Source organism: Lampris incognitus, chromosome 8 (assembly GCF_029633865.1).
Source record: "Lampris incognitus isolate fLamInc1 chromosome 8, fLamInc1.hap2, whole genome shotgun sequence".
In the NCBI taxonomy this organism is placed as follows: domain Eukaryota; kingdom Metazoa; phylum Chordata; class Actinopteri; order Lampriformes; family Lampridae; genus Lampris; species Lampris incognitus.
In genome coordinates, this window is record NC_079218.1 from 41484802 (window position 1) to 41556890 (window position 72089).

General features: G+C 43.0%; 4 protein-coding genes across 4 annotated transcripts in view; 2 read left to right on the plus strand and 2 right to left on the minus strand.

The window, feature by feature from the left end:
* The window catches only part of LOC130116693 (four and a half LIM domains protein 1-like), a 23493-nt gene extending 20765 nt beyond the window's left edge, over window positions 1–2728 (minus strand). Inside the window, exon 1 of the mRNA XM_056284690.1 lies at window positions 2480–2728. The gene's annotated coding sequence lies outside the window, so the exon portion shown is untranslated. The remainder of the gene's footprint in view (window positions 1–2479) is intronic.
* A 4700-nt stretch (window positions 2729–7428) lies between these two features.
* On the minus strand, window positions 7429–28574 carry LOC130116562 (sodium/hydrogen exchanger 6-like). Its single transcript, XM_056284495.1, has 16 exons — window positions 28259–28574; window positions 27212–27411; window positions 25191–25268; window positions 24867–24943; window positions 23397–23509; window positions 22580–22685; window positions 20996–21137; window positions 20132–20237; window positions 19758–19846; window positions 17881–17994; window positions 13558–13669; window positions 10893–11046; window positions 10754–10784; window positions 10031–10116; window positions 7943–8048; window positions 7429–7746 (listed from the first exon to the last, which is right to left on the minus strand). Exons 1-16 carry the CDS (start codon window positions 28536–28538, stop codon window positions 7429–7431), a joined length of 2112 nt encoding a protein of 703 aa, XP_056140470.1. The 5' UTR covers window positions 28539–28574.
* Window positions 28575–44130: 15556 nt separating this feature from the next.
* LOC130117198 (cytokine receptor common subunit gamma-like) lies at window positions 44131–55184 on the plus strand. Its single transcript, XM_056285369.1, has 8 exons — window positions 44131–44244; window positions 45593–45683; window positions 52136–52314; window positions 52579–52712; window positions 52883–53051; window positions 53358–53451; window positions 54016–54100; window positions 54465–55184. Exons 1-8 carry the CDS (start codon window positions 44181–44183, stop codon window positions 54723–54725), a joined length of 1077 nt encoding a protein of 358 aa, XP_056141344.1. The 5' UTR covers window positions 44131–44180; the 3' UTR covers window positions 54726–55184.
* An 8469-nt stretch (window positions 55185–63653) lies between these two features.
* LOC130116386 (cytokine receptor common subunit gamma-like) overlaps window positions 63654–72089 on the plus strand; it is a 15297-nt gene continuing 6861 nt past the window's right edge. The window contains exons 1-3 of the mRNA XM_056284302.1: window positions 63654–63732; window positions 67273–67363; window positions 71794–71932. Of these exons, the coding sequence (XP_056140277.1) occupies window positions 63654–63732; window positions 67273–67363; window positions 71794–71932 (309 nt within the window). The remainder of the gene's footprint in view (window positions 63733–67272; window positions 67364–71793; window positions 71933–72089) is intronic.

Sequence of the window (72089 nt, forward strand, 5' to 3'; positions counted from 1 at the left end):
TCTAGTATCTTTCTTCTTCAAGGCCTCCTCGTTAGTGAGGGTTGCCAGCACCATCAGGATGACATGCTTGCCAAACAAGTGTCCTCCAGTTCTCTCTGCCCTGAGCTGATCTTGTTGCCTCCGATATTGTCAGACTAAGCTATTCTTTGATGTCATCATGACACTGCCTTTTTGGTCGGCCTCTCTTGCGCTTTGCTGGTGTAGTTCCCAAAATCGCTGTCTTTGTTAATTTACTTCCACCTGGGCGACAGGTATGCCCAAAGAACGGTAGCTTTCGTTTCATTATATGCGCCATTAGTCCTCTTTAGTCTTCATTAAGGATGCTCGCATTCATTCATTTCTCTGCCCAACTTATTCAAAGCATCCTACGATAAAGCCACATCTCTGCAGCCTCAATCCTGTTTATCTAGTATCTCTCTCTCTCTCTCTCTCTCTCTCTCTCTCTCTCTCTCTCTCTCTCTCTCTCTCTCTCTCTCTCTCTCTCTCTCTCTCTCTCTCTCTCTCTCTGTATATATATATATATATATATATATATATATATCCATCTGTCCAGCTATCCATCATTCTAGCTAGCTAGCTAGCTATCCATCCATCCTTCATTCCTCTAGCTCATAACGGATCATACAGAACATAGAGGGAACATCTCAGAGTGTGCCATGAGATTATCATGTGAATGCTTTCAGTAGAAGTTGTGCAGAAGGTTGTCAGTCCCTTTCTATTTCTATTTAACCACCATAAACACAATGCCCGAAATCTAATATTAAATATTCCCCCGTTTGTCAGTACACTAAAACTATTGGGAGTCCAGTCATAATTTCCCCTAAAGGGTCAATAAAAGAAGGGCCTGTGTTACGTTTATATTCCACTCTAGTCAGATCACAGTGGCAAAACATAACTGAGTTACCATGGCACAAAGTCAGACAAAATACATAAACTTTTATGACCCTGTGAGGTATTTTATAGAGCTGAGCTCATAGTAATTTCTTTTGCATGCAGGCATCAACACAGACTGAATGAGAAGCTGCCTGTGGCGTCGGGCCTACTGTATGTGTGTGTGTGTGTGTGTGTGTGTGTGTGTGTGTGTGTGTGTGTGTGTGTGTGTGTGTGATAGAAAAAGATCATTTGCTTATTTGGGCCGTGGTTTACTTATTTGCTCTGAGTGCAAGGAAGAGTTGGAGGATGTTAAAGAGTACTTACAATAATAAGATTACGTGTAATTACAATGCTTAAAAGTGAAATAAGTGATGCAGTCCAAAAGCTTCTAAACCTCTGACGCCATCGGTTTAACGTTGGGTCCCTCCGCTTCCTATCCGAGGAGCACCGGGTTAAGCTGGCAGTGGCCTATTCGAACGACAGCATCACCACAGGTCATCGTTAGAGTTGATCATTTGACTCGAGCTGCTGTCAGAGACGAACACAACTGACTGATCCTTTCTAAAATGGTCTCTGCCTCCTTCATCTGACCGAGTCAAACGTCCCCGTTCACACCTGTGCAGGATTTCCTGAGGTAAACAGGTAAAGACGTGGGCAGCTGTTTTTGAAGTGGCCTGTCACTGGCCTCTATAACCAAATTCTATATAGCTGACGGATTACGATACTGTTAAATCCTATAAATGTGATATTTCACTCCCCAAACTAGTGTGCGTTTGGACGGAAATGAATCTTTGGTTTCCCGCATGACTCCGCTTTGGAATAATGATAGCTGGGGGAACCAAGACTGAAACCGTAGAGGGAAACACACACAGAATGAAAAATAGCCGCAGAGGAATTTTAATTGATCTTGTTGGTGCGTATTTTGGCCTTGGCGGTTCCGTCCCAAAGTAAAGAAGAAAAAAGATCCTAACTGAAAACAGATTTCAGGACGAGGCTTTCAGAAGTCAGCATGTAAGAGCAGACGGACGGCCAACGCCCCAGAGAACTGGAAGACTGGTTCCTCTCAGGAGTCGAATGCTTTTCAAATAAGGCCGTGAACAGTCCTCATCTGGTCCACTGGCCCAGACCAAATCACATTACGCAGTCACATGATGTATGTGCGCGCGCGCTCGTATATACGCCCCCGCGCGCGCGCGCGTCAGTGTGCGCAACCTGTGAATTTATGCTTTAAACTGTTGTTCACACTGGTGCATATAAGACGATTATAACGTCTCATTCTAAGTGTTAGACAGACAGAACCAGACAGACAGACAGACAGACAGACAGACAGACAGACAGATAGATAGATAGATAGATAGATAGATAGATAGATAGATAGATAGATAGATAGATAGATAGATAGATAGATAAAAACTTCTCTATTTTTATGCAAGGAGATACTTGCTGCTATCTTCCAATATTAGCGTGCAATATCGCCGTGGATGGCGGAGCATTTGGTAATGTTTTGGTTAATTCTTTTTTTATAAAATGTCTTTCTGGTTTTACATCAAGACACGGTTAAACATCGGCCCAGTAAGAGAAAAGCAGCCAGTCGGGGTGTACTTACCGGGTTAGGGAAGAGTGTCGTGTTCTCCGCAGGCTCCGCCACAAGTGGCCTTTTATAAGTCGCCTGGTAGAGTTTGGGACAGCCTACTTTTCAGCGGAGCCAGCGGTGCGTTAAGCCTCCTGGAAAGCGGCAGCTGCGATAGACTGCGGTTATTACGGTTTCTTCTTCTTCTTCTTCTTCTTCTTCTTCTTCTTCAGGATTTGCAGGTTTTGTGCACGTTCAATTTCACGAACTGCGACTGAAGTAATGTTTACTTTTGCTACACGTGCGCGGTCACTGCGAGGACGGACCGGGGGGGAGGGAGGGAGGGAGGGAGGGCATCCAGACGAGAGGTCCAGACCAGCAGAGATCCTGAAGACAACACGGAGCGATGAGTGAACGCTCTGCACAGGAAAAGGGGCGTCGCGCTGAAAGCGGATGAGTTTAAATCACTCGCGACGCGCGCGGGGGTCCCTCAATAACGCCGAATCTCACGCTTGGTTAAATCTCACGCTTGGCTAAATCTCACGCATCCTCCGAGTTTACATCTTAGGACACTCACAAATGGTGACGGCTACGCACTGTCACAAGGGAAACGTCCACGGCAGCAGGTCTAACCTGGCGTGCAACCGACATGTCGGCCCCCCTTTCTCTTTTAGTGCAACCTTCTGGGGCTCGTATGAAAGACGTGTGCTTTTGTTATCTAGTTAAATATCAACTTTTCTGTATTGTAAATGCATTAATTACACGTGCACCTTGCCCAGAATAGGTTTTGACATATATGTCTGTGGCATATATTTATATCTCTGCAGTTATGAATTAAGTCAACCATCATATTTAAAAATTTTACTTTTTGGAAAAAAAATGCTGATAAGTGAAGTAAAAAAAAAACGATGGAAATTAATAAAAATAGATTTACTAAGTATGTGGACAGAATCAACATACTCAGCAAAGCTCAAGACTCCCTTGATGTGGACTAACAACTTCGATTATCACACAAAAGCAAAAATAAAATGCAGAAACAAAACTTGCAGCCCAGAAGTGCAAAACAGTGTTTTGCACTTCTGGGTTGCAAGTTTTGGCCTGGGCTGCAAGTTTTGTTTTGCACTTGCAGAGCTACCGTAAATTAGATATCAGACCAGGAAGGAATTAACCTGGATCCAAATCAAATCACACTAACTGCATTAACCCTGCACATCACAGCTACTAGAGGATTCCAGCAGTTGCCAGATGCAGGTCAGGAAAACAGTTAGCAGACATGTAAAACAATAAATGTTAAAAAAAAAAAAGTAGGCGGCATGACGGCACAGTAGTTAGCACAGTCGCCTCACAGCCAGGAGGTCCTGGGTTCGAACCCCAGGGTTGTCCAACCTTGGAAGGGTCATCCCAGCTCATCCTCTGTGAGGAGTTTGCATGTTCTTCCCGAGTCTGCGTGGGTTTCTTCCGGGTGCTCCGGTTTCCTCCCACAGTCGAAAGACATGTAGGTCAGGTGAATCGTCCCTACTACATTGTCCCTAGGTGTGAATGTGTGTGTCGCTCTTGTGATGGCCTGGCAGCCTGCCCAGGGTGTCTGCCCACCTGCCACCCAATGACTGCTGGGATATAGGCTCCAGCCTCCCCGCGACCTGAATTTGGAAAAGCGGCCCGGCTATAATGGATGGATGTTAAAAGGTCCAAACGAGACACTGTCTGTAAAGTTTTTGTTGATAAGCGCTGACCTGTGAAAAGATACAGGGAGACGTGTGAAAGTCTGCTGTCTTTAATTAGTCGAGAATGACCTGTCAGCTTTGTTTCCCCCTTGACCTTCCCAGTAAGGTCAGCAACAGGTTGACATGGGAAGGAAAGAAAACAAAAACAAGTCTGCATGTAGCCGACTAGAGCAAGAAAAGACAAGTTTAATTTTAAAATACTTCACATAGTTTCCTGAAAACAAAATATCTCCGGATGCACACAGTTCAGTGTTAAAAACAACAAAACAAAAAAAAGTTCATCCTCTGAAACATTACTATTCTGTTGCTAACTGGAGTAATATTCACTGGCAACTTCTGCCATCGAGTCAGAAAGGATTATATAAAAGACGAGAGAAAAACAGTACACGAAGAAACAGGAAAACAGTAAAACCCTCGTCAGCTGTTCGACTCCAACAACACATGTTCATTTCTCTCAACTGGAGAACGTCCTCTGACAGACTCTCTGCTGGACTCTCCTCTGACAGACTCTCCCCTGGACTCTCCTAAGTACATCTCTCTGTATTATCTTATTCATAAAAAGCATCAGAAATAAAACAAAACCACAACTTGAAGGTTTTTGCAACACACAGCCACCTGCCCAACGGCCTAAACATCATGCAAGTCAGCGTTAACCATGAATCAAAGAATTAAGATTCGTATCGTCAAAAAAATGCTCATCCTTACTTCACGTTAGCAAATCAAATATGTACAAATCTACATGAAATGTTTTAATTTCTCAATAGGCACTTTAATTCAAAACAGTTCAGCCAGCCCTCAAAAGTTTTCTTTGATGATGTGACGTCACACCTCGCAAAGACACGGCAGTTTCTCAGTTATAAAGGTCCAACAAAGTCACCCACATAAAAAAACAAAAACAAACAAAAGAAGGTTTAACAGTCACCGACATAATACTAATAATAAAAAACAAAAGCAGCATTTGCCCTAATACCATGCATAGGTCTGGAGAGTTTGATCTCACACTGGACACTCCATGAAATATACACAGAAGGTACCGGTGTTTGCTGAGGATAAGGAGGATAAAGAGAGGGGAACAAATACAGGAAGTCCCCAGATTACAAACGAGTTCCTTTTTGAGTCTGTTCCTAAATCGAATTTGTATGCAAGTCGGAACAGTTACGTACAGTGCACATCTAGTGTCAATTAGTCAAATATTTCTCTTAGTATATAGTATATGTTTTACCTAAAACATCATAAATATAATAATGCTGTGATAATAATAACTGTAACTACAGTAGAGTATCTATAATTGAGAGAGGGGAATGTGTGTATAGGTACAAAAAACTTTAAACAAACATTTCTTAAATTTCAAACTCCCCATCTGCCACCGTCCCCGGCGCGGGTTGCAACCAGTGGATGCCGGCCGTCTGACGCCAGAGACGAGAGCCCACCCGGGGCTCGCCTGCCCGCCTCGCCTAAGTGGAAAAACGATGAGCAGTTCACCTTTTTGACCACTATTTTTTCCCACTTTGGTTTCAAGCCTGATAGTTTCCGTTTTCTTCGACGCATCACCATCGCTTGCATCAGATTTACGCGTTGAAGCCATGGTTACGAGGGTAACCACACGAACAATGTCAAGTCAAAACACAACGCACACAACTTTTACGGGATCCGACTTAAAATGGCGACGACGGCGTGGCGCTGTTCTCCCTCAGGCCGACGAACCGCCGAAAATGCGCAGTGTTTTGAGCGTCGCGCAAAGTAGTCCGTCCGTTCGTTAGTACGAACCATTGTGTGTAACTCGATTTCTTTTAAAATAATAGACTTTACGGGGGGTCAGTTCGTAAGTACGGGCGTTCGTAACCCGGGGACTTCCTGTTATCAAATCCCACCAATGGATGATGTACCTTGTGCTTCTCGGGGAAAGGCTTTCAAGTGAACAGCGCAGCCTTTCACCTGCAAGCACGGCTGTACCAAACGTGAGCAAGTCTAGCGCACCGCTCGATCTAATGCTGGCCTAGCTCTTTCGCTAAGTCCATACTGTCATCTCAGGATAAGACGCAAGCGTTCGACATGTCCGTCCAGAAAGGAGCCTTTTTTTCCTTCGAATTTCTGAGGACAAAAATAACTAAAGCGACACAGCAAAAACAAAATAATAATAGTAATTTTAACATCAAATAAATTATGACATAAAAATCTCTTTCATTTCTTAAATAAATAAATAAATCATTGCATTAATTGATCGGTCAATAACAGAAGAAGCAGACATGGATTAGGTGCTGGAGTATAAAGTGGTTACTGTCGGAGAATCAGTAGTATTTTTGTCTTATTAGTAGTTGATTAAGATGTAGATAACCTACCTATATCCGTATCTCCCTCTCTGCGTCCTTGCCCTGTCACAATCACAACTCATTTCAGGATCCTCCTTTGTTTAAACATTCATACCAATGAGTTGTGAGAGCGGGGCAACGAGACGGAGTGTGAGAGAGACCGCTGAAAGTCAACTGTGATATCTGATCAGATTATCAAGACTGGTCATGCAAATGCAACTGCTCCCTTATCACAATGGATGTCAGTCAGGGAGCGATGCCGAAGCAAGGCCAGGCAAAGTGTCCATCACACTCAAAAATGTAAATTACTACACATTTAAACACCTTGCCAAGTATCTGCACATCGTACAATTAATTCACAGAGGCTAAAGAAGGCCTTGACTAGTTCTCGAGGGCGACTTCGCCACAGACCAAAGGGTAAATAAACTGCATATCAAAACAGCTTTAACTGGCCATTCAGAGGAGCTCTAAGGAATAACCACCACATGAGATAAAACATCAAACATGAGGGCTCTACTGAAGGCAGAATACGCATTTCTAACAGGTTGTAGAAGATTAACTAAACTCAATTTAGCATACTTTGCCTCACATAGGTTGCATTTACATTTGATCTTACTGTAATCTACCTGTCTGGTGAATTAACTCAAGCACATCGCAGGTCTGTCGCTCATCTGGGACAATTTTAAATTCATTTCTCACCTGGAGATTTGATACTGTGAACTTAACAGCCCCACGCTGTCAGGAGCAATGTGTAACTTGCACTGTAAAAGCACTTCATTGTTTCAACCTGAAATCCCAATTAGCCCCTGCTGCACTTGGAAGTAGGAAAACTCAACTAACAATTTCCATAGCACTTGTTGAAATCCAGTGCAGGTAAAATACCAAAAACGGTTTGATGCTTAGAGATTTTCAAAGCTGAAACAACAAAAGTGCCTTTCGATAGCATGAGCCCTTATAGTCTGCGTCTGTGAGGGTCGGAGTATGGCGGGGATGGTGGTGGGGGCAGGGTGACTGTGATCGGGGGGTCCACTGGATCGTCCATGGGGAGAACAAGGCGGGTGCCCCTGATCACCAGCTCATGTTCCCCGATGCCAAGCTCCTGATCCAGGCCATCATCGGACGGGCCTCCCTCGATGCTGGTACGCTTGCGGTTGACAGTGCGGGATCCAGACACATCAGTGCTGACTGTGACGTCGGCGTACATGGAGCTGACATTGGCGTCATTCAGGATGATGTCAGACTCGTCATCATTGTGGAGTTGGCCTTCATTCTAGCAGGTAGGGCAGGGCGGAGGGGGGAGAAGGACATAGGGCAGAGAGCGAGAAAGAGAGAGAGAGTGAGGGGGGGGGGAGGGGTGGAGAGAGAAATAAAAATTGAGAAAAAAACACTTGAGTGATAAAATCAAGGGGAGAATAAAAGATAATAATAATGAAAAAGTAATGAAAGAAATTCTACTTCAAGCTTACCTCATAGGCCTGCGGGCTGGTAAGGCATCGTGCCAGCGGTCCACAACAAGTAGGTAGCGTAGCAGTGAGAGGTGGGCCGCTATGGGTCAACAAAGGCTTCAGGTAACTGAAGGAGGAGGTTCTGTCAAGGACTTGTGACATCTCGCACTTCAGTTAAATCCAACAAATCAGTCTGACTGCCCTAAGATCAGTTCTAAGTGTTCTGAGAATTTTAATCGATCAAATGTGGCAAAATTCCATTTTTCTGGCATGGCAGCACTTGCAGCAAGTTAGCTAGCAATCTGTCATTGCATCTTCAGTTTTTTTCCCTCGTACACGTAACAAAACTTTGAACTTTCATCGAAACTATTCGACGAGCATGTTTGAATTTATAATCTTCACATGAAAATCAATATTCAGAACCTTTTAGATTCAACAATGGGATATATTATATGTTTTTTTTTAATGTAGGAATGTACTCTATTCATTAGTTCCTTGCTTGGACATGTTTAACCATCACTACAATGTCGTCCACAAATTACAGATGTACTAAATTTTGTGGTCTATTCCTAAAATAGATCTTATAATTGTGTAAGAAATCATGGGTAACATCCACATTTTCAGTGCTAGCACTAATTTCTCTCTGTTCATGGTGAAAAACAAGGAATATGATTATGATGCCAAACGAATCTGTACTGCAGCTTCTTGGATGGACCATTCAACAATGTTATGGCAGAATCTGGAAAATAAGAGAGGTTTTTTTTTCCCGTCTGTGAGTTGTAATCCGAACCAATACACTTATACAGCTCAGGTGATTAGGACAATGCCCCTCGAGCTCGAAAACCAGAAAAAGATGGCAACTCACATTGAACTTTAGCAAAGTCAATGACATCTTCTGTGTATAACCTCTGAACAGAAGGAAAATATCTATGACCTGATTCACTGAGAGTAACTTTAGGTTGTACTGCAGAGACAACTGTCGAGACCACATCTTCAGTCTGGATCTTCTCACTCTCAACCACAGAGAATCAAAGTTAAAGTAACGAAAACTCTCTGCTTTTCTTGGACCAATCCAAGATGCTAAAGTCCGAAATCTGCTTTCTTTTTTTCTTTTTCTTTTTCTTTTTTTAAATAAACTAAACCGCCATGTGCATCTCAAACAAAGATACAGCGTAAAAACAATTACACATACATTTATTCATCCATCGCATCCACTATCGAAACTGTTTATCCTGCTCTCAGGGTCGCGGGGATGCTGGAGCCTATCCCAGCATGAACGACAGCCGCCAGTCCATCACTAGGGCGACACATTCACACACATTCACACCTAGGGACAAGTTAGTACAGCTGATTCACCTGAACCATATGTCTTTGGACTGTGGGAGGAAACCGGCGCACTCGGAGGAAACCCACGCAGACACGGGGAGCACATGCAAACTCCACACAGAGGATGACCCGGGATGACCCCCAAGGTTGGACTACCCCAGGTTTTGAACCCAGGACCTTCCTGCCGTGAGGCGACCGCGCTAACCACTGCACCACCGTGCTATCCACACATTTATTCATCCACAGCCCAAACAGATCATGGACTTCCAGTTTCATATACCTGTATAACTAATGGCATCCTGATCTCTAAACTATTTAGTCTGCGGCGAGTTAGTTTGCGCCCTCTGGTGTTCACAGTGGGACTAACAGCTACACTTCACAGCACTTCGACCGACAGACATAGGCCTCACCCAACTTATCCCTCTGATAGAGTCTGATGGAGGTATTCATTCATTTACTAAACATGCTTCATCCAATTCGGAGGGGGGTTGGGGAATCTAACCCAGCATGCACTGGGCAGAAGGCAGTGAGACACCCTGGATAGGTTTCCAGTCCGTCACTGGGCCAACATACACAAGCACTCACATACCATTCAAATCTTGGGATCTTTAAAGTCTCCAATTCAGCACGCATGCATGTGTGCGAATGGTAGAGGGAAAGTCTTATGCCAACATGGGAACAGGCGAACTCGACGCAGAAGGGCCGCGATCCCACCCAGGACAATCAAGCTGTCACGCCACCCATGACAATAGAGGTATCGTGGTCTACAGACAAGATGGATACTTGTGGTCAAAGTTGTACCAGATCCTGAACGGCCAGGCGCTCTCATGTTTAGTGTCCCTCTGCTGGGATCCATCCAGCATTGTCACCTGTTAATATACAGAGAAGAAAGAGAGCAAACAAAACAAACTGAAATTAACTCCACCCAAAAGGCCATGTTAATGTAAAGTCTGTTCAGTTGTTTTACTTTTTTGTGTGTGTGTGTGTGTGGTAAATGCAACCAAAAAAAGATTTGTTGAGTTTTTCAAAACATTCCTGAGTAGTTTGCGGTGTTTTCTATTTTCAGCTGTGGTGCATTACATGGATTCAGTGAAAGCTTCTGTAGAAGCCAGGGAACAATGGAGAGCTTGTTGTATTAGGGTCTGGATTAGACTATTACTGAAAACGTATGGTTAATAAACTTGTGGTTACTGTAAACTTATGGCTAACTAATGTAATTTCTAGAAATGGCATACAGGTTTTGTGCTACAATGGAGCTATTGGTGCCAATGGTCAGACCTTTTAGCAGATTCTGAAGAATGATATGAAGAGAAAACAAAAAAAATATCACAATGCTGGAAGGCTGCATGTTTTATCTGTCTACAATGTGCCTTTTACATCATATCTAAGCATTTCCAAATAGAAAATTAAAACAGATTTCAACAAAAGAAGCTCTATGTGGCATTTCTGACATATTTTCCATGCTGTTGTTAAAACAGAACCAGCACATAAATCCTGATTACTTACAGAATTCTCCTGATCTGAGTCAACACCCACTCTGAAAGGAAAAATTAAGAGAGATTCGATTTTCAGTGAGAAATGTTGAACAGAGTGGTAGGACACACTTCCTGTGCAGCATTCTGACATATGCACGCGGTATACTTACGGTATGCTCATGAAGGACAACATGGGGGTGGTGCCCCCACCACAGATCCAGACAGTAAAGAAGACAATAAGGAGGGTAGTTGAGAACATCATCTGACGGGCGTACGTCGCTGTGTCACGGATCGAAAGGGCAAAGGTCATGGCCCCACGCAGACCTGGGGAGGAGAGGGAGGGAAAATAGACAAAGTGAGAAAAATGTGTTTGAGAAGACAGCGAGAAAGAGATTTTTCATTGAATTAACTCAAGAACAGTCACAAATGTGAAACACAGGGAAAAGTCAAAAGCCACCCAGCAATGTTTTACCAACTGGATCAGTGTAAGATTGGACACAGCAAAATTAGATTTCCAATCAGATACCAGTTGAGCTTCATTTTGCTACTCTAGCTGTTCTGGCCTATTCTATTCTGCTGTGATTTGTTGGCCACTGTTCCTTAAACAGCATGCTTTTGCAGAAAGTGGTTTTCAGTCCGATCCACAGGGACCCACAGTACTGCTGGCAAAAAAAAAATCTCTTTCTTGCACTTTTACTTTAGCACTGGTTTTGCTCTTAGATGCTTGTTTAGATGCACTTATGGCCTCTGATGACTAGTAGTTCTCCTGATTTCCTACGTTAAATGCAAATATTGTAAGTCGCTTTGGATAAAAGCGTCGGCTAAATGACTGTAACGTAATATAATGTAATGCTGGTTCTCCCTTCTACCAGACAGTCAAGTTAATGCTTGTGTCAAGTTATGCACTCCACAACCCGACTGGCAAAGTTCCAGTTTGTGCCTGATGCATGTGGTTTCCATACCATTTAAATTTGACACACGAAATAGCAAAAGCCTCTTGTGCCTACCTGAATTGATAGCTAGTGTGGCAAGTAAATAAATTACTATGTAAACCAACAGCATGGCCCACAGCGGAGACTGGTAAAAACATCATATATCTTTGACATGGCTTGGCATGGGGTGGCATGGTGGCACAGGGGTTAGCACAGTCGCCTCACAGCAAGAAGGTCCTGGGTTTGAACTCCAGGTTTGTCCAACCTTGTGGGGTCATCCCAGGTCATCCTCTGTGTGGAGTTTGCATGTGCTCCCCGTGTCTGCATGGGTTTCCTCTGGGTGCTCCGGTTTCCTCCCACAGTCCAAAGACATGTAGGTCAGGTGAATAGGCCGTACTAAATTGTCCCTAGGTGTGAATGTGTCGGCCCTGTGATAGACTGGCAGCCTGTCCAGGGTGTTTCCCCGCCTGCCGCCCAATGACTGCTGGGATAGGCTCCAGCATCCCGCGACCCGAATTCGGATAAGCGGCTTGGATAATGGATGGATGGCAGATTCCATATGGGAAAGTAATTGTATTGTGACAATTCATCCTCAACAAAGAGCGTGACAACTTGTGCCACACTGTCTGTCATTGAGCATCAGCTTATAGGGACTGAAGGTAATACCTGCCACTGGCATGCCATTAATGTGGTTTTCCCTGCCCTTGCTGCTACGCAATGTGCGATATAGCGGTATGCCAGCAATGGAGCGTACCCAAGTATTCCAGCAATCTAACTGAGGGTTTTTAAAACTCGCACAATAGGTGAACTTGATCAACCAGAATACAAAAACCAGTAGGACTGTGGGTACTCAAGTTTGAAAACCACCAGTTAAAGGTCCCATTAAAATTAAAATTGTATTTTCATTCTTGTTACCTTTTATCTGCACTTCACATCTATTAAACACTACGTTCTAGAAATTAACAACAAAAAAAACTTCCATTTTTGGGTTTATGGGATGATTTTTCTCTTGCTGAAAAAAAAACAAGAATTCCTTAGTGATGCCATCCTAATCTTCCAGGTGTACACAAAACAGTGTCCACTGAAATGGGAGCGAGAATGAGAAAAGACAAGTGATCCCCTCGCACCAAACTGAAACTAGTCAATAGCATATTGATGTTCACGTTCTTCTCAAAGTACCCAGCCATTATTGCCTGTTTGTCAAATCAAACTCTGTCCCCTCATAAAATCCCACCCAACTGTCCCGTTTCATTTGGGTATACATCCAGGCGCAGAAGTTCTTCAATGCCATTTTATGGGACCTTAAAGCGCCTTGAGGAGGGCAGTAAAGGCATCCATCTCTATACAGTGTACACTTCAAAAACTGTGCATTAGGGCTACTCCAAATAAACATTAATATGAATGCCCACCCCCCAAAAAAGATGTTTAAACTTGTAAATAAAGATCTGTATTTTTTTTTCTAGAGAATTACCGATACCTTTGTTGTTCAGACAATGTCAAAAAGAAAAATCAATCATGCACTGAGGCCCTTAGGTGAGCTCCACTTCTAGTCATATTTCAATAGCAAGTGTCAGCTGAGGTACGGCTGTTATTCATTATGACATCTGAGCACGAATGCTGGCCTAAAATTAGAGCTTGACACGCTATTATTACAGCAGCATACTCAACATTTTGAAACTTCTTGTTTCCGGGAGGTATACCTATATGACATTAGCAACTATCTTTTCAAAAAGACTGAATCCTGTGATGAAGCAGAAATTAGTCAATTTGGGGTCTGGGCTGAAAAGATGTATGCACTCCTTATTCAATGAAAAACGTAAGCAGACATCATCACAGACCCCGATTGGCCTTCCTAAAGGAGAGCTGAGTACTGACAACGGAGGACAATGTGCCCCAACATTACCTGCAAACATCATGACATGCTGGAAGTTGGACCCGATCTTGTTCCTTCGTCCAAGGTTGAGCAGGAAGGACAGGGGATAGATATTTGCAGCCCTGCCAAGAAATACTGCCACCTGTAAACTAAGGTCAAGGAAACAGCGTACTGACAAGCAAGGGCTTGCTTTTTATAATGGAAAAATGGCACGAGATGTAACTATTAAATAACAATTGTCTTCTAACAAGTTGCTTTTTTTCATCCATATCATTTGGTATGATCACTTGCTTTATATGCATGAGGAAACCCTTAATTTCTATCTTGGTTTCTCATAGTCTTACTTCTTTTTTCTTTTTTTTGTGAGTGGTGGTGCAGGACTAGGCGGTGCAGGACCTGGGCTAGGATTATTATGGATCCCCATCATCCCGATAATGGACTGTTTCAACCACTGGGGTCAGGCAGATGCCTCCACAGCCACAAGGCCAGCACAGTGAGATTAAAAGGAGTTTCTTTCCCCAGTCCACAAGGGCACAGAACACTAAATAACTATAACAACTACCAAATAACTCATATATAGCAAACCATGCTATATATGATATTCAGCACCGGCATCTCAGAATAACCAAGGACAACCCCCCCTTCCTTCGCGTTCCTCCATATGTATATATATATATGATATAGATATATATAGATATAGATATATATAGATAGATATATAGATATATATAGATATAGGGAAAAAACTTTTAATATATAGCAGTACAAGCTTGTTTCGTGCGTCACACACTCATCAGCTGCTAATGTTATTCACATTGACAGCTGATGATTGCTTATGGCATCAAACAAGCTTGTACTGCCTCAGAAAGAATTTACTTGACTCACTGAATTATATACATATACTAGCAGAGGTACCCGGCATTGCCCGGGGAAAATGTTCTCACCAAAACAACCAACACGATCTGATCGTTACAATATAATCGATGATGAAATATAGGATAATTTATATGATACATATGATAAATGAATGTCGAATAAACGAATGTTATTAATGACAATTATCAAATGTCATAATTTTCAATCCATTCATCAAGCTTCTTTGCCAATGTGTGCATTAATCGCTCAGTGCTCAAGCGCCTGAGGGTAAACCACGTTGCGTGTCTTACTATTTGCCGCTAGGATAGAACGCTTTTCTGCACTACCAGTTCTAGAGGCAGCTACATACAACTGGCCATGTGACAAACATGGAGCAGAAAGATTTACTCCAATCTTTTTAAAAGTCTGTGCTGGTTTATGGTAAACTTCAACAATCAAATGTCACCCATCACCAATTGCAATTTCACAGTCTAAGAAGCCTAACCTGTAATTTTACAAACCCACCAAATTGTGCTCCAGTATTTCAATTTCTTTTTTTTTTTGCTTGTTTTTTTTATTTTTTTTTGAAGTTGTATTTGGTCAATCTTGAGGTCACTGTTTTTTCTTTTTCTGCTTGCTTCTCTAGGTGGAAAATGTTTAAAGCCGCTTAGGCTAAATTCAATCATAATGAGATAGTAGTATTTCCACGAGTAATGGGGGAAATGTTTTGTTTGTGGACACTAGACTCCATCGCCACTAGATGGCAATGTGGCACAATGGATGGCGGAGAGGGAGCGCTGGAAGGAGACAGAGGAAGAAGCAGCGCAAGCAAAATAAACTCAATTTCGCAAATAAATCATATTCTTTACTTGGTTTTTGAAATATTTTTCGAACTGTGCAATCCTTGGAAAGTGCTGCTTCTAAAGATACCCTTCTTTTTGTTCTATAATGAGTATTTCTGAAGTTTTAAGCGAACATACAAACATACGCTCTCACTTTATTATAAATATATATATATATATATATATATATATATATACACTACCGTTCAAAAGTTTGGGATCACCCAAACAATTTCGTGTTTTCCATGAAAAGTCACACTTATTCACCACCATATGTTGTGAAATGAATAGAAAATAGAGTCAAGACATTGACAAGGTTAGAAATAATGATTTGTATTTGAAATAAGATTTTTTTTACATCAAACTTTGCTTTCGTCAAAGAATCCTCCATTTGCAGCAATTACAGCATTGCAGACCTTTGGCATTCTAGCTGTTAATTTGTTGAGGTAATCTGGAGAAATTGCACCCCACGCTTCCAGAAGCAGCCCCCACAAGTTGGATTGGTTGGATGGGCACTTCTTTGAGCAGATTGAGTTTCTGGAGCATCACATTTGTGGGGTCAATTAAACGCTCAAAATGGCCAGAAAAAGAGAACTTTCATCTGAAACTCGACAGTCTATTCTTGTTCTTAGAAATGAAGGCTATTCCATGCGAGAAATTGCTAAGAAATTGAAGATTTCCTACACCGGTGTGTACTACTCCCTTCAGAGGACAGCACAAACAGGCTCTAACAGGTACTATTTAATGAAGATGCCAGTTGGGGACCTGTGAGGCGTCTGTTTCTCAAACTAGAGACTCTAATGTACTTATCTTCTTGTTCAGTTGTGCAACGCGGCCTCCCACTTCTTTTTCTACTCTGGTTAGAGCCTGTTTGTGCTGTCCTCTGAAGGGAGTAGTACACACCGGTGTAGGAAATCTTCAATTTCTTAGCAATTTCTCGCATGGAATAGCCTTCATTTCTAAGAACAAGAATAGACTGTCGAGTTTCAGATGAAAGTTCTCTTTTTCTGGCCATTTTGAGCGTTTAATTGACCCCACAAATGTGATGCTCCAGAAACTCAATCTGCTCAAAGAAGTGCCCATCCAACCAATCCAACTTGTGGGAGCTGCTTCTGGAAGCGTGGGGTGCAATTTCTCCAGATTACCTCAACAAATTAACAGCTAGAATGCCAAAGGTCTGCAATGCTGTAATTGCTGCAAATGGAGGATTCTTTGACGAAAGCAAAGTTTGATGTAAAAAAAATCTTATTTCAAATACAAATCATTATTTCTAACCTTGTCAATGTCTTGACTCTATTTTCTATTCATTTCACAACATATGGTGGTGAATAAGTGTGACTTTTCATGGAAAACACAAAATTGTTTGGGTGATCCCAAACTTTTGAACGGTAGTGTATATATATATATATATATATATATATATATATATATATATAGACAGCTGATGATTGCTTATGGCATGAAACAGGCTTGTACTGTCTCATAAAAAAATTATTTGACTCACTGGATTACTTTGCTCCTTATGTGCTGAGCACTTTCCCTGCCATTGAGTATTTCTTAACAAAGTTATACATATATATTTCATGCCATGAGCAATCATCAGCTGATGATTGCTTATGGCATGAAACAGGCTTGTACTGTCTCATAAAGCATTTACTTGACTGACTCCTCAGTTTTTTTTATGTTTTAACTAATTTCAATTTAATTTTATTCCTAATTACTTGTGTTTTTTGCACAATTTCAGAGTTTTCCAACACATATTTCACTGCCCATTGTACTTGTATGTGAAGTATGTGACAAATAAACCTATGAATTTTGAATCTGAGGCTGTCAGTCAAATTACAAATATCCAAAGCTATGTCTCGTTAAGCTACTCCCCTCTTTTGTTTTTTTGTGACACAGGCTAGCTATGATGCCAATACTGTGCTATTACTAAGGCAAAGAGCTACAAGAAGATAAATTCAAGGTTCAGCATCACTTTCCCAAATATCTGCCAAAGAGGCTCTCACATTAACCCAGCTCTCATATATGTAGTGTGGTTCTCTAAAGGGCCAAAGCTGAACTTAGAGAGGGATGCAGAGGCATTAGGATTTCAGCCATTTGTTCCTCTCAGTTGTCTTGTCTTGTCTTTATTCGAATTGTTGGGAGTTCATTTAAAGTAATATTTCCATATTTGCTCTCATAATGTTGCGGTCATGTCAACCCATACTGATATTGTGTCATTGTTGTTCACCACTAGGTAATACAGTGGTGCAACTGGATAGAAGATCTATAATGCATAAGGCACAGGAGTATTTGTTGTACCTATTGATAAAGCATTGTGGCTTTGACTTTTGCACTCAATGTGTTATTGTGAATGGAAGCTACTACATATATACTAACATGGGGACAGAAATTAACAGGGTTGCCAGATGGATTTGTAGATTTGCAGAGGTCTAAAATTGACATGGGAGCTACAGCCATCCTCCTGTGAGTGAAACTATGGTGAATATTTGGCATCATCAAAAATGATGTGTATGATAGCTTGGAACAGAAGTTACAAAACAGGATTAAAGATATATGAAAATAGAATTTTTGGTTGAGCATCTCTTAACCATCCAGGAAGAACATGTCTTCTTTGTACCAATGGTTGAAGTAAAGTTGTTTAAAAGGATACAAAAGCACCAATAATAAACAAAGGATTGAAGACATGCGACTGGAAGGAGAAGAGAGTCAGTCCCATGTAAGAGAAGATGAAGTTCTCCGCCAGGAAGTTGAGCAGCTCAAACAACTGAAAGGGGTAAGAGACAAACAATATCAAATAAGTCATGTTAGAATGGAAAACTAGTTGTCAGTCTGTGTATGTGGGTGTTTGTGCAGGGCTGTCAGGGGGGGGGTGTCAAAGACATGCATCTGCATGAATCATGGTCACATCCACATAGCTATTCTAGTTCTACTGCATGAAACTATTCTAGTTCTATGGCACGCGTAATCTCAATGCAATACTTTTTTTGGGGGGGGGGGGATTTTTCCCCCTTTTTTCTCCCCAATTGTATCCGACCAATTACCCCACTGTTCCGAGCTGTCACGGTCACTGCTCCACCCCCTCTGCCGATCTGGGAAGGGCTGCAGACTACCACATGCCTCCTCTGATACATGTGGAGTCAAGTCAAGTCATGTTGCATTTTATATAGCACTTTTCTAGCTGCAACCGCCACTCAAAGTGCTTTACAATATTGCATATATATATATATATATATATATATATATATATATATATATATATATATATATATAAACCTACAATGAGAACGAACACAAAAAGATAGCATGACTCTTAGACTAGGATATCAAATTTGTTGGAAAAAAGAGTGAAAGGAAAAAAAAACTATCTCTCAACCCTTTCCATGTCAATAGCTGTGTTACTATCAAAGCATTTTTATGCATTATGAAGTATTACGTTGTAAGTCGCCAGCCGCTTCTTTTCACCTGACAGTGAGGAGTTTCACCAGGGGGACGCAGCGTGTGGGAGGATCACGCTATTCCCCCCAGTTCCTCCTCCCCCCCCGAACAGGCGCCCCGACCGACCAGAGGAGGCGCTAGCGCAGTAACCAGGACACAGACCCACATCCGGCTTCCCACCCGCAGACATGGCCAATTGTGTCTGTAGGGACGCCCGACCAAGCCGAAAGTAACACGGGGATTCGAACCGGCAATCCCCATGTTGGTAGGCAACGGAATAGACCGCCACGCCACCCAGACACCCCGATGCAATACATTTTTAACAAGTAGAATACAGCAGCATTATCATGTACATAGTACCAGCTATGACTTTTTACTATTACAATCTTTCAAAGAAAAAAAAGTCAGTGGTAAAACTGTTGGCTTTATGCCATCAAGTCAGCTCAGCTGCCAGCTTTCAGCATGTTGAAGCATGACAGTAGGTTAAAATTCAATATTTCAGGTCTATAGCCAACATTTCATTCAGATTATAGATTATTTTTCAGACCGATCCTTACACGTCACCTATAGTCACAGTCACATGCACTCGCTCGCTTTGGCCACCTGCTCAGCCACCACATCTCTGCAGGTGTTGAAAAATTCCTCCAGCGATCCTCGCTGTGATTTATGAATTTTTCCTCATTTTAATTTTTTTTCTTTTCTCAATACCCGACTCACGTTTACAAAATCAGTCGCGCTTTTGTGCAGCCGACATTGTTTCCCCTTCGCAGTGCGTAGTGAGATGGAGCATGCACTATGTAACGACGCAATACCAAAAATGGAAAAACCTGAATTTGTTAAGATTTTTTTTCATGTGACCTTGACTATGGAGAATGGAACTGACACTCAGGATTTTCATTTTAGAAGCATGTTGGGTCAAGAACAGTCATAAAAGAATTAAATATATATTTTAAAAAAAACTGCAGGATTGCAGGCCAGGCGCAAGGCCCTAGAGGCAAGAGGCCTTGTGCGGTTGCACATTTTGCACAGCCCACATGACGATTCGGTGTATGTGTGTGTGTGTGTGTGTGTGTGGGTGGGTGTCAGAGAGACCTGTTTGGTCCTGTCCTGAGAGTCAGGGGAAAGATTGTTGTAAGTGTAGTGAGCTTGGGTCATCCCACAGAACAGCACCGCCACCACACCTGAGGGAGGAAGGAAACCAGAAACAAACACACCTCGTCTGAGCATCACACATAACACAACCAGATGTCATAGATGTCACCAACACGAGCTCAACAGAAGAAGGGGATGGTCTGCATGTGTGATTTGTGTGTGTGTGTGTTTATGTGAGATAGAGAGCCTTTTAGCTGGTAAAACCCATGTTGGGTTTCTGCTACAACTGAATGTTGTGTACAAATAGTATATAAATGATATAGTGGATAGAAATAAATGTTTAAGACGTTTGAAGTCCCAACATGCATGTGTACCAGTGAAACCACAGGCCTCTGCCAGTAGGAAGGTGCTCCAGGACATAAGGAAAAAGAGAGCAGTCTCCAGTAGGGGGAAGTCCCTCAGCTTGGTGAACTTAGTCACGTGACAGAAATAAGAAGTCAAGGAACGGCTCAAAAACTGACACATCCGTCAGCCTGCAGTGTCGCATTGGGTAAAAAACATGTCTATGAAATGGATTACCCAGTTAAAATCAGGACAAAAAAAATCTAAATAGTGTTTGTGATTAAAGGTCTATCGCTGACTTCTGCCCTGAGTCGATGTACATTATGCAAGGCTGCGATAACATTCAATAACAAGGCAAGCCTGAAGCCTAGTGGGACCCCATGTAAAACACAATGAACATCCATCCATCCATCTATCCTGCTCTCAGGGTTGCGGGAATGCTGGAGCCTATCCCAGCAGTCATTGGGCGGCAGGCAGGGAGACACCCTGGACAGGTCGCCAGGCCATCACAGGGCTGAGACACACACACACACCTAGGGACAATTTAGTATGGCCAATTCCCCTGACCTACATGTCTTTGGACTGTGGGAGGAAACCCACGCAGACACGGGGAGAACATGCAAACTCCACAGAGAGGACAACCCCCAAGGTTGGACTACTCTGGGGCTTGAACCCAGGATCTTCTTGCTGTGAGGTGACCGCGCTAACCACAGTGCCGCCCTACAGACTGAACAATTGCAGACAATCTCTTCAGTTATACATAGGGTATCAATGTTTGGTCCCTGGTCCTAGGAAAGCTCACAGCATAACTCATTTTATGAGGCCTAATCAGGTAACTGATACTCATCTACTATGGAACAGTATAGAATGGTGTGCAGCAGCAGCACAAAGGATATGAGAGCAGTCATGACACCAGTGGCCACTCCAAGAGCAAAGGACCCACTGAAGACTCCGAGGAAGATGCCAAAGGATTTCAACATGGCCATGGCCTCAAAGCTGTGGCTGTTGTCCCCCGCAGGCTGGTAGGCCACGATGGAGCTGAAAGGGATGGCAAACAGACAGAAAAACACAGGGGACACACAGGCAGGCACACACAGACAGAAAACCGAAGCCAAAGAAACATGCACACCCAAACAAACGTGCACACACACACACACACACACAATAAAACAGAAACAGTTACAAAAGAAATTAAGAGCGCTAACTGCCCAGCTGATCAACAAAATCCATAAATTATGACACAAAAGAACTGGCTTTCTTAAGAAAAATGCAGGCATCTGCAACAACCCAACTCCCATCATGTTGATACCATTCACCACTGACATGACTGAACACATTTAGAATGATTCATTTATAAGCGAATAAAAAGAAGGGTGGTTTGATGACTAAAGGTACATAGTCTAGAGTTGGGTTTTACAGTCACGCAAAGAGGGGAATGTTGGGGTCTCGCATGCGTAAACTCATATTGAGTCTTGGTAGGTTTGTTTCAACTCCACATGGCCGATACTGCCAGTGTCCCACAGCAAACGCTGTGCAACAGAAGAATGTCATTGAAGAGAAACATTCACAGGAAGCACTGCAAACCCTACAGGACCAAACCAAGAAGTACAGCCTAACCTTCGGGTCAAATGTCCAAAGAGGAAACTAATGGCACAGCAAACAAAAATGATGGACAAAAACACCTGCAATAACACAGTAGAATAGCAGTGCTTCTAGTCAGCCAAATATTCAGTGATTTTTGTGTTTTAATCTTTTTCCACACCTAGATGTGTTCATTGGTCTTTTGCAGGGATGACAATATCTGGTTGATACTGCGAGACATCAAGCGGGATGGGATTGGGAAAAATGCAAGGGGTACGGGATCGAGAGAAAAGCAGCAGTGCAGATACCTTGGTGGATGAGGGTCTGAGGCTACGCTGCATAACAACAGCCCATGTTCTATATTACAGGCAGTGAACTGGGACAATCACAACCTAACAGAGGTTTCACCACTACAACCATGCAAACCAGCCGCCCACCCACCGGGGGGATAGTGTCTGGTTCTGCCCCAGCCACTCTTCCTCAGCCAAGGACCAGGCTGAGGTGTCATTCCCCTGTGAGAGCACAGCTGAAGCCCTCTGGTTGCCCTGCTTCTCAAAGCGTAACAGAACACTGCATACGTACGTACAGGTAGGTGATGAATGTCATGGATGGATGAGGGGAAGGCGGGCAGTGAAATGAGAGCGATTGGGGTTAGAATATTAATGGCTGTTAATAATTCAAAACACACAGCGTACAAAACAAAGGGGTGAATTCTTTTAATATTAGCCTTGCTACTGTACAAGTCAGCAACCGGGAACTGAGCATGGTAGCTTTGGTGGTGTGTGTGTGTGTGTGTGTGTGTGTGTGTGTGTGTGTGTTTTGAGTGTGTGTGTGTTTTGAGTGTAAACCTGTGCAAAAGCTTGTGCATTTGTTTGTTTGTGTTTGTCACTTGCACTTACGAGGAGAGGACAATGGCCACTGCGTCATTGAGCACACTCTCCCCAAAAAGCAGAGCATACAGGTCCACATCCACCTTCAACTCATTGAAGATAGCCAGCACCGTCACTGGGGAAGGAGAGAAGAAAGTTAGCAAAACAGCAATATTCATACCACATGACAGGCATACTCCATGATGTACTGTGCAATGAGGACAGGCAAATTCACCAAACAGAAGCATAGACATCAGAGTCATGTAAACAGAAGGAGAGGAGGCAAATAGCTTTCATCTTAAAGGATTTATCCTTTGAGCGAACTTGAAGCCATATATTCTCAACATGTATATTTATTACCATATGGTGGCTCCTTCAGCATCCATCCATTATCTTAACCGCTTATCCTGCTCTCAGGGTCACGGGTATGCTGGAGCCTATTCTAGCAGTCATTGGGCGGCAGGTGGGGAGACACCCTGGACAGGCCGCCAGGCCATCACAGAGCTGACACACACCCATTTATTCCTAGGGACAATTTAGTATGGCCAGTTCACCTGACTTACATGTCTTTGGACTGTGGGAGGAAACCGGAGCCCCCGGAGGAAACCCACGCAGACACGGGGAGAACATGCAAACTCCACACAGGACAACCCAGGATGACCCCCAAGGTTGGACTATCCCGGGGCTCAAGGACCTTCGTGCTGTGAGGCGACCGCGCTAACCACTGCGCCATCGTGCCGCCCAACTTGGCTTTATGAGCTGCCTTTATATCTTTATATTGGATCCCATTGCCTTTTCTTGTATTCATGCAAACATGCATACTGACGAATGACATGTCAGTGCCTACCTGGATCTGTTGCCGAGACGATTGCCCCAAAGAAGAGGCAGTCAGTGAAGTAAAAATCTCCCCCCAGCTGGCCAATAGCTTTCATGAAGGATACAAAGCCATACATGGTCAACCTTAAAGAATAAAAGAGGTGCGGTGAGTCTACAAAACATCAGGACTGTATGTGTATCTTCCATGTTCCATGCACTACGTAAGAGCCAAAGTTGAGATGCGATTACACCTATTTTAACCTCTCTGCACTGGCTTCCTGTTAATCTTGGAATTCATTTTAAAATCTTGGTGCTCACTTATAGAGCCCTACATGGCCAGGCTCCCCATTACATCATGGACCTTCTGCACCCCCACACCACGAGCTGAGCTCCTAGGTTTCTCTAACCAGGGTCTTCTAAGTGTCCCTCGGACATGTTTTAAGACTCAGGGAGAGCGTGCTTTGCAGTCGGCAGCACATAAGCTTTGGAATAGTCTCCCAATAAATCTGAGATCTGTGGACTCTTAAAAAACTGTCAAAAACCAATCTGTCCAGGTGGGCATTTAGGTAGCATGTGGTATTTTATATTTTACCTTGTGTTTATCTGGTGTGTTTTATCCGTTTATCTTTTTTTATTTATTGACTGCGAAACACTTTTTTTGGGGGGGGGGATTTTTCCCCCTTTTTCTCCCTAAATTTACCCGTCCAATTACCCCACTCTTCCGAGCCATCCTGGTCGCTGCTCCATCCCCTCTACTGATCCAGGGAGGGCTGCAGACTATCACATGCCTCCTCCGATACATGTGGAGTTGCCATTCCGCTTCTTTTCACCTGACAGTGAGGAGTTTCGCCAGGGGGACGTAGCATGTAGGAGGATCACGCTATTCCCCACAGTCTCCCCAGTCCCCCCTCCCCCCAAACAGGCACCCCGACCAAGCCGGAGGTAACACAGGGATTCAAACTAGGATCCCCGTGTTGGTAGGCAACAGAGTAGACTGCTGCACTACCCAGACGCCCTCGCGAAACACATTTCTGTTGTTTATCCTTGTGTTATTTGACTGTGACGCACTTTGTGACTTGTATCTGACTTGTATCCGAACAGGCACCCCAACCAACCAGAGGAGGCACTAGTGCAGCAACCAGTACATATACCCACATCTGGCTTCCCACCTGTAGACACGGCCAATTGTGCCTGTAGGGACACCCGACCAAGCCGGAGGCAACACAGGGATTTGAACCAGGATCCCCGTGTTGGTAGGCAACAGAATAGACTGCTACCCAGACGCCCGCCTGAAACACATTTCTGTTGTTTATCCTTGTTTTATTTGACTGTGAAGCACTTTGTGACTTGTATCTGTGAAAGGTGCTATATAAACAAACTTTACTTACTGATACTAAGCTAACCAAGGTAAACGCTGCAATCTTATTATTCATATACATAGGTCTTGAGGTCAGAACAACAAAAAAATGATCCAGTTTCACAGCTTACTCAGTTGACTTACCCAATAACAAAACATGATATGACTGTTCCCATGAAAGCGTAGGTCAGGATGGAGCCAATGTTCCTAAAGAAGTGCCTCTGACACAGAAAATAAGGAGTTTAAAACATCAAAGTTGCTGTTGTGAAGCGACTTTATAGTTTTAGTCTATTAGAACTAGTTTACAGACATGACAAGATCTTACGTCAGTCAATCTAACTTGTCTTTGGCTTTTAGGTTACTGTAGTAAAATGTACAGTTTTAGACAGTGTTAAATTTTGCCAGAAATGCCTATGATAAGCAAGATTAACCCACTTAGAATAGGTTCATGTGGGAATATGGTCTTACCCTTTTTAAACTGTAACCAGCATGGAAGATGATGGGAGGCAGCAAAATGTTGAAAAACACTTCTGGGTCAAAGGTCACCTATGGACAGAATTAGGTTTATTAAGGGAGGTACAGACTAAAAACTTGAGATGCACCATAAAACATTAACTATTAAATAACGTTTACATTTTCTGCAAAACTGCATCAGGTTACAGGACCTTCTCTCGCTCAAACAAATCTCAAAATAAAAAAAAAAGTGCTCCAGGTTACTGGACAGAACTTTTTTGTACAAATAAAATCGAACTGAAAATGAATTGCTGTATATTCCACTTTATCTAATATGTTTTACTTTCTCAAAGTAAACGACGGTTTTCGACAACATGTTTTAGTGTGTGTGGCTGTGACATTACTGTCTGTGCCGCTGTATGTGCGACATGAACCATCGTGTGGCGCATACATGTAAATTTGACCAGCACAGAATCGGATATACCTGAGACTGACCGGCTCGTCACTGGTCATGGCCGATCAAGCTGAAAATTGGCCGATCGATCAGTGCAGCTCAACAGCAGGTACTGAACTGCAGTAATCTTCCTATTGTAGAAGTTGCATGGACTTGATTCTGACAGACCTTTCAAATTTCCATTCCATCTATGTTTGTGCATATGGAGTTTAAATACTTGGGGTCAACTGTCCAAAGTAACAGGGAGTGCAGAACAGAGGTGAAGAAGAGAGTGCAGGAAGGGTGGAGTGGGTGGTGAAGAGTGTCAGGAGTGAATTGCGACAGAAGGGTACCAGCAAGAGTTAAAAGGAAGGTTTACAAGATGGTTGTGAGACCAGCTATGTTACTGTATGTAGTTTGGAGACAGTGGCACTGACAAAAAGACAGGAGGCGGAGCTGGAGGTGGCAGAGTTGAAGACGCTAAGACTTTCACTGGGAGTGACGAAGAAGGACTGCATTAGGAACGATATGTTAGAGGGACCACCCAAGTTGGACAGTTTGGAGACAAAGCAAGAGAGGCAAGATTGAGATGGCTTGGACATGTGTGGAGGAGAGATGCTGGGTATATTGGGAAAAGGATGCTGAATATGGAGCTGCCAGGGAAGAGGAAAAGAGGAAGGACAAAGAGGAGGTTTATGGATGTGGTGAGGGAAGACATGCAGGTGGCTGGTGTGACAGAGGAAGATGCAAAAGACAGGAAGAGATGGAAACGGATGACCCGCTGTGACGACCCCTAACGGGAGCAGCTGAAAGTAGTAGTAGTAGTAGTAGTAGTAGTAGTAGAGGTAGTAGTAGTAGTATGTCTGTGCATATGGCTTTGTGTGATTCTATATATGTCTGGGAATTGGGGAGGTGTCTTGTCAACCTGGGCCTGTATTTTGCTACTGTTTGTTAGTGCTAGAGCACAAAATTTTGGTCTTAAAGAGAATGGTTAAAGTCTTCCACTTTAAACTTAAGAATAAAATCTATCCAGCGTAATACTTGTGACTTAAAAAACAGTTTAGGAGAACTCCAGAGCTCTCTGAACTGGGTTAATGGTTGCCAGGATGGGGTCGAGTTAGCTGGTGTACTGAGACAGAGGCAAACTTGTATGTTTCAAGAAAGGAATGAGTTGAACATTGTATAACAATGTGCAGTTACTGAAACATTCCAGTTAAGATAGACACAATGTAGACTAATTTTGAATGAGACAATTAAACTGAACAATTGGACAATGTAGGTTTGCACTGAAAATTATATCACTACAAAAATCGTAGCAGCTGCTATTCCTCTCAGAACTTTGTTGCAATTGATGATTGTTATCTTTTGATTGTGGTACTACCAACTGTAAAAAAAAAAAAAACACTGGTCTTACGCCTCTATTTGCTGTAAGTATGTCTTATTTATCATGCTACAAAAAGTATTTCTTACTCTCCTTTACTTTGGAACATTTTTAAGTGTAATTATCAGAATTTTAGTGAATATGGGCCCTGATTTAAAAGGGTCATGAACATTTACTCCATCCACTTATTACACCATCTATAATATCTGTCAATTTCCTTGCCTTTCTCAGCATCTCATCATCCTGCACTTGGTGGCCCTTGCCCCGGCTGACTTCTCCCTTGAGAGTGTACTCAAAGTATCTCCCGCTGACATTGACCAGCAGTGTAGCAGGACTGGCATTGAGAGCACAGCCCAGGGTCACGTCGCTCATGTTCTGGGGCACATGGACCCCAAACCGCAGGATCACACCCACAAACAGTCCTACATGGAGGAACATGGAAAAGAGTGAAGGACAGCAAGGCTGGAAAATATCATTACCATGATAATCATAGGGAACTTCACACAAAATTGATATACATCACAACATCTGTTTCCATATGTATAACTACCATATTTAAGAATAACTGAGGTTCATCAAATTCAACTGTTTGGAAATGTAACGTATAACATCAAACCCTAACTAGTTTTAAAATAATACTCCTTGAAATATTTCAGAACCCACTTGGGAGAGAAATTTTAGGTTATAGATTCTCGTTCTCATTAATTTAGACAACACAATTGTGTATTATAATATCACAACTTGAATGTCATCCAAATGCAACTGTCGCCACTGAAAGGCGATAAATCAAAATATTGAACTATTGCCCAACCCTGGAGGCAGATATTACCAAAATCAACCCTGAGCCGTTATAAGGATGCATTTGACGTTTACCAAAAAAAAAGGATCTTGAGCAACAATTCATTGTACAAACACACTTACACGTGTATTTCACATACACGACATGCCACTAAGGGTCATATTGTTTAACGTGTAGCTCAGGGTGCTCCTTTAGGGTGTTAACGTTAAGCTATCTCCAGTAAGCTTACTGTTAAGTGGGGGTTTGTCTGACCGGGGCACCTCAAGCAACTCATCTCTTCACGGGATGGCAGTGTAGCTATCATAGCATGTTGCAAAGTGAAAGAGAACAAGATTCGTACTAGCCTCGCCTACAAGTGAAAGCGGGTGTAGTTTGGCATGCAGTTACATCCAGCTGTCATCTGTTAGCTAACGACACATTAGCATGTACCTTGCATCAGGTTAAACTGACAAGATACTTGGTTGTCTTACCGTAGATCATGGCGAGCCCTGTTTCGTGTAGGAACCTGAATCGCCGGTGCTTGAACAACCATATAGTTAAAATGGTCAGAGTTAAGAGCATTATAAATATAAGGAGATTGGCACTGTCTTGTCGGTGGCTCTCCTCAGCCATCCTCTCAGTTGCAACGTTGTCCATAGCGGTGCTCTCCTCGCCTCGGCTCCCGACGAGCGCCAATGTAAACAGACACGGCAAGAGCCAGAACCCCTTCGACGGTCTGACGCCAAGAGAGTGTGCCGGTTTGGATCCCATCGCGAATTTCCGTAAAATTGTTACATTTGTCGATGATTTTACACGAACATAGCCAAGACAACTGACTGCTTGGGAAAGTGGGGAGACGAGGCAGATGACAGCTTCTTCCGTGGCTTTAACGGCTTCATCAAAACATTGGTACTTCCGGTCCTTCGAAATAAGAGTCCCTCATGTCGGCTAACAAGCCGCCAAGTATAACGGACCAGTACGCCAGAGGTCGCTGTTTCCGTTTAATGGTTGTTGTTTTTTTTTTGTTTTTTTTTGACACGATTGATTTAAATTCTACATGCAACAAACATACAACAAAAGAAAGAGGAGGAAATAAAATTAAGAAATTAAGTAAATAAAACTAAATACATCAAAGAAATTTGCAGATGACACGGTGATACTGAGTCAGCTGAAGGAGAATGAAATGTCAATCAATCAATCAAGTTGCATTTTGATAGCGCTTTTCTAGCTGCAACAGCCACTCAAAGCGCTCTCTCCCACGACAGACATGGTCCTGTCATAGACTATTTCTCCAGATGGTGGCAGGAAGCCCTTTTGGAATTGAATGTAACTAAGACCAAAGACATGTGTATTGAATTTAGACATAATCCCTCCAACTCAGTCAACACTAGGATTAATGGTCATGAGGTTGAAATTGTCGAGTCATACAAGTATTTGGGCACTATAATTGATAACAAGCTGGACTTTGATTGTAATACCAATTTGTTACGCAAAAAAAGCCAGCAGTGCCTTCTTTTTTCTTTTTTTTTTCTTTTTTTTTTTGTCTGAGGAAGCTGGCTAAATTCGGGGTCAACAGGTCCCTGGTGACTTTGTTCCACAGATCTTTTTTTGAGTCGGTTATTACGTTTTCTTTTATCGGTTGGTATGCTTCTCTCAGTCTTAAACAGAAAAATGCATTAACAAATGTGATCAAGGTCTGTAGTAGTATCACAGGTACCCAACAGAAAAGTATGTCTGATTTATATAACAAGCGGTTGTTAAGGAAAGCAGAATCCATCCTGTCTGGCAGCACCTACCTCCTTCACCTAAAGTTTCAGACCTTGCCTTCTGGTTCCCACTTCAAATACCCAGTAGTCAAAACAATCGATACAAACACTCCTTCGTTCCCTCAGCCATTTCACTGCTAAACTCCAAGAGCAAGAGGTAATACCAGCTCGACTTTGATAGACACTGTTTACTGTTGCACTGCTTTTCTTTGGCTTTGTTCTCCTCACTACGTGTTGTATTTATTTGCCTTGTGTGTTCTGTGGAGTGTTTGTGTGTTTACATGTTGCCGCTGTTACACAACAATTGCCCCTCTGGGGACGAATAAAACCTACTTCACTTGACTTGACTTGAAAGGGTGCAAGTAGAATCTTAAAATAATTTTGTTCTCAATTTTTCAGTTTCATCTTTGGAGAAATATTGTAAAATTGAGTTTCTATTTGATGAAAATGGATATAATTCTTTGACAAAGACTCTCCGGATTGTGGTGTTGGGCAATTTTAGATCGATGAGATCATGTCCATTCACCAAAGGTTCAGGAAGGAGCGGATCTACATTACTTTTGTAACCGGTTATTTTCTTGCCCGGTGCGGGATTCGATACGAGGTGTACTGCGCCACAACGCGACATCACTAACCGCTCGGCTAAAGGGTCAGACCCGTAACCTAAGGACTAACGTGTCTTATTAGTAGTTTACACTTTGATACAAGCTGTAAGACATCACTATTATAAAGTGTGGGATTGCTTTGATAACAGTATCATATTGTTTTCGGTCATTTAAATTAAATTTTGAACAAAAATTCTCATAAGATATTGTGGGAGTGCAGGAATGAGGAGACGGAGAGATCGAGTCGAGTCAATGCCGTTTACTCGCAACACAACAACATCGATACAACATAATCTCCCGTGGCAACCAGCTAACCGCTAGGCTGCTGCAAACATGGCTCCACCGGCAACCCCAAGCAGTGCCTACGTCAACACTCTAAAATGTCTGCCTTAAAGGAGCAGCAGCCCTTGGTGAAGCTACCCTCAAATCTGTATCGCCACAATATAACGTTTCCTGTATTTTCCATTAAATGCATTATAGACCTGTTTTCCTGTCTCAAGCCAATTTTTATAAAACCAGGATTTATTTCTAAATTCCACATACATGCAATTTCACAATGGTGTGGTATGGGGACTAAAATGATGCTTGTAGATCATTTCCCAATAAAGTAATATCTGTTGATGAAACGTGGATAATTTGACAGGGAGTTTTTTAAGGTCCTAATCACATTTAAAGAAGAACGTTCATTGTCTCCAAGCTTCATAAAAAATTGGCTTGGGATATGGAACCATAAGCTGTTTTCATTTTTCACAAAGGACCTTAACCAATTTATTTTGATAGTACCATTAATACGTTCAATGTCAATGGCTTTTAGCCCTCCTTCCTCAAAATCTTTAAACATCATTCTTTTTTAAATAGAGTGTTTTTCTGTTCCAGATGTAATTAAAGTTGACCTGGTTTATGCTTTAATTGCCTTTTTGGGGAGTGATTTCGAGTAAGCTGGGAAAATGAATCCTGAAATGCACTCCATTTTTGTGAGAAAAATTCGGCCAATAATAGAGATGTATCGTTGAGACCACGAATTCGAATACGATTTACATTTATCTAGATTATTTGAAATGTTGAGATTATCCAGTGTGTTATCCTTTGTAAAGTGTATACTTAACGGTTGATTTAACAGGGATGTTATGAGTTGTTGTCAGAGGAGGGTTATGAATTGGAAGTAATTCACTTTTTTTTAAGGTTTAATCTTAAGCCAGATGCCTTAGAAAAAGAAATCGATTGTATTGACAATTTTTGGAAATTGATTACCATTTTTCATAAACATAGTTGTATCATCTGCCAGTGGGCTGATCGTCAGCTGTTTGCCTAACACTGTCAATTTTTCAAAATCTGAATTTTTCACAAGAATAGAGAGCATTTCTGCTACAGCGATAAAAAGCAGGGGAGAGATGGGACAACCTTGTTTGATTTCTTTGTCGATTAAGAATCCTTGAGACGGACATTGTGGTAATAAGAATGTGCTATTAGTAGCCTTATAAATGAGTTTAACTACATTTATAAAGTTTTCGCCTAATCCAAACAATTCTAAAGTACGAAACATAAACTTGTGTTCAATCATGTCAAAGGCTTTAAAAAAGGCCAAAAACAAGATAAAATCTTCAGTCAAATAGTTGTAATCCAATAGACGTGTTCCCTTGTTTACATGGGCCTGCGCAGCATCTTTTCAAGGTTCTGGATAGGCTAGAAGAAGTAGGCTTGAACGTCTCAACTCCCAGAGAACCAAACCAGTCATTTGATTGACTTATGATCAGCCTGGCAAGCCATCCAAGGAGCCGGTTACCATCATCCATCATGGGATGGTCATTCAATTCGAACTGTATCCACCAGACAACAACGTCAGAAAACCAGTGAAAAAGTTTAAACCATGCAGGACGTTGTCTGATGGTGAGAAAAGGAAGCACCCTTCCAAGCTGAAGAAAAAAAAGTGTCAGATGAGAACATCTAGACGGTCAGAAGGAGGAGGGTGTAGCCCTGGCTAAAATGCATTTAGACGTTTGGTTAAACTTCATTTAGGATATAAATAGTTTTAAAAATGGAATTCATAATGTTTAAATATGTTAAAAATATATATGGAAGGATAAAATAGAGAAGTCATCATCTTGACAGTTAAAAGGTTAGAGTTTATGCAAATGAGCATAGTTTGCTTAATATGTACAGGCCAAAGCACGTGTAGTCAGTCTAACAGCCTAACTTCATTAGCCGCATTATGTCAATCTATGTTTTGTTTTAATCGGCAAGTTCTGAAATGATAGGCAAGCCAAATTTCATTCTCGGGTAGAGGGGTGGGGCTTGATTGTAAGCTGTAAGGTCCTGTGCGTTGGAGAACGGCAGAAAGCAAATGGTCACCGTCAAGTGAACGGTGCGGAGTGTTCGAGAGCAAAATGTGTTCCTAACTTAGTAGTTGACGAACAGTTATCCAAAGGGTTCGGATTTTTGTGATCTACAAGAGGTAAATATGAGATTGTGTATTGCTTTTCATACTGTGACAATGTGTTATGGTGTAAAAACGCATTGTGTTGCGAGTAGCCATTAGCATTAGCATAATAGCCGTTAGCTTTTGTAAACTACTAATAAGACACGTTAGCCCCTAGCTAACGGGTCTGACCCTTTAGCCGAGCGGTTAGTGATGTCGCCTTGTGGTGCAGTACACCCCGTATCGAATCCCGCACCGGGCAAGAAAATAACCGGTTACATTGGTGGCAGCGGTGGCAGCGGTGGGATCTGGAAGCGTGCAGATCCTCAGAAGTCTCTTCGGAGCGCGGGAATAACAAGGGATAGGGCGCGCTTCCGGGGAGGGTGACGACTGTAAACTACTAATAACACACGTTAGCCACTAGCTAACGGGTCTGACCCTTTAGCCGAGCGGTTAGTGATGTCGCCTTGTGGTGCAGTACACCCCGTATCGAATCCCGCACCGGGCAAGAAAATAACCGGTTACATTTGCATTGTGTTGCTAACTGCGAGTAGCCATTAGCATAATAGCAGTTAGCTCAGCTTTGAAAAATTGGTTAAGACAAGCAATTGCTAGCTCACCACGAAATAGTGTATGGAGTTGTTACTTAGCTGATTTATTTGATTCAGGAGATGGATGATTTGTGACTGTAAGAGAGGACAGCTCCGTTGGACCACTTTGGAAAACGGTTTTCTATTGGAGTGCTATTTGACTGTCGCTGCTGTTTCTTCGCTGCTGTTTCTTCTGCGCTATGCCGAGCGCCCATCATCCAGTTTCCCCTCGTTTTTCCCCCTCTAAATGTTCCTTGGATCTGTGAGTGCTGGGCACGTGCTTTTTTCTTTTTGCTTGTGTGACCAAGTGAAGCAGCCACTACAGTTTTTAGGCCGCTACGTTCCCAAGCCACGACTCAACCATAGGTTGCAGAATACAGAATACACTTTATTTGTCATTTGTACATACATACAATGAAATTCACTCTCTGCGTTTAACCCATCCTAGCTGTGTAGCTAGGAGCAGTGGGCAGCCACCGTGCAGCGCCCATGGAATGGTTTACCCTTGGTTTACCCTTTCCGGGTACTGACAGCTGGGTAGACTGTGCCCAGGGATTTGAATTCAGCGTTACCTTCCCCCACCCTTTGCCTAAAGAGGCATCAACCCACACGGCAGCAGGTGGATTTGAAATCAGAGTTGCCTTCTCCTATCCCAATGCGTTGGCTGGACTGGGCACCATGGGAAGTACCATACAGGCATACAGGAGGACCAGATCTATCAGTAGGGACGTCGTCCTTAGCCAAATGGCCCTTGCTGAGGTAAGGTGGTACCCCTCTACAGCCTGCGGTTGCAGTTTAGTGTCTTACCCAGGACAGAGTGAGTGTTTGTGTAAGTGTGGGCCTAAGGCGCTACCCCTCTACAGCCTGCGGTTGCAGTTTAGCGTCTTACCCAGGACAGAGTGAGTGTGTTTGTGTGTGTGTGGGCCTATGACTGGTTATTTGATATTATTTTGTGTTTATTCATATTTGGGATTTAGTCCTATTTGTCTTTATTCATGAACGTGATTTTGAGAAATTCTGTTTTATTATATAAATAAATAGCCTACCATAACTTGGCATTACATTTAAAGAAACCATGTTGTGTCATAAGTAATTCATGTTCAATCACTTTTAAAAGAATGGATAAAAATTAGGACAAGAGACAAAACCAAAATCTAAGTGACATATCTTTATTGTATATCATAAATTTATTTGGAGGCACCACCAGTTATTTTAGTTTAAAAGAGAGTACTATTAAAATAGTTTAAGAGCGTACAGGTAATAGCGCCGTTTATTTTGAAACCGTACCCAGGCCCCACCCACAGTACTACAACACATAGCAGATTTTTATATAGCTACATGGGACGGGTGTTACACATGGATGGCCACCAAGGGGTTTATCAGAGACTTTACAATCTAACCTTAAGAAGGCAAGGAATCAATGGTATGTGTGCTGGAGGGAAAATGTCACTCTCTTGAAAAGCTGCTAAAGAACAAATACTCAGAATCGGTGAACAGGGAGTTAAAAATGGCTAAGGCGGGGCTTAATGATCTGTTAAGGAGGCGAGCAGAGTTTATCATGCATAGAGTCAGACAGAGCTATTATTTTAATGGAAGCAAACTGAGCAGGCTACTAGCTCCTCAGCTAAAGCAGAGTGAATCCAAATGTCAATAGATACAATTCAATCACCCGCTAAAGGACCTATATCAGACCCAAAGGAGATAAATACAACATTTCATTCATTCTACCAGGATTTACATAAATCGACTCTTCATTTTGATACAGGAAAATGTAACCATTTCCTGAACAATTTGAATCTGCCCACTCTAGGTGAGCAGGAAGCAGCAGACCTGATTCGGCCCATAGCCTTAACAGAACTTGAGGTTGCACTTAATATAACTAAAAAGGGCAAATCGCCAGGCCCTGATGGCGTACCACCAGAGTTTTTGTTATATTTCTGTGATCTCCTGGGACCGGTTTTACTTGAATCAGTCTGATCTGCTATCAAAGAGGGCTCCTTTCATGAGCACACCAACACAGCTCTGATTTCTTTGACCCCCCAAAAAGGGAAAGACCATACTGACTGTGCCATTTTTATACCTGTATCTTTAATCGATTCAAACAAGAAGTTATATTTCAAAGTGCTAGCATTATGCCTAGAGAGATACATGGGCAAACTAATACATAAAGACCAGACTGGCTTCCTGAAGGGACACCTTGTGGCAGACAACATCCGGAGATTAATACATGTGATGCATTACATGACATTACAGTTATTTAGCTGACGCTTTTATCCAAAGCGACTTACAATAAGTGCATTTAAAGTAGGAAATCGGGAGAACTACTAGTCATCAGAGGTCATAAGTGCATCCTCTCTCTTGGGAAGGGAGGGTTAAGCCACCAAGGGGGGGGGGGTCATGAAGGGTGGTAAAATGTACAAGTATTGTATTATGTTCTGTCGATGTTCAATAAAAACCAAATTGTTCGCAAAAAAATATGATTAGAATATGGGAGTGTTTCACTATATTTATTACAGGACTCCATCTCTGAGCAGCTTAAATTACAGCCCTGGACATCTGTTACATGAAACTCCACAAGATGTCAATCATCATGACAGCATCTTGCAAGAAAAAATTTTTTTTTTTAAATGTTGCTGTACTTCGGAAGTGGCTATCAGTAAACTGATTAAGGGCAACCATAGACATAAGTTTCAGTGGCGAAAAAAAAGTTTAGAGCGTTGTGTGCTTGTTCTTAGAAAAAATATTCTAAGAACAGCCGCTTCGGCGATAATAGTGCATACTGATAAAGTTCTGTGACGTCTGAGATGGTACTCTGATTTAAAATATTGTTACACGACTTGAATGATGCAGTGATATGTCTGGTCATAGCTTGAAGAGTAATTCATTCCACAGCACATTTGCATTTTAACAATGAGGCGGGAGATCCCGTTGTGCATTTAATAGAAACCCCTTTTCAAAAATAACTAATAGTCTGACTGTTAGTGAGTCATAAGAGCTTTACATCTTCCGTTTGTCATCCTTTCATATCAGATTTCAGGTAACTATACATCCGATAATAAGTGCTAGCACTCGATGTTAAACTAAAACTGGTGTTCAAAGAAGGTTGAATCAGCTCACCTGGATACATTCCTTAACATACGTTTGACCACTCATCTAAGTGACCTCTTCGGTCGGAAAAAATGGTGTTTTATTATTGGCAATCCGCAGGGAGCAATCCATACTCCCTCCGGGTTGGGGATGAGTTGTTGCCTCAAGTGAAGGAGTTCAAGTGTCTCAGGGTCTTGTTCACGAGTGAGGGTAGGATGGAGCGGCAGATTGACAGGCGGCCTGGTGCAGCATCAGCAGTAATGCGCACGTTGTTATGGACCGTTGTGGTGAAGAGGGAGCTGAGCCCGAAGGCAAAGCTCTCAATTTACTAGTCAGTCTTTGTTCCAGCTCTCACCTATGGTTATGAGCTTTGGGTAGTGGCCGAAAGGGTGAGGTAGCAGATACAAGGGGCTGAAATGAGTTTCCGCCAAAGGGTGTATGGGCTCAGCCTTAGCGATAGGATAAGGAACTTGGACATCCGGAGGGCGCTCGGAGTAGAGCCGCGGCTCCTTCTCGTCGAAAGGAGCCAGTTGAGGTGGTTCGGGTATCTGATTAGCATGTGTAACCAGGTTAAAATTAATGTTTTTATTTTATTTTGTTTGAGTATGAAATATCACCAAATCCTGTCTGTGTGCTGTTATTTGTGTTTACTACATTTTATTTTATGTCATTATTTACTTTTATGTATATTTATAACGACCGTCATATACTTGTACTGTCGCTTTAAGAGAGAGGTCTTGTGGGTACACGGAAGAGGGAACGCGGGAGAGGCCATTTTTGTTTTGTGGGAGGAGTCTCAAGCAGCGATCGAGCCGAGCCACGCGTGTTTCTTACCGTAGCACAGTTTTGCTGGTTGAGGAGAACGTAACCTTGAGTATCCCTGTAAGAAGATACTGCAAGCTGTGGGATAAAATACTTGTTTATCCTTTCTTACATCGGAGTCCCGTGGACGGTTTCTCCTTCTAATGCACACGAGTGAAGTCCGGGCAGTGGTTGAGCTTCAACCCCCACGTCCGTAAGAAACACCGCTCCAGCTGGGGGACTGGACGTTTGTCGAAGGATTTGAAACCAAAATAAATGGCAAGGTGGGCCAAATAGAGTCCTGTGTGTCCCCCCTCCTTCCTTGATCGTGATGATGATGATGATGATGATGATGATGATGATGATGAGAGACTGAGGGCCCCCCACAACACCTGGGGCCCCACCCAAAATAGAACACAACGCAGAGCTAACGATGAGAGTGACGGGCGTGCAGCAGGCTGACCAGCATAGAACACCAGAGGACTGCCCCCGTTACATTGGTGCCGTGACCCTCCTGGATCCTGAGAGCGACATCAGTTGCTCGCCGCGGGAGGCTGCTGTCGTCATCAAGCCCCAGACGTCCTCAGGTATTTCTATAGATTGTACACTCATGTTACAGTGGACTGGAGTTGAGCTGTGTGGACACTGGACAGTCATAGCTGTGGTTACCATGGACTGGGCTTGTGAACAGGACATTTGTATATACTGAAGGAAGAAAAACACACGGAAAAAAAGGGAAAAAAGTTAATGTTGATGTGATTGAAGGACTCGTGTGAATAATCTATTGATGTAAACTACTAGATATGTGAATATGTGATTAATCTATTGGTGAATTTGTTGATTGTGTGTGATTGTTTCAATCTCTTAGTGCTTTCTGGATTCAATTATTTAAATGAATTGAGCTTTTCACTTTTTTATTTCATTTTTTATTTTATCTGAGTGTTAGAGGTGGGAACATGGCAGAGGGTGGTTCGTACGTAGGTGCGGGTAACATTGCTGATCAGGATCTTTTGGATCGCCAGTGTGCTATGGAGAGGGGGTACCAGTTAGATGTGGGTGGGAGTTTACGGCTAGGTGTAGGTAGGAGTTTCGGGCAGCTCTTAGAGGGCGGGGAACCAGACACCAGAGCACCAGGACCTAGAGACCCGACCACATTTGGCACTCCTCAGTTCATGTCCATGTTCACGAATGTAGAGCGCTGGAGGGGTGGTGCAGTTCCTGAGAAGATAGGTACTGTTAAGCTCACCCAGGCCGTGACACTCTTACCGAGGCACGAGCACTTAGTCTGGGGCAGACTTCCTGCTAAGGTGCCTATGTCAGCTGGAAGCACTGTTGTTGTGGAGCCGACAGACTCCAAGGCCATGCCACGCAGTGTCCTCGTAGGTCGACTTGTCACACCGCTCTGGGGTGATAGGTGGGTACCCATGACTGTTGTCAATCCATCTGACAAAGCCATCACGCTGAAAAGGAACTGCAAGTTGGCTGATGTGTTTCCATGCTTGGCGATTGAGGACTTTAATGTTTTCCAGGGACTGCAATCAGTCGTAGGGAGGCATGAGTCCAACGCCACAGATAGTGCCTGTCCCCCTGTCCTGCCGGCTAGGAGTTTGTCAGAGCTCGGACTCAGTGACATTGACCTCAGCTCCTGTCAGGTTAGTGAGGCATGCAAGTCCCAGCTCACTCAGCTGCTCACCGAGTACCATGACGTCTTCTCCAGGGACTCTCTGGACTGTGGCGAGGTCACAGGATACACACATCGCATCCATCTGGTGGATGAGCGCCCCTTTCGCTTGCCCTACAGGAGGGTTCCCCCAGCCCACTATCAGAAGTTGAGACTGGTTCTCACTGATATGGAGGAGAAAGGGATTATCCGGAAGTCCTCGAGCGCATACGCTTCACCGCTGGTTATGGTATGGAAGAAGGATGGAGGGCTTCGGATCTGCACTGATTTCAGATGGCTGAATGCTTGGACCTTGAAAGACGCTCATCCCTTGCCACACCAGTCGGACTGTCTTGCCGCGCTGGGTGGTAACTGCCTCTTTAGTACGATGGACCTCACCTCTGGCTTCTTCAACATCCCAATGCATGAAGATGACAAGAAGTACACTGTTTTCACGACTCCCCTTGGGTTGCATGAATACAATCGCATGCCACAGGGCCTTTGTAATAGCCCTGCAGCCTTCATGAGAATGATGATTGGGATCTTTGGGGATCTGAACTTCACGAAGCTTTTGTGCTATCTTGATGATCTTCTTGTCTTCGCGCCGTCAGAGGTTGAGGCTCTGTCGAGGCTCCGCATTGTGTTTCAGAGGTTGAGGGAGAACAACTTGAAACTGGCTCCGAAAAAGTGTCATCTGCTGCAGAAGCGGGTGCGGTTTTTGGGCCACGCGGTTGATGGCGGAGGTGTGTCTGTCGATCCCTCCAAAGGAGAGGTAATCTCCAACATGACAGTGCAGGATCTCATGGAAGGTGATGGGTGCACCCCTTCTGTTCGTAGGATCAAATCTTTCCTTGGTATGGTATTTTACTACCAACATTTCCTCCCGAACTGCTCCTCCGTGGCTAAGCCCCTGTTCGCCCTTACAGCTGGACAAAAGAGGAGGGGGAGGTCAGCTAAGGATAAGAAGCCCCATGGCAGCTTCCGTAAGCTTACCTCCGCAGACTGGACGGTGGAATGTGGGGAAGCATTTGATCTGTTGAAGACGATGTTACTGGAGTGTGTGGTGCTTACCCATCCAGACTTTGAGGTGCCTTTCATTTTGTCGGTCGATGCGTCTTTGGACGGACTCGGCGCGGTGCTGTCTCAAGTGCCCCGAGGAGAGTCCAAGGCCAGACCTGTTGGTTTTGCAAGCAAGTCCCTCAGTGCCTCACAGCGGAAGTATCCAGCTCATAGACTGGAGTTCATGGCGCTGAAGTGGAGTGTTTGTGAAAAGTTCAGCCACTGGCTGAAGGGTCAAAGCTTCACCGTTTGGACAGATAATAATCCGCTGACTTATCTCCTAATGAAGCCGAAGCTTGACGCGTGTGAGAGCCGCTGGGTGTCTAAGTTGGCGTCTTACACCTTCGATCTCAAACACCTGCCAGGGAAGAAAAACGTGGTGGCGGATGCCTTGAGTCGCGACCCTTTTTCCAAGCCCGTCAGTCAGAGGCTACTTAGGGAGCCCTACCCGGCCCTTGTTCAGGAAGCCGACGGGGTTGAGGGGGACTCTGTGCAGGATGTTTTCAGACTCAGTTGCCAGTCCCAAACAGTGAGTAGTGCGCGATCTGGGTTTGCTTGTGATGCAGCCGAGGTCAGGGCTTTTTGTCAAGCCAAATGTGACTGGCCTGATGCATCAGTATTCACAGCACTCAGTTTGGTCCAGCACGTTCAGCATCTGTCGGGTGGTCAGGATACACTGCCAATGTTATCCACCGAGGAGCTCAGGTTGAGTCAGGAGCAGGACCCCTGCATCTCCAAGGTGTTGCCCTTTGTCGCTGTTCGGAAGCGGCCATCGAGACGTGAGAAGCATGGTGCTGACCAGAAGGTCCTCAGGCTGTTGAAACAGTGGGAGAAGTTGGAAGTCAATGATGGTGTCTTGCACAGGGTGACAAAGGACCCGGCGTTCAAGCAGAGGAGGTCTCAGTATGTTTTACCTCTGAGTCTGAAAGACAAGGCACTGTCTGGCATCCACGATCACGCTGGTCATCAGGGCCAGGACCGTACTCTCTCTCTTGCAAGGCAGCGCTTTTATTGGCCTGACATGGAGAGGGATATCAGAGCATATGTCAGATGCTGTCGGAGATGTGTGGTTGGGAAGACCCCAGAGCCAGCTGCTTGAGCGCCCCTGGAGAGCATTAATACCTCCGCACCGATGCAGCTTGTGTGTATGGATTTCTGGTCCGCTGAGGACAGTAAGCAGCAGTCGGTCGATGTCCTAGTGGTTACTGACCACTTCACTAAGCTTGCTCACGCATTCCCCTGCGCCAATCAGACAGCGAAGCAGGTCGCCAAGAAACTTTGGGATCATGTATTCTGTGTTTACGGGTTTCCGGAGAGAATACATTCTGACCAGGGCACAAACTTTGAGAGCAACCTGATTGCAGAGCTTCTCAGGTTGGCAGGTGTAGCGAAGTCCCACACGACGGCCTACCATCCTATGGGTAATGGCGGGACAGAGCGGTTTAATCGCACGATGGGGAATATGCTCCGTTCCCTTCCGCTTCAGCAGAAGCAACAGTGGCCTCAGCAGATCCATTCTCTCACGCTCGCGTACAATGCCACTGTTCACGAGACCACGGGTTACGCGCCTTTCTTCCTGATGTATAGGCGTGTCCCAAGACTGCCGGTGGATGTTATGTTCAGGCAGGTTTTGCATGACCCTCACGTTGTTGACTATGACTCTTATGCTCAGTCTCTGCTTTCCTGTCTAAGGAGTGCAATGGAGATCGCTCAGAAGCACTCCACGGCTGAGCAGCAGCATCAGGCGCGACAGTACAACAGACACGCCAAGGGCACTGTCCTGTCTGTCGCGGATCGTGTTTTGGTTGCGAACCAGAGTGAGCAAGGGAAGAGAAAGTTGGCTGACAAATGGGAGAACGGAGTGTACACGGTTGTCGGTGTCAACCCCAATATCCACGTCTACAAGATTCAGGATGCAGAGGGGCACACCAGGGTGGTGCACAGGAACCGTTTGTTGGAGGTCAACTTCTTGCCCCTCCCTGAGTTAGATCAGGGTGAGGAGTCCAGTACAACCAGTCAGTTGCTTGACTGCGCAGAGTCCGATGAGGAGGACAGTGCAGATGGCCTGACGGTCTCAGGGGATGCAGTGGGGCTAGCAGTCTCATCACTTGGAGACTCGCCTAGATCTGAGTGGGCAGAAGTGGAAGAGTTCATTCCTTCTAGTCTGGTAGTCAGTCCTGTGGGGGCCACTGCTCAGTCTCCACCCAACACACACGCACCACACAACACACATGCACCACACATAGAGGCATCACACTCACTCGATGTAGGTGTTATATCTCACACTGATTCGCACACAGGGGCACCACCCTCACTCGATACAGATGTTGCAGCTCGCACTGTCTCACGCACACAAGTAGAGAGCGATGGTCGGGTTAGGACACGCACAGGGAGGGTGGTGAGGTCAGTGAACAGGTTAATAGAATCTTTGGCTCAGATGCCATTTCTACGAAGTGTGAGGGTTTGAACTTTGATGGAGGTTGGAGTCATTCAAACTAGTTTAATGTGAGTTATTAGGTGTCTATCAGACAGGGTTGTTTTGGGCCAAGTGCATGGTGTGGCGTATCAGGCGTCACATTGATCTAAGGGAATTCTGAGACTTGATCAACCTCATTATTTTCTGGACCTCGTAACCGAGGTAGCTCCTAAGTTGACTGGAGGACTAGGTCCTTCTTTTCACTTGTGCCAGTAGTCAGTGATGGGCTTTTCCTTTCCTCTTTCTCTTTTTATCTTGCTGTCAGGATGTTGGTGAATTTCAGGAGGGGTGAATGTAACCAGGTTAAAATTAATGTTTTTATTTTATTTTGTTTGAGTATGAAATATCACCAAATCCTGTCTGTGTGCTGTTATTTGTGTTTACTACATTTTATTTTATGTCATTATTTACTTTTATGTATGTTTTATAACGACCGTCATATACTTGTACTGTCGCTTTAAGAGAGAGGTCTTGTGGGTACACGGAAGAGGGAACGCGGGAGAGGCCATTTTTGTTTTGTGGGAGGAGTCTCAAGCAGCGATCGAGCCGAGCCACGCGTGTTTCTTACCGTAGCACAGTTTTGCTGGTTGAGGAGAACGTAACCTTGAGTATCCCTGTAAGAAGATACTGCAAGCTGTGGGATAAAATACTTGTTTATCCTTTCTTACATCGGAGTCCCGTGGACGGTTTCTCCTTCTAATGCACACGAGTGAAGTCCGGGCAGTGGTTGAGCTTCAACCCCCACGTCCGTAAGAAACACCGCTCCAGCTGGGGGACTGGACGTTTGTCGAAGGATTTGAAACCAAAATAAATGGCAAGGTGGGCCAAATAGAGTCCTGTGTGTCCCCCCTCCTTCCTTGATCGTGATGATGATGATGATGATGATGAGAGACTGAGGGCCCCCCACAACACCTGGGGCCCCACCCAAAATAGAACACAACGCAGAGCTAACAATGAGAGTGACGGGCGTGCAGCAGGCTGACCAGCATAGAACACCAGAGGACTGCCCCGTTACACATGCCTCCTGGGCGCCTTCCTTTGGAGGTTTTCCGGGCACGTCCAACTGGTGGAGACCCTGGAGGAGACCCAGAACTCGCTGGAGGGACTACGTGTCTAATCCGGCCTGGGAATGCCTTGGCATCCCCCAGGAAGAGCTGGAGGGCGTTGCTGGGGAGAGGGACGTCTGGTGTGCCCTACTTAGCTTGCTGCCATCGCGACCCTACCCCAGAGAAGTGGCTGATGATGAGATGAGATGAGATTATTGACATAATTATTGTAGCCATAAATGGATCATATGAGATAAGTTAAAGCCACATTTAGCGTCAACAAAGACGTAGCCTGGGGAACAAGTGACAGCAAGTTCTTATTGACACAAAGGATACGAGTCCTTCAACTTTGCAGTGAGAAATGAAAAATTAAAAGCAGTGACTTCGTGTAGTGGCTCTGGACCCCTTGGGTGACCTAGTGTGTGCCTGGTAGTCGACTGTAAAATGAAAGGCACCTAAAACCCACTAATATATTATTCCATAGACGAATTAGAAAGCGATTCATCTATGGAGATTTTACTCATCACTCAACTCACATTATATACATTGACACAGATGCTGACTGATGATTCACAGTAACAGAAATGTTAAACATCTCCTACTAGTTGCAACATTACATATAATGGAGCAAATGTGAGGAAAAGAAATCCTCATGATCAAAATTATGCATAATTGGTGGATTTGTACAATTGACCAATTTGTTATTTTGTACTACATATTTAATACATACTTGTTTACCTACTGAAAAAAGTACCTTCTCTTCCTGTCATTGTGAAAGAGTTTCCGCTAACAGGAAACAAAACCCACAAAAGTCAGAGATAGCAAATGTGGAAACGAAAGAACATTTTCAACCTTCACATGTCACAGAGAGTCTATGATGAAAGCAGCCTGGGACTAGTTTGCCGCCATGATTTTAGGATTGTTTCTGCTTCTTTTCAACGCTGGCCATATGTTGTCCTTACAACCTCCCGGTAAGCAATTAAAACCTGTTGGCATTTTTAAGTTGTAGTCCTTATTTTTATTTGATTTAAAAATATTTTGTGAAATTATCACGTGAAAGCGTTTCCACTTTGGGGTGGGGGGAGGGGGCGTTTCTTTAAACAAAATGTGTAATACATTAATTTCTATTTACTTTTAAATACTTTCTATTTTGATGTTTTTAATTTGTTAAACCTCATCTCTATCATTCACATTGCATTCCTCCGTTGAATATCTATATGAAAACATAATCTAAGCTTTTCATTTCCTTATACAATAGTGTAACGTGCGTGGATAAGTAGACACGTTGGTCCTTAACTAACGGGTGGGACCCTTTAGTCGACTGGTTAACGTTGTCCCTTGTGGAGTGAGAGATGTGGGTTCGCGTTCTGACTGTAGCGGTCTCCGGACTGCCCCCCAGAATTCGCTACAATAATATTCGAGAATTGAAAAAACGAACGTAAAGGGAATATTTTAAAATTCCAAAATAATAGACAGATGTAGTCAACACTATCAATGATCAACTAATATAATAATAACAACATTTTGAATCATACCTTAAAATACTCTAGCGAATTCGAGGGGCAATCCGGCAACCGCCGTAGCCCGAAGGGGAACCCGGATATCCCGCGCCACGGGCGGCAACGTTAAACCGGTCGACTAAATGGTCCAACACTTTACTCGACTGGTTAACGTAGTCACTTGCGGTGAGGGAGCCACGGGTTCGCGCCCCGGCTGTGACGGTCCAGCCGGGTACGCCCTTCCCGACGGAAAGCGGCAATGTAACGATCACGGATGAATAAGCTCGGTAGCCCTTGGCTAACGGATCGGACCTTTTAGTCGACTGGTTAACGTTTTCGCCCGCCCTGCAGGAAAAACGGGTTCGCGTCCCGGCTGTGGTGGTTCCCGAGTGCCCCCACGAATTCATTACAGTATGAATAATTAATTTCTGGTCCATTCCCGAGACAGCCTTCATTTTGAGTTTTCACTGTTTGGAAATACCCCTTGAAGTTGGTTTTTGCCACCATGTCCTTTGTTTCATTGTTGTATGTGTTTGTGTATATGTGTGTATGAACACGCACACACCTCTTAATGTGTATTACTATTAGTGGCACAGGCACAGTCATGAAAGAAATTACATAATGAGCAAGATGTAACATAAGCTAATCTAATTTTTCAGGTATATTTAAATGTTAAGTTATAAAATAGTTGTAAAAACAGGTGTGGTGTCAGGTATTTTATTTTATTCATTTTTTTTTTGGTTTTTTTTTTTGTTTTCACTCGGTTGATTTTCTGCGCAAAACCAATCTGGCTGTCTTTCCATTGCTTTGTCTGTGGCAGATGTGGACTGCATTACAATAGATGTGGTCTATGTGTTCTGTACCTGGGGTGGACACGGGACTCCAGAGGTCAATTACACCTTCCTCAGCTGGTAAGTTGCTGGCCTCATCTCTCTTTGACCCTCTCACCGGGAATTTTCCCCATACAGACTGTTATCGGACACCGTGCCTCTCATCCACACGTTGTATCTAATAGCAGAAACAACAACAACTGAATATCTGGATCAAATATCTGCAATTTGCGTCCTATTTGTTGTACTCCTGTTGGTGTTAATTCTGCTGTGACACCAAACAAATTTGGCCTCTTGAATGTGAGATCTCTGGGTAATAAGTCTTTTATCATTAATGATGTTATTGTTTCCAATAATCTAGACTTTTTTATGATTACTGAGACATGGCTGTCCCCAGGGGACACTGTTCCCCTGATTGAGGCTAGCCCCCCTTTTGCATATTTTCACATTCCCAGGCCCTCTGGTAGAGGGGGTGGCCTAGCTGTTTTTTTATAAGTTAGTGCTTAAGTGCCATCCTGTTAATTTTGGTAATTTTATCTCATTTGAGGTTTTATGTTTTTTTAATTACTGGCCCTTCCCCTTTTCTCTGCATCTTAGTTTATAGGCCCCCCAATTCAGTTAGTTTTATCTCTGAGTTTTCTGACCTTTTATCTATTGTCATGGCAAAATATGACAGGGTGCTCATTCTTGGCGATTTTAATATTCATGTGTGCTGTCCTTCCCATTCCCTGACTTCCCATTTTTTGGATCTTGTAGATTCTTTTAACCTTATTCAATCTATTAAAGGGGCCACACACTCCAAAGGCCACATTTTAGACCTTGTACTCTCCTCTGGTTTCTCTCTCAAATGTCTCAATTTGGTGGATATGCCTGTATCTGACCATAAAACTATCATTTTCAAAGTCCCACTTCAGCTCGCTACTCCTAGTCATTACCCTAAAACACGATCTCACATTCTCAACGCTGTCTCCGCAGTTAAATTTCGTGATGCTTTTAAATCTTCATTCTTTAATCCCTCTTTATCACCGCTCAATCCAGATGCACTGTTGAATTCATTCAATGATCAGTGCCAATCCATCCTCGACCAAATTGCACCATTTAAAACTAGGAAACAAAAATTAAATAACCTCCCCTGGCTGAATGATCACGCCCATGCCCTTAGAAGACTTTGTAGAAAAACAGAACGACAATGGAAGGCCAACAAGTCCGAATTAACACATAACACTCTTAAAAACCTAATGTTAATTTACCAGAAGGCAGTTAAGGGTGCGAGATCAGCATACTTCTCTGAACTAATATTGAGAAATAACCACAATCCTAAAGTTCTCTTCGGGATAACTGATTCTGCCACTAATGGTCCCTCCACTTCTCTTTTTGAACCTGATGTTGAATTGTCCGAAAAATTTCTCACTCATTTTGTAAACAAGGTGGAGAATATTAGGTCCCAAATCCAGCCAGGCTCTTTTCGTTCCATTCCCCATGTTAACTCTGCCTCTTTCACCCAATTTCAACCAATTACAATTTCAGTGTTGGAGACTACAGTCTCCAATATGAGCTCCTCCTCCTGCATCCTAGACATCATTCCCACTAAAATACTCAAGGAGGTATTTTCCACTGTCAGCCCTGTTATTCTTCAAATTCTTAATAATTCTCTGGCCTCGGGTTCTTTTCCAGACAGTTTTAAGCATGCCATCATTCACCCATTGCTGACGAAACCTAATTTAGACCCCCTGTCCCTAAGTAACTACAGGCCAATCTCCAAATTTTCTTTTTTATCTAAGGTTCTGGAGAGAGTAATTTCTTCTCGGTTGATTTGTTTTATGAACACAAATACTGTTTTTAATAGTTTCTAGTCTGGTTTTAGAGCACTTCATAGCACTGAGACAGCTCTAGTTAAGGTCACTAATGATCTACTGCTGAATGCAGACAGAGGTGACTGCTCAATTTTAGTTCTTTTGGACTTAAGTGCTGCCTTTGACACAGTTGATCACAACATTCTCTTACATTGCTTAGAGACTTGGGTTGGCATCAAGGGCTCGGCTCTTAACTTATTACACTCTTACCTCACCAACAGAACTGTTTCTGTTGTTCTGGGTAACTCTACCTCCTCAGCGGCTCAGTTGATTTGTGGTGTCCCTCAAGGCTCAGTTCTTGGCCCCCCTCTCTTCTCTATATACATCCTGCCCCTTGGCCAGGTCATTCAAAATCACCATGTGCTCTACCATTTTTATGCTGACGACACTCAGTTATAGATGCCACTAAAACCCACTGATCCTAGCGCCCCATTAAATCTCACAGCTTGCCTCACCAACATTAAATCCTGGATTTCCAAAAATGTTCTTAATTTAATGATGATAAGTCTGAGGTCATTCTGTTCAGTCCCGAAAATTCCATCAGTCCGTTTGCTACTAATCTTGGTAATCTTTCAGGTAATCTTAAACAGGCTGCTAGGAATCTTGGGTTAATATTTGATGCTAACCTCAGTTTTGACATCAAATTAAACATGTTGTTCAGTCATGCTTTTTCCAACTCAAGGTGATCTCCAAAATTAGGTAATTTTATCAACTGCCGATTTGCAAAAAGTTGTACATGCTTTTATCTTTTCTCGACTTGACTACTTTAATGCACTTTATTTTGGTATCAGCAAGGGCTTCCTCTACCGTTAGCACAAAATGCCACTGCTCGGCTCATTACAGGAACAAGGAGGCATGACCATATCACTCCTGTGCTTGCCTCCCTACACTGGCTCCCTGTTATATTTTGAATCGATTTTAAAATTTTACTGCTCACTTTTAAGGCTTTAAATTGTATTGCTCCTTTATAAATTTGTGATTTATTGACTTGGTATGTCCCCCCTCGACCATTACGGTCTGCAGATGGAGCCCTGCTAGTTATTCCCAGGTCTCGGTTGGTTACAAAGGGTGACCGGGCTTTTGCTGTTAGAGCCCCCACACTATGGACCCCTCTTCCTGCTGAGCTAAGATAGACCAAGTCTCTAGCTTCTTTTAAATCTCGCCTTAAAACTTTTCTTTTTATGAAAGCTTTTACAAATGTTTGATATTTGTTTTTATTTTTACTGTTTTTAATTTTACTCTTATTTGATCTTACTCTTATTCCTGCCTTGTCTGGTTTTATCTGTTTTTTTTATTTTGTGAAGCACTTTGTAACGTTGTTTTAGAAAGGTGCTATATAAATAAAATTATTATTATTATTATTAAATGGCAGTGGTAAGGAGCAGTAGGCAGCATCTGAATGTGTGTGAAGAGTTATGCTCAACAGCCACCATTTGAAAAAGAACTCACAAAAGTGCTGATCAAATCAAAATAGATCTCATTGGGGGGGGGGTGGCTGTGGTTGGCTTTAGACTTTCACCTGCTCAAGGTTAATGAATATATATAACATTTCCTTGAATGTTAATGTTGTGACAGTGTTAACACAAACAAGCTGGAGGGAGGGGAGGGCTAAAGTGCCACTTGCTGGTCACATTAGCATTTGAGATTGAGAGGTTAACATTATCAAGGCTACACACACACACACACACACACACACACACACACACACACACACACACACACACACACACACACACACACACACCATCGACAGATAGAAGACGTAGCTGATATTGAGAAATATTACCTGTGGCTAGAAAAGGGTGGACTGAAGGACAGCACAGAGGCTCTTATTATAGCAGCACAGGAACAGGTACTTAGCACCAGATTGATTGAGGCAGGGGTCTACCACACCAGACAAGACCCAAGATGCAGGCTGTGCAAAAACGCCCATGAGAGAGTCCAGCACTTAGTAGCAGGGTGTAAAATACTAGCTGGGAAAGCGTAAACTAAAAGGCATAACCAAGTGGCTGGATAGTGTACAGGACAATCTGTACTGAATACAGACTGGCAGTCCTCAAGTCCAAATGGGAGACACCGCCAAAGGTGGTTGAGAATGACAGAGCTAAGATCCACAGTATTCCCAGTGGTAATAGGACTACTAGGGGCTGTGACCCCCAAACTGGGAGAGTGACTCCAGCAGATTCCAGGAACAACATCTGAGGTCTCTGTCCAGAAGAGTGTGGTCCTAGGAACAGCTAAGATAGTGTGCAGAACCCTCAAACTCCCAGGCCTCACCACCCTGATGACCGAGCGGAATAAACCGCCGTTCCCGCAATCCGCTCGTCAGGTGGCTGGGAGATTTGTATCCCAGACTCGCCGTATCCGGTGATGGCCAGAGCATCGACGGAGTAAGGCATTCATTAGACCATCCTTACCCGAGGGCTAGTGGGTGTAGATCGGTGTAGTGTTGGGGGACTCGTCGTTCTCCAGCGACCCCTCTGGCCCATCCGGGCGCCTGCAGCCACGCAACTGAAAGCATTCTCCTACGTCTCCTTCACGGCCTGAAGGTGATGTAATCCATACGAGGCTTCAGCGTGTAAAATAGCGAGAGCAGCCGACACGAGTTTGAAGGTATCTCCTTCCTGTGGAAACGTGAGCCAGGGGAGTTATTCGACAAGAGTTCCGGCCATATGCCATTGGGTTAATCGGGTGGGATAGGGGGAAAAACTAGAAATAAATTTTTAAAACAAAAACAAAAACTCCCAGGCCTCTGGTAGAGGACCCGAGCTTGAGGAAAACACACACCACCCAAGAAGGGTGAGAGGGAGATTATATATATATATATATATCTTTGTTTAAAGAAACACTCAACGGTAGGGAATGTGCTATATATATATGTATATATATATATATATATAGCACCAACACGGAAACAAGAAAAAATATTTTATTACATTGCAGTACAGGCCTGCTTCGTGCGTCTCGCACTCATCAGCCGCTAATGTTTTATTCACAAAGAATCATACAGTCTACGTTGCCCAGCGTCAGTGTGTCACATTCCTAATTTCAGTTGGACAGCGACCAATCAGATGGGGAAACATTCAGATTATAACAGCCAATGGGGTATGTAGTTATGATGCACAGCAACCAATGGAGGGGTAGAAAACATCACAACCAATGGGACTGGGGTTTGTTTTGAAAAGCATTTATGGGCCAGGGCACTGTTGAAATGGCGTACATTAGAAATATAACAAGGTACTTTATGTGAATTATATATTGGGTGGTGTTAGGGCACAGTTTGAAGGACAGGCAGTTAAAATAAAAATTAAAAAAATTAAAAATTATTTTTAAAAAATTCTAATAATTGTCATATGTGTATCATCTAATGGGGGGGGAATAATAAAGACGTTTTACTTATAGTTACAAAGGAGATATTTTTTTCGGTGTCTACAGCTGGTGGCCAATTTGTTTCTATTATTCAAGGTGGACGTATCAGGTCTGCATTAGCAGCTGATGAGTGCGAGCCGCACAAAACAGGCCTGCACCGCAATATGTTAAAATCTTTTTTTCTGTATTCGTGTTGATATTCCGCTCCTCATTAGTCAAGCACTCACAACACTATTGACGGTTTCAATATATATATAAGTAATCCAGTTAGTCAAGTAAATTTTTTATGAGCTTGCTAATAATGCTACTAATGCTAATAATGCTACGAATGCCACTTATCCTGCTCTCAGGATAAGCGGTTCGGATAAGGGTGGATGGATATATCCATCCATTATCGGGTCGCGGGGATGCTGGAGCCTATCCCAGCAGTCATTAGGTGGCCAGATGGAGAGAGCCAGGTTGGGAATTTTGCCAGGGGGTTTGGTATTTGTCTATTGGCGTGATTTATTTATAATTACAAAATAGGTGCTTATATCTATCTATCTATCTATCTATCTATCTATCTATCTATCTATCTATCTATCTATCTATCTATCTATCTATCTATCTATCTATCTAAACTTAGCACAAAAAGTAAGGAAATTTGTGTTTGGTAGATTGTTTCTTTGTTGTAACAATGCTTCTTGGCAATAAATCTTATATCAGGCAGCTGATTGTCAGCACCTGGGGTACCAGAAGCTCAAAACAAGAGTCAATAGCAACAGCAAAATAAGCTGTTTGGCATTGGCAGAGAAGATTTGGCAAATTTTTCATGGTCGTAACCCACATACTCAGCTCTGCTGCTCATCCCACAAATACATGTTCCTTACAAATGTGGCACCATTTAAAAGGGAAATAAACAGGCCTTCCAACGGTATAAGATTTATTGCCAAGAAGCATTATTACAACAAAGAAACAATCTACCAAACACATATTTCCTTACTTTTTGTGCTAAGTATATATATATATATATATATATATATATATATATATATATATATATATATATATATATATATATACAATCATGAACATTATCACAAAACCATGTATAAGTAGCAACATGTCAGTTTTAAGGCAATGTCCTGAAACAACCTGCCCCTGTGACTAATGAGAGAGATTTTACTGCTGATGTGTACTCTTTGGTTGCTGGTGGGATTGGATTTCAACATTAAAAAGACATAATTTACTAGGAATAAGTTGCAGTTGTCACAGGCTGTGGTTATTCCGAGTGGGTGCAAGTGACTAATCCAGGCTGTATTCTGTATTCAGGTTTGATAAAAACCCACAGCCAAACAAGTGTGACACCTACATCTCAGAGAATGGTACTAACACGGGATGCAAGCAGCCCTATGACGACCTAAAAATTAAAAGGTTTAATACGTTTCACACAAAGCTGAAGTATGGAAACGTCAGTTTTCTGAATGAACACCCGGACCTCAAATCAAAGGGTATGTACATTTTTGACTTACTTCCATTTTCACTTTAAGGGAACTTTGCCAGCTGCCCTGACAGAATTCCAGTGATAACTTACAAACATTCAGACATTCACTCGTTCCTTAATCAACCCAGGATCTTGTATACAACCAACTCCCCCACCCATACTGAAGTAAACAGATTTTGCAGTATCATTTTTGTAATCATGCCCACAGTCTATGTTATCACACTGTTCAGAGAAATCACATGTATCTCTTTGTGTGCTGTCTCATTTCCAGTGAAGCTGAATCCCCCGACCAATGTAACTTTTGAGATTGGATCAGAGTCCAACTTGTGGTTCTATTGGAATCACAGTTTTGCAGATTGTGCGGAGTGTCAGGTCCGCTACAGGACCAATAACAACAACTGGGAGGTGGGCAAATTATGAAAAACAAACTCATGAATACACATAGAGTAATCAGATTTATTTATAGTAAAGTTACCTGAGCTGTTTTTTTAATTACCTTCCCTTTTTGTCTCGCCTCTGCTTTTACAAACCTCTTATGCCCTTCATTCATCGGATTACATTTATCTTTCTCTCAGGTGTCAACCCTCGGTTATCGGAAGCACAATTACTGTATCAACTTGCCCTCCAGAACATCCCGCTATGAGCTGCAAGTAAGGAGCACTGTTGGAGAGTTATGTGCCAAGTCTATTTATTGGAGTGACTGGAGTCAGCCTGTCTTCTGGGGGCCCGTGAGCAAAAACCACAGTAAATATTTCTTAGGTTGTTAGTTGTTTGGCTGAGCAAAGTTGAATTCACTTATACTTACACATGCTTACACAGCTACTGTTTATTCACTGTTCATTCAATTCATTCGTCCATGGAGCCATACCTGTCAATGTGTACAAGAGCCAAACACGTAAGCCTTACCTGCCATACACTAGCTGCCTAAGCCTGTGCATCAACCAGATACAGCGGTCCTCCTGCTGAAAACACATGCATAATAAACTGAAATAAATACAACACACGGGCCTATAAATATGCATTTTCATGTATTTTATCTCTCTTTCTCAGACCCCAGTAGACCAGACTCTCTGCTGCTCTCTCTGTTGGGGGCCATCACCCCTTTTGTTCTGCTGGTCATGGTCACAACAGTGTACCGTGAAAGGTGGGTTGGCTCACAGGAGATGCATTGTTATGCAAGACACTGCACAACAAGCTTGGTCATGAAATACTTTCAATATGGGCACTGGAAAGAAAAATGTTAGAAAATTGAGCCTTCACGATGCCACAGGGACATGACTTCAAGTCAAACCATAATCATTTGTCTAACCCAAAATCTTGAGGCAGAGGCACTGACTAAACTGACTATAGCAGTGACTTGTTAGACAATTAAAGAGTAACTAATCCCTACACCATTTTGGTGAGCTTGCTGACATCTACAGGTTAACAACCATGTAAAGGTTAAAAACACATCAGGCTGGTGTTGGTATTCTGTGATGTAAGAATAGCAGGATAAACACAGCTGCAGATAATAACATTAATAATGGCTCTGTTGGATGTAGATGTGCCAAAGAACCAGCTTTGACAGTGCTGTTAACAATTGTTAGTGTTGGCTCTATATGTCTGTCCATCTGTCTGTCTGTCAATGCTGATAGGTGTACTCATACACCTAAATCAGGAATCCATGTAGATAAATTTGTCTGTGGACTCATTTTCATTTTTCCAACAGGATAAAAGTCATCCTCCTCCCTGTTTTCCCTAACCCATCCGAGAAGTTCAAGTTTAATGAGTTTCTGATCCATGACAACGTAGAGGTTAGTATTTTGTTACAAGGCAAAGTATCTTCATATAAAATGTGTTGCCTTATGTGCCAGTGAACATAAAAGTAATTATAGACTGTGAGCCCACTTAGACTGATAATTCATTCAAGCAAATTTAGTTAAAAGGAAATCACAACTATCACTGGAGTCTGGAAAACACTGTCTCTTCATATCATGGTCGGTTGAGATGTAGAGCTCCATCAGGTGCAGTAACTTCAGCACCCATTATGTTGGTGAAACCGCTCAAATTCCCTTGTTTTTCATTTTGGGAGATGTTATTGACAGTAATGTACCGTCCTGTTGGAAGATAGCTACTGTACGAGGCAACCCATCTCCCTCTCTGAATTTATCTTTAAAGGAGTGGCTTCACATCTCCAAAGGCCTGAAGGAGGGGTTGAAACCCAACTTCAATGAGCACATCTGTTCTGTTCGCGAGTACAACCTCGGGCCCGACTCTGCCAGCGAGTGCTCAGACAGCTCTTCTTCCTCTGTCGCCACCGACCAAACCAACTGCTCCATCTCCATGGAGTCAAATGAATCAGATTGCCTGTCGCTTTCCTGCTCCTCCTCGGCCTCCACTCTTCCTTTCTCCTCTGAGGAGGGGCAGAATACTGTTTAGGAGGTATGCCTCCAACAAGAAGGAGTTTACTACCATCAGGGGTATCTTTTTAAAGTTACATTTGACTCAACTCTTGCACAACTGGAGGGCAAAAAAAAAAAGTTTAAAAAAAAATGAATTGATGACCATATGGTAATTTCACCTGATATGAAAAGAAACCAGATTTGTCTGTTGAGATACTTTGAAGTTAAAGGAACATTTAAGTCACAGTGCAAGAGTACTGGGGGTCAGTACAAGCTTCAAACAATTTGGGAGACCAGTCTCCAATGGGACCCAAAGCAATTCAAAATCTGCCTTTGAATCATCAGCTATCAATAAAGCTTTATTGACAGCTGTTGATTGCTTATGGCATGAAACAGGCTTGTACTCTCTCATAAAGAATTTACTTGACTAACTGGATTATTTTGCCCCATATTTGTTGAGCACTTTCCCTACCATTAAGTGTTTCTTTATATATATATATATATATATATATATATATATATATATATATATATATAGAGAGAGAGAGAGAGAGAGAGAGAGAGAGAGAGAGAGAGAGAGAGAGAGAGAGCTATATATATAGATATAGATACTATATACATATATACATACATACATACATTCATACATACACACACACACACACACACACACACACACACACACACACATATGTATGTGTATATACATATATATTTGTGTGTGTGTGTTTGTGTGTGTATATATATATATATATATATATATATATATATATATATATATATATATATATATATATATATATATATATATATATATATATATATATATATTCCAAAACCGTCAATGGTGTTAGAAGTGCTCAACTAATGAGGAGCGGAACATTAATACAGATGCAGGAAAAAAGTTTTAATACATTGCAGTACAGGCCTGTTTCGTGTGTCGCGCACTCATCAGCTGCTATTGTGATTCAACAAAGAAAGACATACAGTTTACGTTGCCCAGCGTCACGCCCCTAATTTCGGTTGGACAGCAACCTGTTAGATAAGGAAACATTTAAACTATAACAACCAATGGGGTAGGCAGTTACGATGCACAGCAACCAATGGTGGGGTAGAAAACATTACAACCAATGGGTTAAGGGACTGGTGCTTGTTTTGAAAAGCATTTAGGGGCCAGGGCACTGCTGAAATGGCGTACATTTAAAATATAACAGGGTAATTTATGTGAATCATATAGTGGTGTGGTGTTGGGTCACAGTTGGAAGGACAGGCAGTTAAAATATTTTAAAAAACTCTATTAAATGGCACATGTGTATCATCTAATGGGAGGGGAGAGAATAATAAAGACGTTTTACTTGTAGTTACAAAGGAGACAGCTGGTGGCCAATTCTTTTCTATTATTCAAGGTGGATCTATCAGGTCTGCAAATAATAAAATACTTTTCTGCCAAGCACAGGTTACAACTTTTACCTCTAATTGAATATGCATTGCTCTCTGCAAGGATTTTCCATGAGACAGAATAACTGATAGTCTTGTCTACCAATGACCAAATGTGGCGGCTTAAGGCCATTGCACTTTTTGCATGTTCATTTCTGAAGCTACTCATATGGGCTTTAATTAACCTAATTTTAAAAGGGCCCTCTCTTAATCCCACATAAGTGTCCACATTGCAGTTGTCTTCTCTTGTCACCGATGCCTCGTAGATGACTCCCTCTATCTGGCATTTTCCTTCTAGAGGGCATGATGTCTTAACACGGCATTTGCAGTTGGAGGTGTTTGGTTGCGGTGAGGGGGTCTGTGCCTTGGCCATGATGCTTGTGTTGTGGGATGAAGTAACCTGCTCAACATTTGGCATGCAGCTGTAGCTGATTTTGACTGTGTTTCTGTTGAATATTTTTCTCAATTGATGGTCTGGGGTAAAGTACTCATCCAAAAGCTTGAAAAATAGTGTTCCAATATTAGAGGCCATGGTGTCGCTGTAGAGAGGATTATACCAGGTGATGTTCCGCCTTCTGCTGCGCTTTTTTGTTGCTGGCTGTCGCTAATTGGTGGTGGATTGTACTTATGTCTGAAATTATATCCACATGTTTGTAAGGCTTCCTGGTATGGGAGGCTGCTTCATTAAAGATGGCTTCGCTGGATGATAAACATGAGAGTCTTTTGTTTATGCTCACCGGGATATTTTTCAAAATGGAGGGTGGATGATTGCTTTCTCTGTGGACATATTGCAGTATATTGTTGGGCTTCATGTATGATCTGTATGTGCCATTTTAAGGTCTAATGAGATGTCAAGGAAGCCAGTCTGTTTTTTGTTAGCCTCAATTGAAATTTTTAGTCCATTGTTTGTGAATATACTGCACATTTTCTTTTTTACTCTCTTGACTTCTCTTGCCGGTTTGTTGCAGACTGCCAGCCCGTCGTCTCTATATAGCCCGACGTTGGTGTCTAGGACCTGTAGTTGAGACAACAAATACAAGCCCACTAGCTCACAAGTCTCTTCCCTGTCGAAGCTGCTCATGGTCATGTCAAATTTGCTGTTACCTTGCTTTTGCCATGGGATTCCCTTGTGGTATAAGATTGACTCTTTAGCATGGGCTATTATGTCTCTGTCATGGTGGGATATTTTGGTGAAGGCTGAGGCAAATTCAATAGCTTTGTCTAGTAGCTCTTTAGTTATGGAGGGGTAAAACTCACAAATATCGAAGCATATGAATGTATGCCTACTCTTGCCATTTATGCCCCTAAGCCATTTCAATACTTGGTCGGTGTTCTTCCACTGATTTAAGGAAACCCTCTTCAGAATCGTCTGATTTATATTTTTAATAATTTTTTTGCTTAGCGTACCTGTTTTGGGTTTGGTGGGATTGATAAGCCTACATGTTGGTTTGTTTTTAAAATTTGGTTTGTGGTCTTTCAGGGTAATAAAAGCTTGCTTCTGGGCGGTGACATCAATGCTGTCATCCAATTTCAGATCCGATGCAATTTTTTTTGTCCTTTAAGGTGATGTCTCTTTCAGCAGACTTCACAGCCTTCTTGTATGATTTGGTGATGTTGCTGTGTAGAATATTGTCACATTGATTGGGCTCTAGTTTATAAAAATTAGAAGTTTTGTCGGCTGCAGTTAAGAGTTTGTCATCTTCTTTTATTAATATTGTGTCTTTATGGAGTTCCTGCTATGTATTAAAACTTATTTTTCCTGCATCTGTATTTATACATATATATATGCAATTTGACTGTCACTGCTGTTTCTTCTGCACTATGCCGAGTGCCCATCACCCAGTTTTCCCTTGTCTTTCCCCCTCTAAATGTTCCCTGGATCTGTGAGTACTGAGCATGTGCTATTTTATTTTGCTTGTGTGACCAAGTGAAGTGACCAAGTGAAGCGGCCACTACACTTTCTAGGCCTCTATGCTCTCAAGCCATGACTCAGGCCTGCAACGGGGGTTTGGTTTAATGTTTACCATAGCTTGCAGAGTGAGTGAGTTGTGTGTGTGGGGGGGCCTATGACTGGTTATTTGATATTATTTTGTGTTTATTCACATTTGAGATTTAGTCCTGTTTTCTTTATTCATGAATGTGATTTTGAGGAATTCTGTTTTAAATAAATAAATAACCTACCATAATTTGGCATTAAATTTAAAGAAACCATGTTATGTCATAGCTCATAGGTAATTCATGTTTAATAACTGTTAAAATGATAGATAAAAATTAGGACAAGAGACAAAACCCAAATATAAGTGATATATCTTTATTGTATATCATGAATTTATTTGGAGGTACCGCCAGTTATTTTAGTTTAAAAGAGAGTACTATTCTGCCCTGGCAATAGTGTCCTAACAAGGCGTAGGCAGATAGCGAACGAGAGAATGAATGCGGCTCGAGCTTGACGTCTTCTTCAGATGGAAGTTTATTGAAGACTTTACTCCGTACATTCGTTTTCCCTTTTCCCCCCCTAAAACTGAAGAAACACAAATAAAGAATACAATTACTAAGTACCCAAATAGTCTTTTCTGTCTTTTCACATTACCTATTTCATATGCACACAAACTAGCCCGTGCACATTCACACGCAGATAGCTAACTAGCATAGGCTACATGAGGTAAAATAATAAGCTACGCTAACATGAAATTACATCCTTGTAAGTTACAAGGATGTAATTTCATGTTGTAACTATTACATACATACTCATGTAACTGTTAATTATGATATTTCCATGCAACAAGAAAAAACAACACTTACGGACGTATCGCTCCAAGGATCCGACGCTTATAGAACAACTGTTTTTCTTTGCTTGAAACGCGTGGGAACTGAACTCATTCATTCCAAACAACAGCTACCTATCGTTTACACCAGCGGTCGGGAACCTATGGCTCGCGAGCCATATATGGCTCTTCCGGTGACGGCATATGGCTCCCAGACAATTTTGAGTTGAAAATTATTTTTTTTTTTCAAAAAAATCAGTTTGGAACTGATTTTAAAATACTTGTGATATTTCTTAATAATACTGTGTCATTTTAAAGTAAACAGAAATTAGTTTTGAAGATAAATTTCACGGGTCACGGGTCACCCTTGGGTCGGGTCGGGAACCAATGGCTCGCGAGCATGTCCGGGTCATTGTAAAGGTGAAGAAATCAATTTTATCAGATAGCCAACTAGTTTATCCGCTTCAACCCTTGTAACAGAAAAGATGGCGAAAAGAAAAAAAGACGATGATTACCGTGCATTCCAGGCTGCGTGGACAGAGGAATTTGCATTTGTGGAGAGAGCAGGATCTGCGGTATGTCTAATATGCAATGATAAAATTGCATCGATGAAACGGTCAAATATAAAGCGGCACTTCGATACGCACCATGCTTCATTTGCATCGAAATATCCAGCGGGGGACAGCAGGAAAAGGGCATGCGAGGAGCTACAGCGGAGAGTGCAGACGAGTCAGCAGCAACTACGTGTGTGGACCAAGCAAGGTGACGGGAATTCCGCTAGCTTTGCGGGGGCTTTGGCAGTAGTAAGGAATGGAAAGTCATTCACAGATGGCGAGTATGCCAAAACATTCATGCTTGATGTGGCCAATGAACTGTTTGATGACTTCCCAAATAAAGACAAGATAATCAAACGAATAAAAGACATGCCCCTGTCAGCAAGAACTGTGCACGATCGTAGCATCATGATGGCAAATCAAGTCGAGGAAACACAAATTAAGGACATAAACGCCGGGACATACTTTTCTCTCGCGTTAGATGAGTCAACAGACGTTAGCCATCTATCTCAGTGCAGTATCATTGCCAGGTATGCTGCAGGTGACACACTGCGTGAGGAAAGCTTGGCTGTTTTGCCAATGAAAGGGACAACAAGAGGAGAGGATTTATTCATGTCTTTCATGGAGTTTGCTAAAGAAAAAAAACTACCGATGGATAAACTTATTTCTGTCTGTACTGATGGTGCACCCTGTATGTTGGGGAAGAACAAAGGATTTGTAGCGCTTCTCCGTGAACATGAAAAGAGAGCCATCCTAAGTTTTCATTGCATCCTGCACCAGGAGGCGCTTTGCGCTCAGACGTGTGGCCAGGAGCTTGGCGAGGTGATGTCTCTGGTCATTCGAGTGGTCAACTTTATTGTTGCCCGAGCTTTAAATGATCGCCAGTTTAAAGCTCTGTTAGAAGAAGTTGGGAATCATTATCCCGGTCTGCTTTTACACAGCAACGTGCGTTGGTTGTCAAGGGGGAAGGTGCTCAGCCGTTTTGCAGCTTGCCTGAGTGAAATCCGGACTTTTCTTGAAATGAAAGGCGTCAAGCATCCTGAGCTAGACAACACTGACTGGCTCCTGCAGTTTCACTATCTCGTGGACATAACTGGCCATCTGAACCAGCTCAATGTGAAAATGCAAGGTATTGGAAATACAATCTCATCCCTTCAACAAGCAGTGTTTGCATTTGAAAGCAAGCTGGAAGTCTTTCTCAGGGACATTGAAACAGGTCGTCTTCTGCACTTTGAAAGACTGCAACAATTTAGAGATGCATGCTTAGCAAGTGACTCCACTCAACATCTGGATCTCCAGCAGCTAGCTGGCTTTACGTTCAATCTCCTGCAGTCATTCAAAGCACGTTTTGGAGAATTTCGTGCGCGCACTGGTCTTTTCAAGTTCATCACTCATCCACATGAGTGTGCAGTGGACAAAATCGACCTGACATGCATCCCCGGGGTCTCTATCGGAGACTTTGAGCTGGAAGTTGCTGACCTGAAGGCATCAGACATGTGGATGAGTAAGTTCAAGTCACTTAATGGAGAGTTGGGAAGTCTTGCGCGACAGCGAGCAGAGCTGGCGAGGGAACACAAGTTGACAGAAATTAAAAATCTTCAACCTGAAGACCAGCTGATTCTTAAAACTTGGAACGAGCTTCCTGTGACATACCACACAATGCAGCGTGTGAGTATTGCCGTATTGACCATGTTTGGCTCTACATATGCATGTGAACAGTCTTTCTCGCATATGAGGAACATTAAGACCAACCTACGCTCACGTTTAACTGATGGAAGCCTCAACGCCTGCATGAAGCTCAACCTCACCACGTATGAACCAGACTACAAGGCCATCAGCAAAACCATGCAGCACCAGAAGTCACATTAAAAGTAAGACATATTTAATTTATTATACGTTAAAAATACTATATGGCTCTCAATGAAATATATTTAGAAATATTTGGCTTTTATGGCTCTCCCAGTCAAAAAGGTTCCCGACCCCTGGTTTACACTGTGCACACACAATGCATTACCCATTCTCACCACTAGCTGTCACATACGCGCCGCAAAGGATGCGGAGTAGCTAACTAACATAGGCCTACAATAGACTTAATACAACACACCTTTAAATTTCTCAGTCAGAACAAGTACTATTGAAATAGTGTAAAAGCATATAGATAGCGCCATTTATTTTGAAACCGTACCCAGGCCCGCCCACAGTACTACTACACATACCAGATTTTTATATAGCTACATGGGACGGGTGTTACACATGGATGGCCACCAAGGGGTTTACCTGAGACTTTATAATCTAACCTTAAGAAGACGAGGAATCCCAGGATACGTGTACTGGAGGGAAAATGTTACTCTCTCGAAAAGCTGCTAAAGAGCAAATATTCAGAATCGGTGAACAGGGATTTAAAGATGGCTAAGGCGGGGCTTAATGATCTGTTAAGGAGGCGAGCAGAGTTTATCATGCAACAGAGTTATTATTTTTGGAAGCAAACTGAGCAGGCTACTAGCTCTTAAGAAGCAGAGTGACTCCAAAGTGTCAATAGATACAATTTAATTACCCGCTAAAGGACCTATATCAGACCCAAAGGAGATAAATACAACATTTCATTCATTCTACCAGGATTTCCATAAAACGACTCTTCACTTTGATACAGGAAAATGTAATCATTTCCTGAACAATTTGAATCTGCCCACTCTAGGTGAGCAGGAAGCAGCAGACCTGATTCGGCCCATATCCTTAACAGAACTTGAGGTTGTACTTAAAATAACTAAAAAGGACAAATCACCAGGCCCAGATGGCGTGCCACCAGAGTTTTTGTTATATTTCTGTGATCTCCTGGGACCAGTTTTACCTGAATCAGCCTGATCTGCTATCAAAAAGGGTTCCTTTCATGAACACACATCAACACGGCTCGGATTTATTTGACCTCCCAAAAAGGGAAAGACCACACTGACTGTGCCATTTTCAGACCTTTAATCGATTCAGACAAGAAGTTATACTTTAAAGTGCTAGCGTTAGGCCTGGAGAGATACATGGGCAAACTAATACATAAAGACCAGACTGGCTTCATGAAGGGACACCTTGTGGCAGACAACATCCGGAGATTAATACATGTAATGCATTACATGACATTACAGTTATTTAGCTGACGCTTTTATCCAAAGCGACTCACAATAAGTGCATTTAAAGTAGGAAATCAGGAGAACTACTAGTCATCAGAGGTCATAAGTGCATCCTCTCTCTAAATAGGCATCTAAGAGCAAAACCAGTGCTAAAGTAAAGGCGCAAGAAAGATTTTTTCTTTTAATGAGTGAATGCAATAAGTGCTATGAGCAAGTAACAGGGTAGTAGTTCTTGAAGAGGTGAGTTTTCAACCTGCGCCAAAAGATGGGCAGCGACTCCGCTGTCCTGACGTCAGTGGGGAGTTCATTCCACCACTGCAGAGCCAGGCCAGAAAAGAGCCATGACCCGGTCAATCGGCAGCAGGGGCCTCTGAGCGACGGGGCAACCAGGCGATGTGGTCGGGCGGGGTTGTAGGGCTTGACCATGGCCTGTAGGCTAGCACCAGAGTCTTCAACTGGATGCAAACAGCAACTGGGAGCCAGTGTAGGGACATGAGAAGGGGAGCTGTGTGAGAAAACTTAGAGCAGTTGAACACCAGACAAGCTGCAGCTTTCTGAACAAGCTCCAGAGGTCTGATGCCAGGGTGCCAGAAAGGAGGGAGTTGCCATAGTCCAGCCGGGAGATGACCAGAGCCTGGATGAGCACCTGTGCCGTCTCGTCGGTGAGGAAGGGGCAAATCCTCCTGATGTTATAGAGGATAAATCTGCAGAAGCAAGCAACCGATGCAACGTTTGCAGCAAACGACAGTTGGTCATTCAGGATCACACCCAGATTCCCCACAGTCTGAGTTGGAGTCACCATGGTATTGTCAATTGTAATGGCCACGTCTCCATGCGGGAAACCTTTCCCTGGGAGGAACATCGGCTCTGTCTTGTCCAGATTGAGCTTCAGGTGGTGTGTCGCCATCCACTCCCAGATGCCAGTCAAGCACACAGCAATGTGTGTCTCTATTAGTGTGTCAGAGGGAGGGAAGGACAAGATCAGCTGGATGCCATCGGCATAACAATGGTAAGAGAAGTCATGCGAGCGAATAACAGAACCCAGGGATGTCGTGTACAGGGAGAACAGGAGAGGACCCAGAACCGAACCATGTGGAACGCCTGTAGTCAAGTCTGCAAGGCTCCGATACAGATCAACTCCATGTCACCTGGTAGCAGGGACCTGTCAGGTAATCGGTAGGTAATACATGTAATACATGAAACGCAACAACTAGACACCCCATTTGCTGTACTGTCACTCAACGCAGAGACGACCTTTGAGAACTTCTTAATAAATACACCGTAAGTTGTCCCAATAGGGTGAGTCTAAACCGACGAGGGGAGAAGGGAAGGGGGGGTTAAGCCACCAGGGGGTCAGGAAGGGTGGTAAAATGTACAAGTATTATGTTCTGTTGATGTTCAATAAAAACCAATTGTTCACAAAAAAAATATGATTAGAATATGGGAGTGTTTCACTGTATTATTACAGGACTCCATCTTTGAACAGCTTAAATTACAGCCCTGGACATCTGTTACATGAAACTCCACAAGATATCAATCATGACAGCATATTGCAAGGAAAAAAATGTTGCTGTACTTCGGAAGTGGCTATCAGTAAACTGATCAAGGGCAGCCATAGAAATAAGTTTCAGTGGGGAAAAAAAAGTTTAGAGCGTTGGGTGCTTGTTCTTAGATAAAATATTCTAACAGCAGCTTCGGCCATAATAGTGCATACTGACAAAGTTCTGTGACGTCTGAGATGGTACTCTGATTTAAAATATTGTTACACAGCTTGAATGATACAGTGATATTTCTTGTCATAGCTTGAAGAGTAATTCATTCCACAGCACATTTGCATTTTAACAATAAGGCGGGAGATCCCGTTGTGCATTTAATAGAACCCCCTTTTCAAAAATAACTAATAGTCTGACTGTTAGTGAGTCATAAGAGCTTTACATCTTCCGTTTGTCATCCTTTCATATCAGATTTCAGGTAACTATACATCCGATAATAAGTGCTAGCACTCGATGTTAAACTAAAACTGGTGTTCAAAGAAGGTTGAATCAGCTCACCTGGATGCATTTATTAACATACGTTTAACCACTCATCTAAGTGACCTCTTCGGTCGAAAAAAAAAGTTTTATTATTGGCAACACGGAGGGAGCAATGGAGATGAGTTGTTGCCTCAAGTGAAGGATTTCAAGTGTCTCAGGGTCTTGTTCACGAGTGAGAGTAGGATGAAGCGGGAGATTGACAGGCGGACTGGTGCAGCATCGGCAGTAATGCGGACGTTGTACCGGACCCTTGTGGTGAAGAGGGTGCTGAGCCGGAAGGCAAAGCTCTCAATTTACCAGTCAGTCTTTGTTCCAACCCTCACCTATGGTCATGATATGAGCTTTGGGTAGTGACCAAAAGGGTGAGATAGCGTATACAAGGGGCTGAAATTAGTTTCCTCCGAAGGGTGTCTGTGCTCAGCCTTAGAGATAGGGTGAGGAGCTTGGACATCCGGAGGGCGCTCAGAGTAGAGCCGCGGCTCCTCCTCATCGAAAGGAGCCAGTTGAGGTGGTTCGGGTATCTGATTAGCATGCCTCCTGGGCGCCTTCCTTTGGAAGTTTTCCGGGCACGTCCAACTGGGTGGAGACCCCGATGTAGACCCAGAACTCGCTGGAGGGACTACATGTTTAATTTGGTCTGGGAATGCCTTGGGATCCCCCAGGAGGAGCTGGAGGGCGTTGCTGGGGAGAAGGACGTCTGGAGTGCCCTACTCAGCTTGCTGCCACCGCGATCCGACCCCAGAGAAGTGGCTGATGATGATGAGATGAGATGAGATGAGATTATTGACATAATAATTGTAGTCATAAATGGATTATATGAGATAAGTTAAAGCCACATTTAGTGTCAACAAAGGCGTAGCCTGAAGAACAAGTGACAGCAAGTTCTTATTGACACAAAGGATGCGAGTCCTTCAACTTTGCAGTGAGAAATTAAAAATTAATAACAGTGATCGTGTCATGGCTCTGGACCCCTTGGGCCCCCTGGCTTGTGCCTGGCAGACGACTGTAAAATGAAAGGCAGCTAAAACCCACTAATATACATATACATGTACATATACATAAACATATACATTGACACAGATGCTGACTGATGATTCACAGTAACAAAAATGTTAAACATCTCCTACACGTTGCAACATTACATATAATGAAGCAAATGTGAGGAAAGGAAATCATTATGATCAAAATGATGCATAATTAGCGGATTTGTACGATTGACCAGTTTGTTATTTTGTACTACATATGTAATACATACTTTTTTACCTACTGAAAAAGTCCCTGTCTTCCTGTCATTATGAAAGAGTTTCGGCTAACAGGAAACAAAACCCACAGAAGTCAGAGATAGCAAATGTGGAAACGAAAAAATTTTGTTTCTGCTTCTTTTCAACAATGGCCTTGTGTTGTCCTTACAACCTCCCGGTAAGGAATTAAAACCTGTTGTTATTTTTAAGTTGTAGTCATTATTTTTATTTGATTTAAAAATATTTTTTTGAAGTTATCACGTGAAAGCTTTTCCACTTTGGGTTGGGGGGAGGGGGGATCTCTTAATTAAATGTGTAATACATTAATTTCTATTTACTTTTGCATAATTTCTATTTTGATGTTTTTAATTAGTTAAATCTCATCTCTGTCATTCACGTTGTATTCCTCCGTTGCTGTTATGGCTCGCTCACCCCGCGCTGTGGCCCGCCCACCCCGCGCCGGCAGCCAATCGGCTCGTCAGGGCCGGGCTTAAGTTTGAGGGCCTCCCACGTGCCCGTTGTCAGTTCGTGTTGTAACCTCCCCGCACCCGCAGTAGCGGCTACTCTCCTCCAATGGTCCTTTTCTCCACGAACTCATCCCAGCCCTTGGTTCATGTTTTTCCCTTGCAAGGTTTCCCCGTGGAAGTATCCTGCCGTGTTCCCGTTTGGATTACCCGCGAGCTTTTTTCCCCCTTGAAATTTCCGTTTTCCCCTTGTCGCTCATTGCCTTCCTATGTTTGACTATTTGTACGCGTAAGGAATAAAGTCCGCCAGTTTTCGGCTACCCCCATCTCTGTCTGGCGCCGTGCGCTTGGGGTCTTCCACAAACCCTAACAGTTGCATATCTGTATGAAAACATAACGTAAGATTTTCATGTCCTTATACAATACTATTCTGATTTTAAGTGAACTGAAAACACAAACGGAAAGGGATTATTTTGGAAATTCCACAATAATAGATAGATGTTGTCAACACTATCAATGATCAACTAATATAATAATAACTTGCAACGCCGTTTTGAATCATACCTTAAGGTATGAATGATTCATTTCTGGTCCATTCCCGGGACAGCCTTCATTTTGAGTTTTCACCGTTTGGAAATACCCCTTGAAGTTGACTTTTGCCACCATGTCTTTTGTTTCTTTGTTGTATGTGTTTCTGTATATGTGTGTATGAACACGCACACATCTCTTAATGTGTATTACTAGTAGTGGTACAGGCACAGTCATGAAAGAAAGATGCCTGTGCCTGAGCAAGATGTAACATAAGCTAATCTAATCTTTTCAGGTATATTTAAATGTTAAGGTATAAAATAGATGTAAAAACATGTGTGATGTCGGGTTTTTTATTTTTTATTTTTATTTTTTGCTTTCACTCGGTTGATTTTCTGCGCAAAACCGATCTGTCTGTCTTTCCATTGCTTTGTCTGTGGCAGATGTGGACTGCATTATAATAGATGTGGACTATGTGCTCTGTACCTGGGCTGGACAGGGAACTCCAGAGGTCAATTACACCTTCCTCAGCTGGTAAGTCGTTACAGTGGTAAGGAGCAGTAGGCAGCGTCTGACTGTGTGTGAAGAGTTATGCTCAACAGCCACCATTTGAAAAAGCACTCACAAAAGTGCTGATCAAATCAAAATAGATCTCATTCGGGGGGGGGTTGGCTTTAGACTTTCACCTGCTCAAGGTTAATGAATATATATATAGCATTCCCTTGAATGTTAATGTTATGACAGTGTTAACACAAACAAGCTGCAGGGAGGGGAGGGCTAAATTGCCGCTTGCTGGTCACATTAACATTCGAGATTGGCGGTTAACATTATCAAGGGTCTATATATATATAAATATATATATATACACACACACACACACACACACACACACACACACACACACACACACACACACACACACACACACACAATCGACAGATAGAAGACATAGCGGATATTGAGAAATATTACCTGTGGCTAGAAAAGGGTGGACTGAAGGACAGCACAGAGGCTCTTATCATAGCAGCACAGGAACAGGTACTTAGCACCAGATCGATTGAGGCAGGGGTCTACCATACCAGACAAGACCCAAGATGCAGGCTGTGCAAAAACACCCATGAGAGAGTCCAGCAGTAGCAGGGTTTAAAATACTAGCTGGGACAGCGTAAACTAAAAGGCATAACCAAGTGGCTGGTATACTGTACAGGAACATCTGTACTGAATACAGACTGGCAGTCCCTAAGTCCAAATGGGAGACACCGCCAAAAGTGGTTCAGAATGACAGAGCTAAGATCCTGTTGGACTTCAAGTTCTAGACTGACAAGTAGGTGCTGGCTAACAAACCAGACATTGCGGTGATCAACAAGGAACAGCAGACAGCAGTAGTGATCGATGTAGGAATCCAGCTCGACGGCAACATCAGGAAGAAAGAGCATGAGAAGCTAGAGAAATACCAAGGGCTGAGGGAAGAACTAGATCGGATGTGGAAGGTGAAATCCACAGTATTCCCAGTGGTAATAGGACTATTAGGGGCTGTGACCCCCAAACTGGGAGAGTGGCTCCAGCAGATTCCATGAACAACATCTGAGGTCTCTGTCCAGAAGAGTGTGGTCCTAGGAACAGCTAAGATACTGCGCAGAACCCTCAAACTCCCAGGCCTCTGGTAGAGGGCCCGAGCTTGAGGAAGACACACACCACCCAAAAAGGGTGAGAGGGAGATTATTTATATATACAGTGCATCCGGAAAGTATTCACATCCCTTCACTTTCCCCAAATTTTGTTATGTTACAGCCTTATTCCAAAATGGATTAAATTCCTTTTTTTCTCATCAATCTACACACAATACCCCATAATGACAAAGTGAAAAAGGTTTTATAGAAATGTTTGCAAATTTATTAAAAATAAAAAACTGAAATATTTCATATACGTAAGTATTCAGACCCTTTACTCAGTACTTGGTTGAGGCACCCTTGGCAGCGATTACAGCCTCAAGTCTTCTTGGGTATGAAGCTACAAGCTTGGCACACCTATATTTGGGGTATTTCTCCCATTCTTCTCTGCAGATCCTCTGGAGCTCTGTAAGGTTAGATGGGGAGTGTCGCTGCACAGCTATTTTCAGGTCTTTCCAGATATGTTCAGTGGGGTTCAAGTCTGGGCTCTGGCTGGGCCACTCAAGGACATTCACAGACTTGTCCCGAAGCCACTCCTTCTGTTACGGCTCGCCCACCCCGCGCCGTGGTCCGCCCACCCCGCGCCGGCAGCCAATCAGCTCGTCAGGGCCGGGCTTAGCCGTCAGGGCTGGGCTTATATTTGCTGGTCTCCCAGCGCCCGTTGTCAGTTCGTGCCGTAACCTCCTCGCGGTAGTGACTACTCTTCTCTTCCGGTGCATTTCTCTCCGAGTTTACCTCAGCCCCTAGTTTATGGCTTTCTTTGCAAGTTTCCCTGAGGAAGTATCCTGCCGTGTTCCCAGTTTGGATTACCCGTGAGTTTTTTTTCCTTGGACTTTCCGTTTTCTTGTCGATCATTGCCCTCCTGTGTTTGACCGTTGTACGAGCAAGTAATAAGCACGCCAGTTTCGGCTAACCCCATCTCCGTCTGGTGTCGTGCGTTTGGGGTCTTCCACAAACCCTAACATCTTCGTTGTCTTGGCTGTGTGCTTACGGTCGTTCTCGTGTTGAACGGTAAACCTTCGCCCCAGTCTGAGGTCCTGAGCACTCTGGAGCAGGTTTTCATCAAGGATCTCTCTGTACTTTGCTCCGTTCATCTTTCCCTCGATCCTGACTAGTCTCCCAGTTCCTGCCGCTGAAGAACATCCCCACAGCATGATGCTGCCACCACCATGCTTCACTGTAGGGATGGTATTAGCAAGGTGATGAGAGGTGCCTGGTTTCCTCCAGACGTGACGTTTGGCATTCAGGCCAAAGAGTTCAATCTTGGGTTCATCCGACCAGAGAATCTTGTTTCTTATGGTCTGAGAGTCCTTTAGGTGCTTCTGGCAAACTCAAAGCGAGCTGTCATGTGCCTTTTACTGAGCAGAGGCTCCCGTCTGGCCACTCTAGCATAAAGACCTGATTGGTGGAGTGCTGCAGAGGTGGTTTTCCTTCTGGAAGGTTCTCCCATCTCCACAGAGGAACACTGGAGCTCTGTCAGAGTGACCATCGGGTACTTGGTCACCTCCCTGACCAAGGCCCTTCTCCCCCGATTGCTCAGTTTGGCTAGGCGGCCAGCTCTAGGAAGAGTCCTGGTGGATCCAAAATTCTTCTATTTACGAATGATGGAGACCACTTTGCTCTTTGGGACCTTCAAAGCTGTAGTTTTTTTTTTTACCCTTCCCCAGATCTGCGCTTCGATACAATCCTGTCTAGGAGGTCCACCGACAAGTCCTTTGACTTCATGGCTTGGTTTCTGCTCTGACATGCACTGTCAACAGTGGGACCTTATATAGACAGGTGTGTGCCTTTCCAAATCATGTCCGATCAGTTGAATTTACTACGGGTGGACTCCAATCAAGATGTAGAAACATCTCAAGGATGATCAGTGGAAACAGGATGAACCTGAGCTCAATTTTGAGTGTCATAGCAAAAGGCGTGAATACTTATGTACATGTAATATTTCAGTTCTTATTTTTAATAAATTTGCAAAAATTTCTGCAAACCGTTTTTCACTTTGTCATTATGGGGTATTGTGTGTAGATTGATGAGAAAAAAAAGGAATTTAATCCATTTTGGAATAAGGCTGTAACATAACAAAATGTGGGGAAAGTGAAGGGGTGTGAATACTTTCCGGATGCACTGTATATCACTTTGTTTAAAGAAACACTCAACGGTAGGGAAAGTGCTCAACAAATAAGGAGCAAAATAATACAGTGAGTCAAGTAAATTCTTTATGAGACAGTATAAGCCTGTTTCATGGTTATGGCATGAAACAGGCTTGTACTCACTGGATGATATATATATATATATATATATATATATATATATATATATATATATATATAATCCACTTAGTCAAGTAAATTTTTATGAGCTTGCTAATAATGTCATAACCGCAAATATAAGGATAAGCGGTTCAGATAAGGGTGGATGGATATATCCATCCATTATCGGGTCACGGGGATGCTGGAGCCTATCCCAGCAGTCGTTGGGCGGCAGGCGGGGAGACACCCTGGACAGGCCACCAGGCTATCACACAGCCCCCCCCCCCACACACACACACACACACACACTCTCATTCATAACTACTAGAGACAATTTAGTACAGTCAATTCACCTGACCTACATGTCTTTGGACTGTGGGAGGAAACCGGAGCCCCCGGAGGAAACCCATGCAGACATTGGGAGAACGTGCAAACTCCACACAGAGGACGACCTGGGATGATCCCTAAGGTTGGACTACCCCAGGGCTTGAATCCAGGACCTTCTTGTGACGCAACGCGATAAACACTGCGCCACCATGCCGCCAGGGAGGGATCATTGAGCAAATTATACTGGGTGGATGATTAGGTGGCCAGATGGAGAGAGCCCGGTTGGGAATTTTGCCAGGGGGTTTGGTATTTGTCTATTGGCGTGATTTATTTATAATTACAAAATAGGTGCTTCTATCTATGTATGTATCTATCTATCTATCTATCTATCTAGCTCTCTCTCTCCCTATATATATATATATATATATATATATATATATATATATATATATATATATATATATATATATAAATCACGACCATTATCACAAAACCATGTATAAGTAGCAACATGTCAGTTTTAAGGCAATGTCTTGAAACAACCTGCCCCTTTGACTAAAGAGCGAGATTTTACTGCTGATGTGTACTCTTTGATTGCTGATGGGATCTGATTTCAACATTAAAAAGAGGTAATTTAACTTGGAATAAAATGCAGTTGGCAGAGGCTGTGGTTATTCCGAGTGGGTGCAAGTGACTAATCCGGGCTGTATTCTGTATTCAGGTTTGGTAAAAACCCACAGCCAAACAAGTGTGACACCTACATCTCAGAGAATGGTACTAACACGGGATGCAAGCAGCCCTATGACAACCTAAAAATTAAAATGTTTCAAACGCTTCACACAAAGCTGAAGTATGGAAACGTCAGTTTCTTTGAATGAACACCCAGACCTCAAATCAAAGGGTATGTACATTTTTTACTTATTTCCATTTTCACTTTAAGGGAACCTCGCCAGCTCCTTTGACAGAATTCCAGTGATAACTTACAAACATTCAGACATTCACTCATTCCTTAATCAA

Coding starts and splice junctions, on each gene's coding strand:
- LOC130116562 (XM_056284495.1), bottom strand. CDS start 28,538: ATGGGATCCAAACCGGCACACTCTCTTGGCGTCAGACCGTCGAAGGGG. Junction 17,995..19,757: donor CTCAGGACAGGACCAAACAG/GTCTCTCTGACA, acceptor TACCCCTTTCAG/TTGTTTGAGCTGCTCAACTT. Junction 13,670..17,880: donor TGTTTATTATTGGTGCTTTT/GTATCCTTTTAA, acceptor CTTAGTTTACAG/GTGGCAGTATTTCTTGGCAG.
- LOC130117198 (XM_056285369.1), top strand. CDS start 44,181: ATGATTTTAGGATTGTTTCTGCTTCTTTTCAACGCTGGCCATATGTTG. Junction 45,684..52,135: donor AATTACACCTTCCTCAGCTG/GTAAGTTGCTGG, acceptor TTCTGTATTCAG/GTTTGATAAAAACCCACAGC. Junction 54,101..54,464: donor TGATCCATGACAACGTAGAG/GTTAGTATTTTG, acceptor TTATCTTTAAAG/GAGTGGCTTCACATCTCCAA.